This window comes from Drosophila hydei, unplaced genomic scaffold, assembly GCF_003285905.1.
Source record: "Drosophila hydei strain 15085-1641.00,03,60 unplaced genomic scaffold, DhydRS2 tig00000271-arrow-arrow-pilon, whole genome shotgun sequence".
Taxonomy (NCBI): domain Eukaryota; kingdom Metazoa; phylum Arthropoda; class Insecta; order Diptera; family Drosophilidae; genus Drosophila; species Drosophila hydei.
The window spans coordinates 1,144,415-1,208,915 of NW_022045701.1; the positions used below are offsets into that span (position 1 = coordinate 1,144,415).

Below are 64,501 nucleotides of genomic sequence, written 5' to 3' on the forward strand. Positions count from 1 at the left end.
CTAAGGGCCCTTATAGATGGAGGCTCGCAAAAAACCCTAATATCTGAAGAAGCTGCACAACAGTTAAAACTGCGCCGAACTAAACGGAACGTGGAAGTTCAAGGAATTTCGCAAAATGTAGAAATTCTTAAGAATAGTGTTGGCTTAACAATCAAACCCCGGTTTAAAAGCAAATTCATCACCACAACGCAGGCACTTGTTATGCCAAAACTTCAGAGAGCTCTACCGACCAAGAAAATTGACATGGATGTCAATAAGGACCAATAAGGAACGAGCCCAGTCGAATTGACGTTGTCATTGGCGTTGATTTACTTCCCTTAATAATGTTGGGAAAAGTAAAGAAAATCAACAAAACTCTGGGACAAAAGACCGAACTTGGATGGATTGTTTCTGGCAATATATCTGGATTATCAACCAACAAGGTAATCAGCGCATCAACAACGATGTGCCTGGACGTCCCAGAGAACTCTGGGAAGCATAGAAAAATCGGGTTGCTATACAGACGGAGACGCAGGCAACGGATTAAAAGGAAAAACCAGAGGCAGCAATTGCTAGCTGTCACATTTGGCCCCCTGCAGAATGTTCAGGCATGAGCATACTGTAGTATATTTAATAACATATCAATAATACCCGAAGCAATGTAGAGTATTCTACATATAAATGCGTCATATGCCTAACATATGATAGTGTATACTAAATACGCATATAGTGACATTTCTCCCTACGCATAAACATAGAGCGAGCGCTAAGATAAACAATGGGAATATGATCAGCCACTTAAGTGTGGTCTGACCAGCAGCGTGGGAGATGCCGCGTACGCACTTTGCCTAAGGTCTATGCCACTTGCATAATGTTTATGCCATATGCATATAAGTATATACAAGCAATATATATGAAGCTACATAGCGGAGAGCATAGTATATCTCCCGCTTGGAGCTCCACTCATTACATAATGTACTTAGGTTAAGAGACGAAATACGCATGAGCCAGGGTATAAGAACTCTTGCTCAGACGAATAAAGATTATTACAGAACTGAACCACCACAGTTATTTGTATTCACATTCTGTTATTGTTGATCCACTGCCTTGCTATCTCTTTTTCAGGTGCAAACGCTAAAGGAAAACAGAAAACAACAAATATTAGGTCAGAACACTATTAATATTAAACATTTTGGAGTTGCTTTACTTCCAAGAAAACACCCTAAATTAAAAAGAATTCAAATTTGATCTTATAAACCACGAATATTAACAGTAGCAAAATATTCGAGAAAACAATGTGGAAAATTTCATCAAGACGGGGGCTCGACCAGAAACACACAATTTCAAGATACCGGCAAGTCGAGTCGATAAACTTATTGATCGGGGGACAAATTTGCACCCAATATTGTTCAACATATACTTTAAAGGGTGCATAAAATATGAGCAAAGTGCCATGGGTGAGTTGTGAGGATAGAAAGTCTAGATTAAATGCCTATAAGGAAAAGTAGAATGCTGATCGTCAGAAGTGGAATCTCTACCAGAAAATCTAAAGCTGGATTTACTCCACTTATATGTCAATCAAATTGATTGAGCGGTGTTGTACGAGTTTTTTACCGAAACAATGTATATAAGTGAAGATGTAAATGTTTCAAAAAATTACTACTTCAAGAATCTTCTTCAAGACATTTGTGATCGAAGAAGAATAAGAAGAGTGTGGTGAACCTGATTTGCAAATGCCTTTATAAGAGCTAGAGACTTAAAATTATTTATAGGTCCGCGTATAGCACGCGCATATCAAATTTGATTTACACATTCGATAACTATTCCCGGTTATTGTTACCGATTAAAAACATAATTGAAGTGCACTTGTTCAGTTATATTTCAGCCGGCTTGCAATTAGTTTTCTGTATATTTTGTACAATTTTTGGTTTTTATTATATTTTGGATACTGTCTCCAAAGTTCCCTAAATTCTTTAAATTAAAGTTCAGTTGGAAACAGGGCCTATGAAGGAGTTTGCATTTTTGACTAAGCTTACAATTACTACAATCAAATATGTAGACGATTTGCTTTAAATTTTATTTATTTTATTTAGTAAAACATAAGTTTTTGTAATAAAATGGCATAAACATAGGGCGAGCGCATAGATAAACAAATGTAATATGATCAGCCACTTATGGTCAGACCACAGCAGCGCGGGAGATGCCGCGTACGCACTTTGCCTAAGGTCTATGCCGCTTGCCTAATGTTTATGCCATATGCATATAAGTATATACAAGCCATATATATGAAGCTACATAGCGGAGAGCATAGTATGTCTCCCGCTTGGAGCTCCACTCATTACATAATGTACTTAGGCTAAGAGATGAAATACGCATGAGCCAGGGTATAAGAACTCTTGCTCAGACGAATAAAGATTATTACACAACTGAACACCACCACAGTTATTTGTATTCACATTTTTTGGACCATCGAGCTGGATCCACAAGGCTACGTTTGTGATGTGTACACACAATATTTGGTCCTTCGAGCCGGATCCACAAGGCTACGTTTGTGAATTGTAGTCATATTATTTGGTCCTTCGAGTAAAATCTACAAGGCTACGTTTGTGACAAAGTGTGAAAGTGAAGTGAAAAATTGTTTAAATACCTTTTTGGCTTACCAATTCAAGCTGTGAGTAGAGGCACAGCACGATCAACCAGGCGATCAAAACAAAAACACCTCCAACGGGTCAAGCCAAAGGGTAAATTAAGTTCAAATTTTCACAAAACAAAAAAAAACACAATCAAAATGCTGTCGGCAAAAACTCTGGAGTTGCTCAAAAAGCAATCAGAGATCTATGACAAGATCCGGCAGAGCATCACGAACAAGGATGCGTTACCAGCAATTGATAGATTGGCAGCAGAGTTTACTGCCAATCACCTAATACTGGTCAAAATCGGTGTCATCGACCATCAATATTTTAAGGAAAAAATATATGATGGCACAATGGAAAACATCAGGAACTACGAGGAGTCTCTGATGAAAGTCGAAGTTGCCGACCACGCCATAGACACCGACGAAACAGCATCCATACAACCAAAGACATCTAAGGCACAACACAGGCAGCAGGAAATAATATTTATATTTATATGGATGTGCTGGTTGACCTTGTGGACAAACGAGCTCTAAAAGTAAGGCAACACATGCAAGAAGTGTATGCCAATCTAGAGCTTAGCAGCCATGAAGAAATCCTTGAATATAAAGACAAGTTGATTTTCCTGTGGACCAAAGTCCAGTCAACGCTCACGGATTTAGAGGCAAAATACGAAAAATTTGCCTTTGCCATCGATGAGCTGGAATGCAATGTCAGCATACTCACAAAAAAACTAAACAGAAGAGTAGCTGGCTTGCAAAATACACAAGAAGACGTTCCAGAGCTACCGAAAGTGGATCTTCCTCACTTCAATGGAAGTCCCAAAGAGTGGCCGACGTTCTTCGAGTTATTCTCTGAGGTGATTCACAACAGGAGAGATATCAGCGATACAAGGAAGCTGAATTACCTGAAGTCTTGCCTTAAGGGAGAAGCCAAAATGGTCGTAGGCCATTTATTAATTGGCTCGTCTGCTAACTACAACTCGGCTTGGGAACTAATATGCAAGCGCTACGAAAATACGCGCAAAATATTTGCTAACGCCGTCAACCAGCTAGTGGACATGGAACTGCTGAAGACCAATGATGAAGGCAGTATCCGCAAGTTCTTGGACACAGCAACAGAATGCATTTTCATTATCAAAGAAAAGGGTCAATTTGGTAATGAAGCTGACGCTCTAATCGCTCAAATTCTGTTGCGACGATTCTCTACGGAAGTCCTACAACTTTACGAGCAACACGTAAAAAAGGCCAGAGAAATTCAGTCCTTGGACGATGTACTAGAATTTATTGAGCAATTGTATAACTCAATAGACTCAGTGCAAAAAAGCGCCGCCCATACGTCAAGGGAAGCAAAGACAACGAGCCACGAGAGATGCCGTTTTTGCCAATTGATTGGACATGAAATAACTAGGTGTCAGGAATTTAGAGCTGAGCCGGTTAAAAAACGCAAGGAGTTTGTATTCAAAAACTCGCTTTGCTACAAATGTCTAGGCAGCCACAGCGTTAAAGATTGCAAAATGAATTGGAATGCACTAAAGCGCACAACTATTTGCTTCACGAAGATGCAAATAATAAAGAGACCGTCAGCAGCAACTGTCTAAATGAAAATAAAGGGCAAGATACGTTGCTGGCGACAGCGCTCATCCCGATTAAAAATAAGTCTGGAAAATACGAGCAGCTAAAGGCCCTTATAGATGGAGGCTCGCAAAAAACCCTAATATCTGATGAAGCTGCACAACAGTTAAAACTGCGCCGAACTAAACGGAACGTGGAAGTTCAAGGAATTTCGCAAAATGTAGAAATTCTTAAGAATAGTGTTTGCTTAACAATCAAACCCCGGTTTAAAAGCAAATTCATCACCACAACGCAGGCACTTGTTATGCCAAAACTTCAGAGAGCTCTACCGACCAAGAAAATTGACATGGATGTCAATAAGGACCAATAAGGAACGAGCCCAGTCGAATTGACGTTGTCATTGGCGTTGATTTACTTCCCTTAATAATGTTGGGAAAAGTAAAGAAAATCAACAAAACTCTGGGACAAAAGACCGAACTTGGATGGATTGTTTCTGGCAATATATCTGGATTATCAACCAACAAGGTAATCAGTGCATCAACAACGATGTGCCTGGACGTCCCAGAGAGCTCTGGGAAGCATCGAAAAATTAGGTTGCTATACAGACGGAGACGCAGGCCACGGATTAAGAAGAGAAACCAAAGGCAGCAATTGCTAGCTGTCGCATTTTCTGGCCCCCCGCAGAATGTTCAGGCATGAACATACTGTAGTATATTAAATAACGTATTCATAATACCCGAAGCAATGTAGAGTATTCTACATATAGATGCGTCATATGCCTAACATATGATAGTGTATACTAAATACGCATATAGTGACATTTCTCCCTACGCATAAACATAGGGCGAGCGCATAGATAAACAAATGTAATATGATCAGCCACTTATGGTCAGACCACAGCAGCGCGGGAGATGCCGCGTACGCACTTTGCCTAAGGTCTATGCCGCTTGCCTAATGTTTATGCCATATGCATATAAGTATATACAAGCTATATATATGAAGCTACATAGCGAAGAGCATAGTGTGTCTCCTGCTTGGAGCTCCACTCATTACATAATGTACTTAGGCTAAGAGATGAAATACGCATGAGCCAGGGTATAAGAACTCTTGCTCAGACGAATAAAGATTATTACATAACTGAACACCACCACAGTTATATGTATTCACATTATTTGGTCCTTCGAGCCGGATCCACAAGGCCACGTTTGTGATGTGTACACACACCAGTTGTGATAATCACTGTCGCCCCGTCATCATCTAAATTAAGACAACCCACCAGTTACCAACAGATGCAACAGTAAGGCCAATTAAATTAACCTTGCAGAACGCACCGTCCTAAGAAATAGTTTTCCGTCAATGGAGGAAAATATGAGTTTTGCCGGTTGCCGTTCGGCAACGCTGAAAAGCATCTCCTAACGAGCTATCGTTGACGTATTGCGCGATCAGATTGGATCGTTTCTGTCGATGACGTAATTGTTTTCTAAAAGTATGAAGAAGGTCATGTCAGACATGTGGATGTGGTTCTGGAAAAGCTTCTAGTAGCCAATGTAAGAGCGGGATTAGAAAATTCTCCATATTTCAAAACAAGTGTGGAGGATCTTGGTTTCATTCGAAAATATCCTGCACCAAAAGGCCTTTACGAGCTGCGTTCATCTTTAGGGCTAGCATGTTACTATATGTGTTTCATAAAAATTTCGCAGCAATTGCAAAGCGTCTCTCCGACTTCCTTAAAAGAAAAAACGTGTCGGTTAGCCAAGAAGGTAGCGGTGGACCTAAACGAGACACAACGGTATGCCATTGATAAACTTAAAGGCATTTTAGCATCAGAAAACGTCACACTCGTTAATCCTGACTTCAAGAATCCGTTCGATCTAACGACGGACGCATTCTCATACGGTACCGGCGCGGTCCTTACACAAAATGACCGGCCAATAACCATGGATTCTAAGATCTTCAAAGATGGAAAGGTCAACTACACCACAAACGAGAGAGAATTGCTCGCAATAATATGGGTACTAGGAAAACTTTTTCACTACCTTTATGGGGTAAAAGACATAAACATCTACACAGATTATCAGCCGCTCACCTTTGCCGTTTCTGAGAGAAACCCAAACGCAGATATTAAACGCTAAAGAGTGTTTATAGATGAGCATAAAGCTAAAGTGGTTTTATAAGCCGGGAAAAGAAAACCACGTATCAGACGCTCTTTCCGGTCAAAATGTTAACGCATTAGATGATCAATTGTCCACAGCTAGAACGATCGCAAGCGAACTCTCTTTGACCTACACACTTAAAAGTACAGATAAGCCCTCAATTGCCACATAAACCAATACAATTCTTTGTTTATGATGCAGATTGTAATACGTTTCGAAATCTGAGCAATAAATTGGAAATCGAAGGGATTAACATTTAATAATAACACTTAATGGTTTATGAAGGCAGTATAACCAACAGCCAAATGATGCATAACGGCATTCGTCTTTCCAGGAAGCATCTTCCATATATCTGAACACATCAGTAATATCTTAAATTGGAATTTATCCAAAGAAATTTAAGATATTACGTTGGTAACCAGATAGGAGCTATTAATGCAACAAAACCCTTGGTAAAAAGAAAATAGATCATGTAGGTGTAGACTTTCGAAAATAGGTTAACCACATCAATTAAGTTAAATAGTATTCCTTTTACCATGTATGATATATTTCTTGCTTAAGATAAAAACTGAATTAATGATGCAGAAAAAAGTCAATTCGAAGTCGTGTCATTGACAGTAAGCACTGTAAAATAATCCATTATTAATTAAACCGGCAGAATTAGCTGGCGAAATAAAGAAAATCAAACATATTTTGTTCCATAATCATGCACCACTTAGAAATGAATTAGATTGCAAACCATAAATCTCTAAAAGGCAGAAGTTGGTGACTGTTTATCATATTATATTTTGAATCATAAAATAACAAGAAATATCCGACGCATTTCATCCAATCACAAATATTGTAAGCTCATTCCGTGTCACTGCTTGAATTATTAAAGTCAATTATGTCTACTCAAATACATATACAATCAGAACATGTCATATAAAAACTTTCTGGTACAGTGCAAACTGAAATCAGAATGTAATTTAACAAATAACACCATAGGTGTCCAAAGATAGATAAAAAAATTGAAGACGCAGTCGAACTAATCCTGAGAGCAACGGTAGAATACAATAAAACCATACATTCGGTCACCCACGAAAAACGAATTGAGATTGTCCACGCAGGGTCCGTTTAGGTATTAGTGCTAGACGTCTGTCGTAGTTAAGGGTAGAGTGATCCACAAGGGCAACATAAAATAGGTTTACATTTTTATCTGGTTAGAAGTTAAGATCATCATTAAGGTCATTAGAATGGCGAGAAGTTTAGATAACAAATAACACCATAGCAGCTAAGTATAGCTATATAAACAATGCTGACGAGGCATGTTGTGGTTCAGTTCTCTGCTTTGCGAAGTGCTTTATCGCTGGGAATCCGCTGAGTCGGCGTGCCGACTTTCGCTTGATGGCGTGAGGCATTCGAGTTCTTAATGTAGATGTAGATCGCAAGCAGCGAGAGAGCAATTATAATGAACACAACATATTCATGCACACCACTTCAACTGCTTCTTTTTATAATAGTAAAACTAATTCTAACATTTTTAATCAGCTAACGTATTCATAATTTAATAGAATTAGCATCCGCCACATTGAAAAGTTTCAGGGCTTCAATAAAAATATTGTTAAACTATTGTGAATACAGTTGCCTGTGATGTTATTTTTAGTATTGTATTCTCCGGCTTGAAGGATCAATGTGAATACACTTGATCTTTATTCGTCTGAGCTAGAGTTCTTATACTCTGACTCAAGTGTATTTCATTTCTTAAATCTAGCTTATCAAGTGCTGACTGTGTAAGGGTCAGCGCTCGTACGTCTAATTTTAGAATCTAAGCATGTAAGTTGATCTATTCCTATTGCACTCCCTCCAAGTGGTTGAGTGCGTAGACGGCATGCTGAGGATTCCTGAATACGCTGTAGGTTCATGCCTGAACATTGCGCGGAGGGCCAAATCTGTCAGCTAGCAGTTGCTGCGTCAGTTTTCTCCTCTTAATCCGTTGCCTGGGTCTCCGTCTCTATAGCATCCCAATTTTTCGATGCTTCCCCGAGTTCTCTAGGACGTCCAGGCACATCGTTGTTGATGCGCTGATTACCGTGTTGGTTGATCATCCACGTTTAGTGTTATGTCCCAGTGTTTTGCTGATTTTCTTCACTTTGCACGTCGTTATTAGGGGACGTAAATCAACGCCAATAACAACGCTAGCTTGCAGCCATTCCTATCCTTATTGACATCCATGTCAATTTTATTGGTCGATAGAGCTCTCTAAAGTTTTGGCATAACAAGTTATGGTGACGAATTTGCTTTTAAACCTGGGTTTGATTTTTAACCAAACACTATTTTTAAGAATTTCCACATTTTGCTAAATTCCTCGAACTTCCACTCTCCGTTTGGTTCGGCGCAGTTTTAAATGTTGTGCGGCTTCTTCAGATATTAAGGTTTCTTGCGAGCCTCCATCTATAAGAGACCTTAGATGCTCGTATTTTCCAGACTTATTTTTAATCTGGATGAGCGCAGTTGCCAGCAACTTATCTTTCCACTTATTTACTTTTAGACAATTGCTTCTGACGGTCACTTTTTTATTTGTATCCTCGTGAAGGAAAGTGTTGTGTGCTTTTGTACATTGATTGCAAGTCGAATTCTTTTTGCAATTTTCGGTGCTATGAGTGTCCAGACATCTATAGCACAGCTTGTTTTTATACACAAACTCCTTGCGCTTTTTAACAGGTTCAGCTCTAAATCTCTGACACCTGGTTATCTCATGTCCAGTCAATTGGCAAAAACAGCATATTTTATAGCTTGTTGGCTTTGCTTCCATCGACGTATGGACGACACTCTTTTCCACCGAGTCATTGAGTTATATAGTTGCTCAATAAACTCCAGCTCATTATCCGACGTCTGAATTTCTCTAGCCTTCTTTAAATGTTGCTCGTAAAGTTGTAGGACTTCTGTAGAGAATCGTCAGAACAGAACAACAGAATTTGAGCGAATTGAACATCAGTTTTATTACCAAATTTACCTTTTTCTTTGATAATGAAAATGCAATTTGGTGATGTGTCTAAGAATTTGCGGATTCTGCATTCATCATTGTTCTTCAGCAGTTCCATGTCTACTAAATTGTTAACGCCGTTAGCAAATATTTTGCGCTTATTTTCGTAGCGCTTGAATATAAGTTCTCACGCTGAATTGTAGCTAGACGAGCCAATTAATAAATGGCCTATGACCATTTTGGCTTCTCCTTTGAGGCATGATTTTAGGTAGCTCAGCTTCCTGTCGCTGATATCTTTCCTGTTGTGAATCAGCTCGGAGAATAGTTCGAAGAAAGTTGGGACTTAAATTAAAGTGCGGAAGATTCACTTTCGGTAGCTCTGGAGCATCTTCTTTTGTATTTTGCAAGTCACCCACTCTTATGCTTCGATTTCTTGTGAGTATTTCTTGTGATTTCTTGTGACATTGCATTCCAGCTTTTCCATCTCAAGAGCAAATTTCTCATATTTCGTCTCTAAGTCCGTGAGCGTTGGCTGGACTTTGTTCCACAGTAAAATCAACTGGTCTTTATAGTCACGGATTTCTTCCTTGTTGCTGAGCTCCAGATTCGCACACACTTCTTGCATGTGTTGAGAGCTCGTCTGTCCACAAGGTCTACAATCACATCCATTGGGCACGAGCTTCTTTGGGAAAATATTATTTCCTGCTGCTTGTGCTTTGCCCCGGATGTCTTTGGTTCGGCAACTTCGACTTTCCTGATGGTTTCCATTATGCCATCATATATTTTCTCCCTAAAATATTGATGGTCAACGACACCGATTTTGATACGCGTTAGGTGATTGGTAGTGAACTTTTCTGGCAATTTAGCAATGACTGATAAAGCATCCTTGTTCGTGATGCTCTTTCGGATCTTGTCATAGATCTGTGATTACTTTTTGAGCAACTCAAGAGTTTTTGCCGGCATCATTTTGTTTGTGTTGTTTCTGTACATTTGTTCTTAGTTTAATTTTTGGCTTTGGGCGTTGGAGGCGTTTTTTTTTTGAATGCCTGGTTAATTGTGCTGTGCCTATACTCACAGCTTTAATTGGTAATCCAAAGAAAATTATTTAAACAATTTATAATTTCAATTTTAGTCTTAACACAAAACATAGCCTTGTAGGTTATATTCGAAGGACCAATGTAAATATACTTGATTGTCGTGTTGTTCAGTTATGTAATGATCTTTATTCGTTTGAGCTAGAGTTATTATAATCTGACTCATGCGTATTTCACCCATTAAAACTAGTTTATCAAGTGCTGAGTGTGTAAGACTCAACGTTGGTATGTCTAATTTTAGATTCTAAACATGTAATTTGATCTATTCCCATTGCACTCCCTGCTAGTCATTGAGTGCGTAGACGGCATGCTTAGAATTCTTAAATATGTCGTATGTTTATGCCTGAACATTCTGCGGGACCAGAAAATGTGACAGCTAGCAATTGCTGCCTCTGGTTTCTCCTTTTCTCATCAGTTTTAGAACGCCGTTTAGGGTTTCTTTGTGAGTGTTGTTTATTACCACTCAAACAAACTGTGATTTTCCAACTATGATGGGGTGTTTCACGTTGTATGGCAACATTGCATTTTGAAGACGGCCTCCCTTACGTAACACTCCTTCTCCATATAAAAAGGGCTTGAGTGCCTGCAATTTACTCTTTTCATCCAGAGGCTTTCCAGCGTTGAGTGATCGAATTTCATGTACAAAATCAAGCTGTTATACTTTTACAACGACCATTTTGGCCTTCTTAAATTCGTCGACAGTAAGGTATGTTGAGTGCACCTTTATTCCTCGTAGTTTTTCTATAAAGCGTAATACAAATTAACAACAAAGTTGTTATACAATTCTCGCTGCGCTCAAGAACAGCTACAATACAGCAGTGCTGCCGCCATCAACTCGGACCTTAGCTATCTATCATCTTAAGAATAAAGCAGTTACAAACCTGGGATCAGCCTGATCACATGTAAAAATAAATCTCAGGATCTTTTATTTTAACTGGTGCCCGAGCAACCGGAAAACTGTAATGCATACATATTAATGCTAAATACATTCCATATGTGTGTACTTATCGAAGCAGCAGTTGAGTTCAGATTTGCTACTCACTGACTGTTGTTCTCTTATTTTAGTCGAAATTTGTTTATAAGCTTATGCGATGTTGGAATTTATTTAAAAACACTAATTGGTCAGTGTTCAGAGTATCGCCGACTAGATCTATCTCAACTGTTCTGATCTAGTGTTGCCAACGCTTATATATATTTCAAATTTTAAATTTCTAGCACTTTAAACATCAACATGCCCCTTTCCCTACTTCGCCACAGCTTGAACTTTTATATATAATATCGTCGATTACTTCAGATAGTGTAGCAAGTTTGCCCGTTTCGTAAGCTGAGTATTCTCAGTTTAAAAAAATAATTCTGTGTTATATCATGTTAGGATTTAAGAAAAGAGGCATAATTTCATATTACAACGTCCTGCAAATACTAATACTATAATATATATAATGCGACATATGCCATGAGTAATGATGAATTAAAAGAAAGCGGCAAAGCCTTGCCGTTTAAGTCGTCTTAGGGGTCTGACAGAGATTAGACCTCTTGTAAGTAGGCTGCTTGTGTGTCTTCCAATCTGCTCTTCGCTTGAGGTCTCTGTGGAGTATTGAGCCGCGTATATACCAGGGAGGGTTGGTTATATGTCGTAGTACTCGGTTCTGCAATACCTGAACCCGCTTGTAATTGGATTTGGCAGCAATTCCCCAGATTTGCACTCCATAGAGCCATATCGGTAGGATACACTGCACGTAGACAGCTCTTTTGCATCTCAGTGGCAAGGTGCTCCTTTTATTGTTGAGCCATCGCAGTTGTTGCAGTCTGTGACGACATTTTTTCACCGCAGCTTTGAGGTGCGGCCCAAAGGTGAGACACCTGTCCAGTGTGATTCCAAGATATTTCGCCTGTGCTGGTTGCTGTAGTGTTATTCCCGCCAGATGGATTGGGGGAGTATGCATTGGCAGCGGGTTGACTTTTAGATTCCATCGTATGCACCAATCAGCGAGACCAAGAACACTGCCCTGCGGCACATCTGCTCTCATAGAATATGTGGACAAAAGTATATCCTTTACCTTGACTTTAAACTCACGGTCTTCTAGATAAGATTTTAAGAGGCCATACTACGGGGCAGGTAGAAGGTTTTTTATTTTGTACAGCAATCCATCGTACCACACCTTGTCAAACGCTTGCTGCATGTCAATAAAGACAGCGTTAGAGTATTCTGAGTCACCAAAAGCCTGCAGGATGCGTTTCACCTATCAGTGGACTTGTTCCACTGTGCCGTGTCTCTCCCGAACTCCAAATTGGTGATCCGGTAAGATATTAGATTTAAGATCGCATTTCAATTGCCTTGGGAACACTTGGAGCCTGATGATGGCATTAAAAATTAGTTTAATGTAAAGCAGCGCTCTAGTAGGCAAAGCCTTCTGCATAGCATTGCAAATCTTGTCTATTCCAGGAGCTTTGATGTTCGGCAATAGTTGGATCGCTTCAGTTATTTCTTCGATGCTTATAGGCTGAATAGGCAGGGACATCTGCAATGGGGTCTCCAAATTGAGATATGTTTCCATGGTCTGCTCAATCGTAGCATAATTAAACGGAGTAAAACGATCCTCTAGATGGTATCCGAATGCGTTAGCCTGTTCCAATTCGCATTTAGCAAGTTCGCCACTGGGGCATCGGACAGGTACCTGTCTAAATGGTTGTCCTTTGAGCGATTTTGTGCATTTCCATAGAGAGTAGTTTGCATCTATTGTGTAGTCCATGGAAGCCAGTTTTTGCTCGAAAAAATCACCTCTGAGCTCCCTTAAAAGGTTACGTAGCTGTCTTGCTGCACGGTTCCACAAAATTCGGTCCCAAGGATCTTGTGATCGAATTGCTCTTCTCCGAAGGCGCCTTTTTGTTCTGATAAGCTCTTTGGCCTCTCTAGTTAATACAATACCGTAATTAGGACGAGTCGCAGGATTAAGCGGCGTTGTAGCAGCAGCAGCTCTATATATGTTCTCCGAAAGAAGATCAACCGCGTTCTCGATGTCTTCACCAGAGCTCAGACACGAATTTAATTGAATTGAGTTGACAGTTGTCTGAAAGCCGTGATGTCAGTACGGTTGTTTATTAGCCTTGGGCTTGGCCTGATATTAGAACCATCAATGTGCAGCTCAGCGATGAGGGCTAAATGGTCAGAATCTAAGTCCCAGTTTTCGTAGATATTTGTTAGGTGATCCTGTATCCCATGGTATAATGCAAAATCAATACAAGAGGGTGTGTGACTGGATATATATGGGTATCTAGTTGGTGATCCTGTTGCAAGAATATTAGAGCCTCTGGCTGTGATGGCTTCTGCTAGTTCCCTGGGTGAATTATAGGTATCTCCCCACAGCCAATGTCGCGCATTCCAGTCACCACCAATAAGATACCTTTGGCCGCTAGAAGCGAGTATGTCGCTGAATTGCCTTTCTTCTATTCTGTTCCTTGGTGGACAGTATATGGCGCAAAATTCAATGTCTCCCAATCCTGTGGTAACTTTGATTGCAGACATTTGTATGTTTGGAGTTTCAATAACCCTTTGTGGGAAGTGGCGGAGAGAACTTCTAATGAATATAGCCGCTCCTCCCATACCATGTTTGTGACTTGAAGGTTTGTAAGCCGGATAAAAGGTATAACCATAAATTTTGATTGTATCTCCGCGATTCAGTCTGATCTCATTTAATAATAGAATGTCGACGTTGTTGTTGTGCGCGAATAGTTCCACATCTCTGGCTTTTCCTGCAATGCCATTGACATTCCATATGAGAATCTTTAGTGAGTTCATTATGAGTCAGAGGCGTTGTTATGAAGCTGGTGAGTCGATGAATCCCCAGTCCATTGCCTTAGCATGCTGGCCATATCGTAGACCATTTTTTCGTGCCGTTCTAGACGTTCGCTGTTTTTCTTGTTTTGTTGTTGTTGTTCACGTTGTTGCGCCTGAAGCCACAAGAGAAATTGTTGCTGCTGCTGCACTTGCAGCTCTTGTTGCCATTTCAAAAACTGTTGTTGTTCCAATAGAGATTGGACGTCAAGTAGGTGCTGCTGCTGTGAGTTATTTCCAGTAGGTTTAGCTATCTGGACTTGCGCTTGAATGTTATGTATGCGACTCTGAACAGATGCATTTCCACTTCTTGCTACCGAGGCATAGGATAATCCACCTGTTCCGATTCTGGAAGTATTAGGAAGCTGTTGCGGTTGCTGGCGAGCTGGTTGTTGTTTTCGTTGTGGCTGTTACGTCCTTGCTTGCTTCTTCTTGATCATTGAAGAGCCCATTGATCGTTTATAGAACTCCTGGTACCACTGGCAACCTTTGTAGCTTGCCATGTGGCTACCTCCACAGGGAATGCAGGTAGGCGATTCATCTTTTGAACGTGTGCATAGGTTTGTGGAATGGTCCCCGCCACAACGCGCACAGTTAGGATGTCGGCGGCAGTATTTGGCTGTATGTACATATTCCTGGCAACGTGTACATATGACGATTTCAGAACTTTTGCGATTCCTTTCTACTCTCACCATTTGGCGGCAAAGTGTTTTTATATTGTATACTTCATTAATTTTGTTGCATGATTTGATATTTATAAAGAATATATTTAGTTTTTCATCCCTGTTTGTCCTTGATCTTGGGTTGTGTACTTGCAGAGCATCAAAACCATATTTTTTAAAACTGGCAATTATTTCTTTGTTCAAAGTGCTATGGTGAAGCCCCCTTACCACAATTCTGTAAGGTTTTTCATCCTTCAGCTGATATGTATGGAACTCAATTCCTATTGTATCAAAATGACTTACAATAGCTCTGTAAGTGTCGCTGTCTTTTGGAAATATTCTTGCCGTAACTCCTTGGTTGACTTTGACTGCCACGTTGTCAATACTAGTGACTTCACTAATGACCTCAAATAGATCATTAAGATCAGTGATACTCACAACAATTTGCGGTGGCTTTGGTGAGCGGATAGGCTGTTTGTTATTGCTCGGTTCCTCATGTTGAGGGTTGTTGACTGCATCAGTTGCATCAGACGTTGGGCGTGCTCTTGTGCTTTTGGAATTTACATCATCATCGCTTTCGGAAGTTACCTCCATGTCCGTGTCTAGAAAGCAAATCTGTTGGTGGATTTTGCCATGTTAGTTGAGGCGGAGTGTGAGACCATATGTCTGTTTGCTCTTTTACAACTATTATGGGGAGAAAGAGGTTTCTTCCTCTTAGTTTTCAGCATTTTTTGGGCCTCCGCCAGTTTTGTAGCAGCTCCAGTGAGCTTTGGAGCGTCAATTTTTGAGGAGGCAGTTGGGAAGCGGGCTGCATGACTAGCCATGCTTCCGCTAGGGATCGCGCTGCAGATTGCAGCAGTTGCAGTGGTTGTTGTTGTCGTGCTGAGGTTCTGAGCGTCAGCACGTGATAGGCGTTGGTTATTATTAAACTCAGTCCTTAGCTCCAAGGGAGTTTTACCAGCTATTTGGTACATTCTTTCATAATCAATCGGCTTGTTTCTAAGCTGAGTGTTAGAAGAAAGCTTTTTATCCATTTTGATTTATAATATAATGAACGGTAGGAAATGTTTAGCCCAAACGGGCAACGAGTGCAGTCTTGTCTCAGGTAGGGGTGCAACATGATGAATTCATCGCTTATATGTGCCAGATGTAGTCTTTATGACTACTTGTCGCAACTTACCAACCCCGCCGGTGACCACTTTGGTCACTACGCCCAGCATTCACTGCTAAATATTGTCAAGCATGTTAGCTTAACGTCGTCGACTGGCTGCATTGCTCCCAATGAGCAGATGCACCGGAGCGTATTAGAGTGACCATTGGCCGTCGACAACCCTAACAACTATGGAACAATCGATTTGGTTTATGTTCCTACTTACACATAGTCGTTGGAGAATATATAATTTTTGTATATTTCTAGTGAAAACTGTATTTTCTTTAATCCATGTTCTATACATACCTGTTGAATACGTTGTCGCTTTTGGTAGGTTAGCTACATCCCGGCAAAATGTCGATAAGCCTATGAATTAAAAAACATTCTTAATATTCAAGTATTTCCTCGAAATCGAAATCTTACAAGCTCCAACATGGAAATCCAAAATATTTAAGCCTTTTTGACTAAGCCGTACGTGTAGGACTTATATTCCCTATGAATATAGGCTGCTTAGACCAGCATCTTATCACTACCAAGTATCACTACCGTATTATTCGCACATTACCCTCTACTATTTTGTAATGACAAGCTAAAAGTTAAGTTAATTCAATTTAATAATATTCAAATATAAGAATATAAATTGTTCCATTATATTAAGATACTAATAAGAATATTTATATACACATTCGAAAATAAAATCGGAAACATTTTAATGAATCCATGCTCCGACACTAATAGCTTTCCTCTTTTTGGTCCTTTTTGCCTTCTGCTGGAGACTGAGCAGGTATAGGTATGACCAGGATGTCCAGAATTGCCCTTGATTTTTCAGATGAGCTGCCATCTTCTCAAGCTTGTTAGCTTGACGTCGTCGACTGGCTACGATGACGCGAGTGGCAACGGCGCGAATGCTGTCCCGATGAGCAGATGCACTGGCGTAAGTACTTCGCTGTCGATTGGATTGATGCTGGGACCAACGAACATGGATAAGCTCAAGTCTGTAACTAATTTTATGTGCATAGCCTTCGACGTGAGCTGATCGACGAATCCCTAGTGAAACCAAAATTTGACTACAGAAATCCAGTCCGCTGATCTCAATTGGCCTATTTTAGTGTAAACGGATACCGGGAATATCACCCATAATTTGAGATAAAATTTTCGGCTTATAGCGAAAAAAATGCACGAACATTGACGAAGCAGTCCGATCAAGACCATTGGGTTGGCACGAAAATGAGAGAGAATAAAGCAACATATGTGTTCAAATTCAAAGAACTTATTTGAAAGCAATGAAGATCAACATCCGAATTTGACCAAAACACTTCTTGATTTATTTAGCAACCAAAACATGGCAGCTAGCAATTCCGCAACACACAGTTCTATGGTACTGATTTTGTTTTAACGGTGCTACCTTAGAGTTGGCGACTAGCAAACTGATCGTGTTACAATTACGTTACATAGAAAGAGCAATCGTAAGCTGTCGTGGAAGCATCAGCAAATCAATCAAAGTTGACTATTAGTTAGTTACTGCCCCTTACGTCATTTGGATAATTGGTAATTAGTTGTACAAACCAAGATAGTGTAACCAGGAGTACCTACCTTTGCACGGGTTACAAGTAATTTTAATGAACCTAAATGATCGTATAATCGTGCTATGAACGACAAAACCGATGCAAATTTATCGAAGACTCCCTGGAGTATCTAACTGTACCACCCTTGGCATTCCAAAGCTCATTAGAAATATAAGTCAAGTCTATAAATAATTTTATGTGCACAGAATTCGAAGTGAATGATACATATATGGCAAAATACAATTTAGTAGAAGGTTTGCGACGAATCTCTAGTGAAACCGAAATTGGGCCGCTCCCATCGAAACCATTGAGTTTCAACGAAAATGAGAGAGAATAAAGCGCGATGAATCGACCCTTTTTGGAAAGCAAGGAGGAGGAGCATTGTGTGCTAATGGTGCCAATAACTTACCTATTACTCATAGCAACCACAACACACGGTTGCCATGCTGATGTGGGTACAGAAACAGTGTTAATTTTTGATAATTCGGACACAAGATTGTTGATTCCTATAATAGATTGTATATTGTCCATATTGGGATATGACGCCAGAAGACATTGGTTGTCAACTCCTAGATGGTTGCTACGCAATTGGCAACAAATGTGTTAAAGAGACGAAAGCCAAACATGTAATGAATTAAGTCATGATTAAACAAACACAACTCCTCAATGCGTCTTTTGTAAGTATCGAGCTGCTTAGAAAGGTGTGGCAGTTGTTTCATACGTTACTGGGTTTAAACATGGAATTTGTAACGCATCAGTAGGTTTTCTCTCCACACAAGCTAAAAATTGCGTTGGGACTCGCTGACCATACATTTCAGCTATGTCTGCTGTAGCAGCCCAAGGACGAAGTCGAAAATGTACTAAAGTTTCCCATAACTGCAGCTGCATAGTCGTGGGGTCTACCTCACAATTTTTTGTGGAAAGTTTGTTTTAGATATTCCCTCTACGTACTGTTTATCTAGGGCTATTACTATTTCGATTTCGAAGTAATTTTTAATTTTTCAAAGATTAAAAAAATGTATTAATTTTTTTCATGCGGGTTTATTTCAATACCTATTTTTACAAATATAAATTATTACATATTTTTTATTGCTTACGTGCTATTTGTTAGATATAAGAACATAAATTGTGATTTGACAGCTTGCTGACAGGTATAACGAGTAGGCGAAAATATGTTCCGCTTTTTATACCGATATTGAGTAATTTGTTTCAGTATAGACCTGGTACGAATTTTCTGAAAGGAATATATTTTAATAAAAATTAGTACATTTACGTAACATATTTATTTATTCGATGGCTCAGCAATATTCTGGATAGGAAAATTGTTATATCGGCTAACCTGAGATTTTAAAGAAAATTGGAACAGAATGAATGCATTTTAATATGGCTCTAGATAGATATGAACGTAATATTGACACATTCGACTGTATAATATCAGAAGAATTGATAACCCGCGAGACATCTGAAAAATTGAACCTTTCTCTTAAATCTTAACTTTTAAATTTAAAAATTCTTCCAATCAATAAAAACATTACCAAATTTGGTAATCGTTTATGGTATGAAAAAAAAAACTTTGTGATTTTAAAGGTTTTTGTTTATATCAATTGAGCAAGTTAATAAATAATATGAAATATATATATATATATTAACTCAGAATAATGTACCAAGAACGCACATCCAATGATAATTTTTTTAGCTTTAAATATTCGAGGGAAGATAAAATTAAATTTATCAGCTGACAAATCAAGAACCAAATCGTGCTTAAAATTTTTTTATTTAAAAATAAATTACACCCTTAATTATATATACATGTGAAGCCCAATAACAAAAATTTTGAGAATAAATGGTAGTATTCGAATGTGTGTAAAAATTAAATATATATGTATATATGGCTAAATTCTTAAAAATTAAAAATCCGATATAGTCCCTAACACTTTTGGTCTTTGAGATCAAAGTGTTTATAATGACAACCATGGGACAATCGATTTTGTTGTTGTTCCTACTTACACATAACCGTTGGGGAATATATATTTTCTGTTTATTTCTAGTGTAAACTGAATTTTCTTTAATTCATCTTCTATACATACCTGTTGAATACGTTGTCGATTTTGGTAGGTTAGCTACATCTCTGCGAAATGTCGATAAATTCTGTGTAAACCTATGAATTAAAAAAACATTCTTAATATTCAAGTATTTCCTCGAAATCGACTAATGTATGGACACGTTAAGTCTTATAAGCTCCAGCTTGGGAATCAAATATATTTTGACCTTTTTGAGTAAGCCGTACGTTTAGGACTTATATCCCCTATGATTATAGACTGCTTGGACTAACATCCTTGTATCACTACCGTATTATTCGCACATTACCCTCTACTATTTTGTAATCGCAAGCTAAAAACTAAGTTAACTCAATTTAATAATATTCAAATATAAGAATATAAATCGTCCTGTCGCGTTGAAATACTCATAAGAATATGTATATTTGCATAGAAATTCGAAAATAAAATCGGAAACATTTGCAATGAATAGCTCGATCTGGCAATTATTTAAATTATCTTAATGGGTTATTTCGCAGCAATCTTAAGGCAACGCAAATTTATTGAATTTTCGATACTTTTTAATTATTGAATTTTCGATACTGTTTAATTAGAAGAGAAATATGCAAAGTTATTGCCATTTTTGTACTTGAGTGAAGCGTTAATTGATTACTTTCAGTAATTTTTTACCGCTTAAAATTGACAAAAGTTTAAAAAACCCAATTTAACCAATAAAAAATATGTTAGCACAAAACAATTGACAGAGGAGAGGTGGTAAGCTGATTTTTTAATAGTGTTCAAAATAAAAAAATAATCAAATATTACTAAACACAAATTTATCTTCCGCTTCTTACTTTTCTTTATTTTTACTAGACACATTGCGCCCAATACCAAGCATCAAATCTTCAAACCACTGGGCCATTGTCTGCTGCTTTTCAACGGGTTGTCCACGTATAATGCTTTCTTTCAATGATCTAAAACAAAATCATTGTTAAACTCTATTATTATCAAATAACACATTTTTATGAAATTAGTTGTTTTGCGGAATTAATAAAAGTGTTTATAGTACAGTGTATAGTAGAGCAAATGTGCAATAGCAAAGATGCTTGGAAAAGAGTCCTGTAGTCAAATAGGTTTTGTGGCGGAAATTTTGAGACTTGGATGCAGGAACATGAATAATATGGATCAGCTCGAGCACATTGAAGGGCCATTAGGGTTAATAATGCAGGATAACTCCTGGTTCCAAGGTTGGAGGTAGCCAAAGAAAGAGGCTTTTTTTTGTCAGTGAGCAATAACGCTATCCAACGCACTGGTCATAGTAATAACTTGACAGACGGTGCAGAAAATACGTTTGCATACGTCAACCACAAGAAAAAGACTAAGTTTTCCTTACCGATAATAGTCTTCGTAGAGTAATATAAGTACCAATAATGGACGAGACATGGACCATTGATTTCGACAATCTTCAGCTAATACATTGTTTAACAATGAGGACATCATGTTCTGTAGCAACTCGGAATTTAGCTCAACTACCTGAAAGTATTGAATAAAATATACAAATGTATGAATTGCAATATAATAAAATAGTGTTTGCTAGACTTAAGCTTTAGCTTTCCAAAACACAATAACTTAATAATTCAAAATTATATATGGGTAAACAAGTGAGAATATGCTCTAGCCGACATTAGTCGACAACGACATATACGAATCATACTACATCACATTGGCATATACAGCTTTAAAAAAGTAATATATTACCAAAAAATTACATACTAGTTAATTGGGGAATATAAAAACTAATATTTAATAAAGATGAAAAACTGAGATTATCCTCAGTACATTCATGAATTTTGAAACAATGGGGCCCCTTATACAATACCCACACAGAAGCTGTTCAACATTTGCTTGTTTGTCGTAAATAATTAGAAAAAAGCAGCGGGTTGCGAGAGTCTTACTCCGATAAGGACCAACGCCAGCCCTCGCATGATTTTCATGCCACACACAGACAACCGTGAGTATTGCTATGAGGGATGGTACATTTAAGCTAAGATAGCGCTTTAGGGTCGAGAACCTTTTAGTATTGCGTGCCAATGCATAAGAGCTGCAGTGACGAATCAGAAAAAATAATTAATAAAAGTGGTGTATCCGACCTAAACGAACTTCAGGAAGTTCTTTGACAATTCAAGCAGGTCTGGAGAAGCGAATAAGCAAAAGCAGCTGTCAGTTAGAAAGAGCCCGGAAACAGCGGTAACATCATTAGTCTAAATGCGTTCCCAATCAAGTTAGATGCAATCAAGGTTATGCTCGTCGATCAACTTAAGTTACGTACCAGACAGAACCGTGGGATATAATCAAATTAGAAAACTTCAAATTTACAGTACACAAACCACCGAAGAAATTAGTTTAAAAGTGATCGAAAGAGCATGTAACGGTTCAATGCCAAAAACGAACCGCAAATATCGGAACGACTATTCATAAAGTGCAGAGCACGACGCTGTGAAAATTTCATAACTGAAGCGTTAGCATTTGAGAATGTAAGTAGAGAGAAAGTACCCACATAAATTTGGGAAAATTTCAGAATCCAGTTTTATTTTTACAACGTAAATGGAATGGACAATGCAGAGCACAATTTCTTTAACTACGACAAGTGAAAAGAAAAAAGGACCAACCTGGCAAAAATTGTCTGTGAAAGAAAAATAGAGACTAGTAGAGGAAATGTGCAACAGGAAAGATGCTTGGAAAAGAGTAATGTAATGTAATGTAAGTCGATAATCGACAATCGCTAAATATTATTTAATGATAAAAATCGTTATCAAACTTCAGATATTACACTATAGATTTGGTTTTTTTGTAGGTTTTGGGTCCCGCCGCAAATTTGGCAGTGCGCGGCAATGGCCTAATACAGGGCATAGGCTTTCAAATTTGTTATATTTTTATTAGCTCTTAAATAGTACATCTTATTTGTAAACCTAAATATTGAAAAATACAGACTTGATAAAACTCAGTAGGTATGTATGGCTAGACAGTACGTATCATAACAATAGTTAATGATTTTGTTATAAAACATCTATAAGCCCTTCATTTAACGATTTGAAAGTACAATTTCTCTTTCATTAACGCTGTTGATATAATTGTTATATTTATTTTGTTATCTAATGTTTATTAGTAACAAAAACAAAACTTTATTAAGTAATAAAGAAAATACGCACCTTAAGAAATTGAGAATTTTCCCGTGATAAACTTCTAAGCTTCTTATTTGGGAATGTTGAAACTGCAATAATAATTACGTTTGAAAAATCATTTATATATTTATATATTTAAATTTACTTTTTAATTGCAGCTGCTTAAATATGTACGAAACAATACTGTCTAAAATTGTGCAACAGCTTATGTAAATTGCCGAATCTGTAAGTTTAAAAAAATTAATGATAATGATAATTATTAATTGTAATTGTAATTGTATTAATTGTAAATGTATATATTTGTTGAGTAAAATTATACGTACCTAGTGCGGCAAGGCCTTTGTTTAAACTTTCCAATATATACACAAATGCTCGTGGCTCTAAAGCGGCAAGGTATGTTACATGATCTTGAGATAGACAGTTCAATAAATTGTAATATGCCGAGGCCAATTTTGGATATTCCTAATGATTTTCGAGTATACATTATTTTCATTTATTGATATTGACGTTGATAATTCTTACCAATAAATCACTTTGACGTATTGAAAGAATAAGTTGGGCAATAATATCAAGCACATTATGTAATGTGTCATCACCGTATAATTTGAACACACCGCAGTTCACATAGTTCCCTCCAAGCGCATTTTTTAAGATAAGAAAACATATTGATATTCCTTTTAATTTCATTGGGTAAAGTTGATCAGTTGTCACTTCTAGATGTAAAATACGATTGCCATATATGCAAATAAGTTTTGAAGCTTCACGAAAAAGTAAAATTCCCATGGGACTAGACACATTTCCAGCTAGACGCTGGGTGCGACAATGCACTAATTCTGCAAATAGCTTTAACACAGGCGTGGTGATGGCAGGTTCATGTGCCCACAGTTCTACAGCACGAAGCAATATAGGGATGTAATCTGTATAGTAACTACAAGCAATAAAATGTCATAAGCTAGTAAAGATAAAATAAATATTATAATACACGCACAGCCATTCAAAAAGCATTGTATATTGAATGCGAGCATTAAGCGGCAACGCTAGACCACGCAAGTCTCGAGCAAGTCCAATAATTGCTTTCTTGACCTCATCATTAGGAAAGCATTTTGTGTCCATTAATACATTTCCAAGGGATTCAAACTGATCTAAGAAGATAGATAATGTAATGTATTCTTGGTAATTAATAATTCATTGAAATCGACTTACTTGTTAGGGGAGTGAGAAAATTATAGAAACGCTCTTCATCTTCTCCCAAATCAAACATTAATAACCGACTTAAAGAAGTGTAAAACATTGTACGGCACCGCATTTCGTTCAGAGAAGAGCTCGTACCAAGAAAGGGAAAATGTTCGCTTGTGTGATGAGTTAACATAAACTGTACTTCTTCTAGGCGGGCCAATTTTCGCACTGAATTAAAATGCACAGAGAGATCGGATAGTAACACTAAAGTTTTTGTAATTATTTGCTCAGAGCGACCCCAAAATTTTAGGTTAGTTATACTGTAAAAAGTAAGGGTTAGCTATTTAAAACCAAATTAACAGAAAATACATACATTTTACGATTGATAAAACTAAGCAACATTTGCTCATCATTTAGTCCAAATACTTCATTCAGACGCTTATAAACAGTTGCCTTCTGAGCCTGGTCACTGCTATGCATTTTACGAACCTGGTCTAAAAAGCTTAAAATGGCCAATTCTAGCTTTTCACAACCAGTTTGAGGTAGACGTGAATCAGTTAAGCGCATTAGCTGCAGTACACGAATAACAAGCTCCGCATCCATAGTATCGTGTTCATCACTGGTGGTCACAGAAAGTCTTCCCACAATAGCCGAACCAATTATATAAACCAACCATGTCAGTTGTAGCTCATGAATAGTAATATCAATTGGGCTTGAGTTAAGCGTCTGTAAAAGATTTTCGTATTCTCTTGCCTTTTGGTCGAAATGCTGCAGAAGAAGGTTGCAAGTCTTATTATATTCGCAGCGCTCAATTACCGATAATTGCTCAAGCTGCTGTTGCACCATACAAAGATCGTCCAATGGATCCTCCATATTATCACGTACAATCAGCGCTACAGCATCTAGACGGGACTCAATGTAGGCCTTAATAACTTCAGGTGTGTACGTGCCAAGTAAATGCGGATCTGGCGATTTGACGTATGGTACTGATGCGACCATACGCTGCCATAACGTAAGTAAATAGTGAACACTATTTGGGGCAAAGAGACACATCTGCGAACGTGAACAATGTCCATTTTTTTTAAACTTATAACCCAATATATACTCACATGTAAAGATTGTACGGTAAATTTCGCTATCAATTCTATCGCTTCCGGATAACAAGGAACGGCTATGAGTTCCCCCAATTGATAATTAGATTTCAAACGTGCTAGCAATCGACAAAATTCATGATAATTATCTGGATCGCTTAGACCCTGAAAGTGAATACATTTTTGGCGGTGATATTAAAATATATAGATGTCACGGACCTACATGCAAGTTTGTGAGTATATTTCTGACTCCTTCTACCAAGTTCGTGAGAAATTTCGTTCTTTCTGAGTTACTAAATAGAGATCGACGTACAGATGTCATTTGTACTAGGCACGACAATGAGTAACTGGCTAAGCCATTCGGCAAAATTTGATATAAATCAAAAAATAATGTTAATGTATTTGTGTCTAAAAATGCAGGGCGCCAAGCTGTTGGTATCTGTGAGTTAAGGGACATTAATCAAATTTGAATTATAAAATTTAAAAAAGTAACTTACCTGGACATTATTCATATCATCTGCTGACTCGTCGGTGGAGCTACCAATAAAGTCAAAGCTAAGGCAGTTCCTCGTAAGACGCAAGGCTTGCGTTATTAACCTATATAAGCGCAGTACAGACAGATGCAAAATAAATTAATATTGTCTAACGTTTTAATTGGGAAACTATATTATTTTTATGTGGATAAGCGTTGGCTATGAAGTCATTACTTCCCGGAACTCATTTTCTTTTGCAAAGTAATACCAGAAAATAAACAAGTAGGAAGTAAGGGGTGGTCGACTAGATAACCCTGAGCCAAAAGAAATAAAATTAAGTTTTATTGAATTTATTTATATATACAAAATATTCCTTAATATTAATAACATTATAAACAATAACTATAACTAAATACTTATTTACTTATATTTTAAATTATTTACACAATTAGACTCTATCCTGAACACTTGAGGTAATACCATTTAAATAACTATAAATGATGTATTATATCCTAGCGGTAATATCCTCACTGTATAAATTTGAAAACGCCCAATTATTATGGAAACCATTTAAAAAGCAGACAACCATCCTAAGCTTTTCTCATTCAGATTACTTAAATGCTTTTAGATGTATTGAACCTGCTCTAACACAAATTATGAGTATTGCTGAAAAACCTAAATAATGCAGAATTTGTTATAATACAAAGAATGTCCATCGAATGGTTTTGAGTGAATGCTGTCAGTATAATAATCTGATAGTAGGTAGTATTTTTACAGTCCGCAATTGTAATTTAATTTTTTGACCTAGCATTTTTGAGCCTTAGTTCAGTTATAGTTAGGTACAATTTCGCCTATAATAAATAGCCTCGAATCTGTTGTTTCTCTACCACATGCTATGTTATGCTATGAAAACACGCTACAATCGAAGATATATGTGGACTACTTTGCTTATATTCTGTGTGCAGTACTTCAAAACATCAAAATAATTAGCAATTAGAAGTTAACAGTCGACGCATTGGTGCTAAATATAATAAACGCATTATATCTCGTCCTCTCGCCGTCGCAAAATTGTTTTCAGTTTAAAATATTTACAAAAGTCTCATTGCATTGAAGCATACATTTAACTGTAGGGCTCATTAGAATTGTATGGAAAGTTCAGTGATCACCTGAAATCGTCAATCTCCGAAAAACTTACAGAAATACTACTAATAGTAAATACTAATCATTGAAATTTAATTAATAATTATTTTAAGATTATCCAATCTGTTGAATTGTGTTTACAATTTACTCGTTTGATTTTTTGAAGCGTAAGCAAATGCAGCTTTAGATTTGCGAGACAGAGTAAAATAGTAAAAGTTGGATGACTTCCAGACGTTTTATTGTACATTAATGATATTGGTTGATAAATAGAAAAAAGTAAGAAAGCTCTAGTTGGAATGCCCAACTAGGACATACCCTAAACCCAGACCTATCTGCGCTTTTAAATATATTTCATTGCATGTATCGAGCATTAAAAAAAATAACCAATAATAAACCAACAGTGCCCACGTAACGCGCATCAACTCTACCAACACCGCCACTTCATAATTTTAAAAATAAAAAATAATAATGAAAAACCTCCGTTCGCCGCTTGGCATCAAACCCAGGACTTGTCGACACCAAGCGCCGTTTCCACCACCACCGACACTTTGCTGCTTGTTTTTGTAAGTAACACCTTATACTTCAAGCCCAATTCAATAGCAATTTCGATTCTTTGAATAGAAAAGAATAGGAAAAATGCGTACGCTTGACATGTGCTTTTGCAAATTGGCCACATGTTCTATTTAATATTTTCAGTTCTACTTAATGAATTGTACTGAAATTTTATATACTTTATTGGTTTAGTAGAAATGTAAACTTCATCACATATTGGTCCTATTTCCAACTGAAATTTAAGGAATTTTGGAAAATTTGGAGCCGGTATCCAAAATCAAACAAAGTTGTAGAAAATATACATAGACATTGGTATAACCATTATACCCTGATTTCCCAGTTTAAATGGAATCAGGATATAAAAATAAGATAGCTTTCTTCAACACCTTCACCACTTCCAACAAATTCATAAGACCATACTGTCTGGTTTGTGGCATTTTGCAATATATGGTTAAAATACGTTTTTATACCCTGATCCCATTGAAAATGGGAAATCAGCAAATAGGACTTGCAATATTTGCCAGGCGAAGGTAAAGCTGAAAGATTTAATATCCACACATTATTTATTTCTGAGCCAGCATTTTCCTTACTTTTTAATACTTAAGATATTTCATTTGGGATAAGTTACTGGCAATCGCAATACGCTACATAGATAGTCTACGATTAGATTTTCTATAGTCTCTTCATTCTCTTGTTGAACTACCTTATCAAAAGCATTTTGTAGCCCACTATCATCTTAACAATTATGTTGCCAAGGATTGCTACAAATAATTTCAGTGATAACTAATTCTGTATGATGATTGATGATATGATAATGATGACATGTGAAAAATGTGAAATTTCTTCTAGTGCGTCAGGGCGGTCAAAGTAATGGTCTCTAAGACCCAATAAAAATATGTCGGTTGAATCATTAATAATAATAACTTTTACGACTGATGCCTAGACTTAAGTATCCTAAGCTGATGTTCTGCTAACGAAACATTATGATATATTTCTGCGTTACTGCTTTCGGATATATGTCCAAACTTTAATAAACTGCTTCTTGAGCCGATATTTCGGTACCCGAAAACGTAATCCCTGTGTTGCAAGTTTTATTAAATATTTACCATTCAGGCATGTATATTTAAAATAAACGGGACTGTATGCGGTCTATGCATTCAACGACTAGCAGGTAGTGCAATGTAAATAGATAATACATTTGTCGAATTGTCGAAATTAGAACAACGCTGAGCATTATAAACTTAGCAATAGATAAGCTAGATTTAAGGGATGAAATACACATGACTCAGGGTATAAGAAATCTAGCTCAGACGAGTAAAGATCATTACATAACTGAACGCCACCACAGTCAAGTGTATTCACATTCGTCCTTCAAGCCGGATAATACAAAACTAAATAACATCATAATCAAGTATTCACATTGGTCCTTCGATTCAGCCTACAAAGCTACGTTTTGTGATAAGTGTAAAAGTGAATTGATAAATTGTTAAAATAATTTTCTTTGGCTTACCAATTCTAGCTGTGTGTAGAGGCATAACACGATCAACCAGGCGATCAAAACAAAAACACCTCCAACGGGTGAAGCCAAAGATAAAATCAAGAACAAAAGCTCTTGAGTTGCTCAAAAAGCAACCACATATTTATGACAAGATCCGGTAGAGCATCAGGAACAAGGATGCGTTATCAGTCGTTAATAAATTGGCAGCAGAATTTACTGCCAATCACCTACAGCTGATCCAAATCGGTGTCGTCGGCCATTAATATTTTAAGGAGAAAATATATGATGGAAAACATTAGAAGCTATGAAGAGTGACTGGCGAAAGTCGAAGTCCAACCAAACACATCCAAGACACAACATAGACAGCAGAAAATAATATCTTCTTAAAGAAGCTTTAGCTCAATGGATGTGTAAGTAAGGAAATACATTCAAGAAGTGTTTGCCAAGCTTTTCTGCCCGATAGTAGTGTGGCCCGTAAAGCCGTACAACGAATAGGTAGGAAGATCACTGCGATGATCGAGAAAGGAAAATAGACGTAATAACAATACATAACAATATAAAATACCTTTTTGGCTTGCCAATTCAAGCTGTGAGTAGAGGCACAGCATGATCAACCAGGCGATCAAAACAAAAACACCTCCAACGATTCAAGCCAAAGGGTAAATTAAGATCAAATTTTCACACGAAAAAACACAACCAAAATGCTGTCGGCGAAAACTCTTGAGTTGCTAATAAAGCAATCAGAGATCTATGACAAGATCTGGCAGAGCATCACGAACAAGGATGCGTTATCAGTCATTGCTAAATTGGCAGAAAAGTTCACTACCAATCACCTAACGCTGATCAAAATCGGTATCGTTGATTCTCAATATTTTAAGGAGAAAATATAGGGTGGCAAAATGGAAAACATCAAGAACTACGAAGAATCTCTGATGAAAGTCGAAGTTGCCAACCACGCCATAGACACCGACCAAACAGCATCCATCCCACCAGAAACATCCAAGACACAGCACAGGCAGCAGGAAATAATATTTACCCAAAGGAGCTTGAGCCCAATGGATGTGATGGTAGACCTTGTGGACAGACGAGCTTTAAAAGTAAGGCAACACATGCAAGAAGTGTATGCCAATCTTTAGATCAGCAGCCAGGAAAGAATCCTTATTCATCCTTGATTCACAACAGGAGAGATATCAGCGACACCTGAAGTCATGCCTTGAGGGAGAAGCCAAAATGGTCGTAGGCCATTTATTAATGTGCTCGTCTGCTAACTACAACTCAGCTTGGGAACTAATATGCAAGAGCTACGAAAATAAGCGCAAAATATTTGCTAACGCCGTCAACCAGCTAGTGGACATGGAACTGCTGAAGAACAATGATGAAGGCAGTATCCGCAAGTTCTTGGACACAGCAACAGAATGCATTTTCATTATCAAAGAAAAGGGTCAATTTGGTAATGAAGCTGACGTTCTATTTGCTCAAATTCTGTTGCGATGATTCTCTACGGAAGTCCCACAACTCTACGATAAACACGTAAAGAAGGCCAGAGAAATTCAGTCTTTGGACGATGTACTAGAGTTTATTGAGCAACTGTATAACTCAATAGACTCAGTGCAAAAAGCGGCACCCATAAGTCAAGGGAAGCAAAGACAACGAGCCACGATAGATGCCGTTTTTGCCAATTGACTGGACATGAAATAACCAGGTGTCAGAAATTTAGAGCTGAGCCGGTTAAATAACGCAAGGAGTTTGTGTTCAAAAACTCGCTTTGCTACAAATGTCTAGGCAGCCACAGCGTTAAAGATTGCAAAAAGAATTGGAATGCACTAAAGCGCACAACTATTTGCTTCACGAAGATGCAAATAATAAAGAGACCGTCAGCAGCAACTGTCTAAATGAAAATAAAGGGCAAGATACGTTGCTGGCGACAGCTCTCATCCAGATTAAAACTAAGTCTGGAAAATACGAGCAGCTAAGGGCCCTTATAGATGGAGGCTCGCAAAAAACCCTAATATCTGAAGAAGCTGCACAACAGTTAAAACTGCGCCGAACTAAACGGAACGTGGAAGTTCAAGGAATTTCGCAAAATGTAGAAATTCTTAAGAATAGTGTTGGCTTAACAATCAAACCCCGGTTTAAAAGCAAATTCATCACCACAACGCAGGCACTTGTTATGCCAAAACTTCAGAGAGCTCTACCGACCAAGAAAATTGACATGGATGTCAATAAGGATCAATAAGGAACGAGCCCAGTCGAATTGACGTTGTCATTGGCGTTGATTTACTTCCCTTAATAATGTTGGGAAAAGTAAAGAAAATCAACAAAACTCTGGGACAAAAGACCGAACTTGGATGGATTGTTTCTGGCAATATATCTGGATTATCAACCAACAAGGTAATCAGCGCATCAACAACGATGTGCCTGGACGTCCCAGAGAACTCTGGGAAGCATCGAAAAATCGGGTTGCTATACAGACGGAGACGCAGGCAACGGATTAAAAGGAAAAACCAGAGGCAGCAATTGCTAGCTGTCACATTTGGCCCCCTGCAGAATGTTCAGGCATGAGCATACTGTAGTATATTTAATAACATATCAATAATACCCGAAGCAATGTAGAGTATTCTACATATAAATGCGTCATATGCCTAACATATGATAGTGTATACTAAATACGCATATAGTGACATTTGTCCCTACGCATAAACATAGAGCGAGCGCTAAGATAAACAATGGGAATATGATCAGCCACTTAAGTGTGGTCTGACCAGCAGCGTGGGAGATGCCGCGTACGCACTTTGCCTAAGGTCTATGCCACTTGCATAATGTTTATGCCATATGCATATAAGTATATACAAGCAATATATATGAAGCTACATAGCGGAGAGCATAGTATGTCTCCCGCTTGGAGCTCCACTCATTACATAATGTACTTAGGTTAAGAGACGAAATACGCATGAGCCAGGGTATAAGAACTCTTGCTCAGACGAATAAAGATTATTACAGAACTGAACACCACCACAGTTATTTGTATTCACATTCTGTTATTGTTGATCCACTGCCTTGCTATCTCTTTTTCAGGTGCAAACGCTAAAGGAAAACAGAAAACAACAAATATTAGGTCAGAACACTATTAATATTAAACATTTTGGAGTTGCTTTACTTCCAAGAAAACACCCTAAATTAAAAAGCATTCAAATTTGATCTTATAAACCACGAATATTAACAGTAGCAAAATATTCGAGAAAACAATGTGGAAAATTTCATCAAGACGAGGGCTCGACCAGAAACACACAATTTCAAGATACCGGCAAGTCGAGTCGATAAACTTATTGATCGGGGGACAAATTTGCACCCAATATTGTTCAACATATACTTTAAAGGGTGCATAAAATATGAGCAAAGTGCCATGGGTGAGTTGTGAGGATAGAAAGTCTAGATTAAATGCCTATAAGGAAAAGTAGAATGCTGATCGTCAGAAGTGGAATCTCTACCAGAAAATCTAAAGCTGGATTTACTCCACTTATATGTCAATCAAATTGATTGAGCGGTGTTGTACGAGTTTTTTACCGAAACAATGTATATAAGTGAAGATGTAAATGTTTCAAAAAATTACTACTTCAAGAATCTTCTTCAAGACATTTGTGATCGAAGAAGAATAAGAAGAGTGTGGTGAACCTGATTTGCAAATGCCTTTATAAGAGCTAGAGACTTAAAATTATTTATAGGTCCGCGTATAGCACGCGCATATCAAATTTGATTTACACATTCGATAACTATTCCCGGTTATTGTTACCGATTAAAAACATAATTGAAGTGCACTTGTTCAGTTATATTTCAGCCGGCTTGCAATTAGTTTTCTGTATATTTTGTACAATTTTTGGTTTTTATTATATTTTGGATACTGTCTCCAAAGTTCCCTAAATTCTTTAAATTAAAGTTCAGTTGGAAACAGGGCCTATGAAGGAGTTTGCATTTTTGACTAAGCTTACAATTACTACAATCAAATATGTAGACGACTTGCTTTAAATGTTATTTATTTTATTTAGTAAAACATAAGTTTTTGTAATAAAATGGTTGGCTAATTTGCAAATATAAGTGGCAAGCAGCTCCAAGCATAATCATTTTGCTAATATATGTGCATTTTATTAATGCTTAACTGCAGCTGGGCAAGTTTGGCAGAGCGACAAAGTCAGGTGCGGCCAACTTCAAGCGAGATACAAATTGTTCAGTCTTAATTGGAGCCCAACAGACAAACGAACCTACGCCGTTTCGAACCAACAGATAATTATATTTATTTGGTTATTTCTCTTCTGTGCACATATATAACGAGGAAATTCGTTTTCTTTACTCGATTTTGATTGTGACAGGCAGGTTATTACGCATTAATTCGTTTTAATTGTTCTCACAGTGGTGCAGAGTTAAAAGAGTAGTGACGATACGGACTCACTAGACTCTTTGAAAAAATTAATTGCAGACATCGACATTAACTCCGATTTCGCAAAGCAAGACAACATAAACGCTGAGTAGTACAGTGCAATCTTCAATGCAACGCTGCCTTAAAAGCCCAGAAAGCAGGTTTTCAGCAAAGATTACACCAATTGACAAATTGCATGAGCAAGGTGACAGTAACCCAGCCAAACATAAAAGTGTATAAGAATGTTTCAATAGTACCTGATAGGAGTTTTGGTGTATCGCTTGATGCAGTAAAGTCTGTCCCGAAGTTTAATGGAGCTTCTGCTACTATCAGTCTGTGGTATCCTAAATAAGATTAGGGGTCATTATCCTATCGCCAATCATATGAATGAAAAATACAGGTCGGATGCACTTCGTGATTTGAGCTGAAAATAGGATATCGGTTAAACTTTTGCTAAGTCCTGAGATGAAAGACTTAGCAAAAGTTTAACCGATATCCTATTTTCAGCTCAAATCAGTAGTTTTTCGCCCGCTCTTGCGCTGGCACAATAGATTGAAGCTAATCATGACAAGTATGGTTTCGCGGCGAATTTCGCCAAGAGCCTGGAGAAAAAAGATAATAAGAGTAATCAGCTACAACAATCTCAGAGACAAGACTATCGTAGAAATAGAGCTGGAAATAAATGAAAGTACATTAACTTTAAGAAGGAACAGAGAGTTAAATCCCGTCAAGACCCAGTTGTTCAGGCATGAACATACTGTAGTATATTAAATAACGTATTCATAATACCCGAAGCAATGTAGAGTATTCTACATATAGATGCGTCATATGCCTAACATATGATAGTATATACTAAATACGCATATAGTGACATTTGTCCCTACATATGTAATATGATCAGCCACTTATGGTCAGACCACAGCAGCGCGGGAGATGCCGCGTACGCACTTTGCCTAAGGTCTATGCCGCTTGCCTAATGTTTATGCCATATGCATATAAGTATATACAAGCCATATATATGAAGCTACATAGCGGAGAGCATAGTATGTCTCCCGCTTGGAGCTCCACTCATTACATAATGTACTTAGGCTAAGAGATGAAATACGCATGAGCCAGGGTATAAGAACTCTTGCTCAGACGAATAAAGATTATTACACAACTGAACACCACCACAGTTATTTGTATTCACATTTTTTGGACCATCGAGCTGGATCCACAAGGCTACGTTTGTGATGTGTACACACAATATTTGGTCCTTCGAGCCGGATCCACAAGGCTACGTTTGTGAATTGTAGTCATATTATTTGGTCCTTCGAGTAAAATCTACAAGGCTACGTTTGTGACAAAGTGTGAAAGTGAAGTGAAAAATTGTTTAAATACCTTTTTGGCTTACCAATTCAAGCTGTGAGTAGAGGCACAGCACGATCAACCAGGCGATCAAAACAAAAACACCTCCAACGGGTCAAGCCAAAGGGTAAATTAAGTTCAAATTTTCACAAAACAAAAAAAAACACAATCAAAATGCTGTCAGCAAAAACTCTGGAGTTGCTTAAAAAGCAATCAGAGATCTATGACAAGATCCGGCAGAGCATCACGAACAAGGATGCGTTACCAGCAATTGATAGATTGGCAGCAGAGTTTACTGCCAATCACCTAATACTGGTCAAAATCGGTGTCATCGACCATCAATATTTTAAGGAAAAAATATATGATGGCACAATGGAAAACATCAGGAACTACGAGGAGTCTCTGATGAAAGTCGAAGTTGCCGACCACGCCATAGACACCGACGAAACAGCATCCATACAACCAAAGACATCTAAGGCACAACACAGGCAGAAGGAAATAATATTTATATTTATATGGATGTGCTGGTTGACCTTGTGGACAAACAAGCTCTAAAAGTAAGGCAACACATGCAAGAAGTGTATGCCAATCTAGAGCTTAGCAGCCAGGAAGAAATCCTTGACTATAAAGACAAGTTGATTTTCCTGTGGACCAAAGTCCAGTCAACGCTCACGGATTTAGAGGCAAAATACGAAAAATTTGCCTTTGCCATCGATGAGCTGGAATGCAATGTCAGCATACTCACAAAAAAACTAAACAGAAGACTAGCTGGCTTGCAAAATACACAAGAAGACGTTCCAGAGCTACCGAAAGTGGATCTTCCTCACTTCAATGCAAGTCCCAAAGAGTGGCCGACGTTCTTCGAGTTATTCTCTGAGGTGATTCACAACAGGAGAGATATCAGCGATACAAGGAAGCTGAATTACCTGAAGTCTTGCCTTAAGGGAGAAGCCAAAATGGTCGTAGGCCATTTATTAATTGGCTCGTCTGCTAACTACAACTCGGCTTGGGAACTAATATGCAAGCGCTACGAAAATACGCGCAAAATATTTGCTAACGCCGTCAACCAGCTAGTGGACATGGAACTGCTGAAGACCAATGATGAAGGCAGTATCCGCAAGTTCTTGGACACAGCAACAGAATGCATTTTCATTATCAAAGAAAAGGGTCAATTTGGTAATGAAGCTGACGCTCTAATCGCTCAAATTCTGTTGCGACGATTCTCTACGGAAGTCCTACAACTTTACGAGCAACACGTAAAAAAGGCCAGAGAAATTCAGTCCTTGGACGATGTACTAGAATTTATTGAGCAATTGTATAACTCAATAGACTCAGTGCAAAAAAGCGCCGCCCATACGTCAAGGGAAGCAAAGACAACGAGCCACGAGAGATGCCGTTTTTGCCAATTGATTGGACATGAAATAACTAGGTGTCAGGAATTTAGAGCTGAGCCGGTTAAAAAACGCAAGGAGTTTGTATTCAAAAACTCGCTTTGCTACAAATGTCTAGGCAGCCACAGCGTTAAAGATTGCAAAATGAATTGGAATGCACTAAAGCGCACAACTATTTGCTTCACGAAGATGCAAATAATAAAGAGACCGTCAGCAGCAACTGTCTAAATGAAAATAAAGGGCAAGATACGTTGCTGGCGACAGCGCTCATCCCGATTAAAAATAAGTCTGGAAAATACGAGCAGCTAAAGGCCCTTATAGATGGAGGCTCGCAAAAAACCCTAATATCTGATGAAGCTGCACAACAGTTAAAACTGCGCCGAACTAAACGGAACGTGGAAGTTCAAGGAATTTCGCAAAATGTAGAAATTCTTAAGAATAGTGTTTGCTTAACAATCAAACCCCGGTTTAAAAGCAAATTCATCACCACAACGCAGGCACTTGTTATGCCAAAACTTCAGAGAGCTCTACCGACCAAGAAAATTGACATGGATGTCAATAAGGACCAATAAGGAACGAGCCCAGTCGAATTGACGTTGTCATTGGCGTTGATTTACTTCCCTTAATAATGTTGGGAAAAGTAAAGAAAATCAACAAAACTCTGGGACAAAAGACCGAACTTGGATGGATTGTTTCTGGCAATATATCTGGATTATCAACCAACAAGGTAATCAGTGCATCAACAACGATGTGCCTGGACGTCCCAGAGAGCTCTGGGAAGCATCGAAAAATTAGGTTGCTATACAGACGGAGACGCAGGCCACGGATTAAGAAGAGAAACCAAAGGCAGCAATTGCTAGCTGTCGCATTTTCTGGCCCCCCGCAGAATGTTCAGGCATGAACATACTGTAGTATATTAAATAACGTATTCATAATACCCGAAGCAATGTAGAGTATTCTACATATAGATGCGTCATATGCCTAACATATGATAGTGTATACTAAATACGCATATAGTGACATTTGTCCCTACGCATAAACATAGGGCGAGCGCATAGATAAACAAATGTAATATGATCAGCCACTTATGGTCAGACCACAGCAGCGCGGGAGATGCCGCGTACGCACTTTGCCTAAGGTCTATGCCGCTTGCCTAATGTTTATGCCATATGCATATAAGTATATACAAGCTATATATATGAAGCTACATAGCGGAGAGCATAGTGTGTCTCCTGCTTGGAGCTCCACTCATTACATAATGTACTTAGGCTAAGAGATGAAATACGCATGAGCCAGGGTATAAGAACTCTTGCTCAGACGAATAAAGATTATTACATAACTGAACACCACCACAGTTATATGTATTCACATTATTTGGTCCTTCGAGCCGGATCCACAAGGCCACGTTTGTGATGTGTACACACACCAGTTGTGATAATCACTGTCGCCCCGTCATCATCTAAATTAAGACAACCCACCAGTTACCAACAGATGCAACAGTAAGGCCAATTAAATTAACCTTGCAGAACGCACCGTCCTAAGAAATAGTTTTCCGTCAATGGAGGAAAATATGAGTTTTGCCGGTTGCCGTTCGGCAACGCTGAAAAGCATCTCCTAACGAGCTATCGTTGACGTATTGCGCGATCAGATTGGATCGTTTCTGTCGATGACGTAATTGTTTTCTAAAAGTATGAAGAAGGTCATGTCAGACATGTGGATGTGGTTCTGGAAAAGCTTCTAGTAGCCAATGTAAGAGCGGGATTAGAAAATTCTCCATATTTCAAAACAAGTGTGGAGGATCTTGGTTTCATTCGAAAATATCCTGCACCAAAAGGCCTTTACGAGCTGCGTTCATCTTTAGGGCTAGCATGTTACTATATGTGTTTCATAAAAATTTCGCAGCAATTGCAAAGCGTCTCTCCGACTTCCTTAAAAGAAAAAACGTGTCGGTTAGCCAAGAAGGTAGCGGTGGACCTAAACGAGACACAACGGTATGCCATTGATAAACTTAAAGGCATTTTAGCATCAGAAAACGTCACACTCGTTAATCCTGACTTCAAGAATCCGTTCGATCTAACGACGGACGCATTCTCATACGGTACCGGCGCGGTCCTTACACAAAATGACCGGCCAATAACCATGGTTTCTAAGATCTTCAAAGATGGAAAGGTCAACTACACCACAAACGAGAGAGAATTGCTCGCAATAATATGGGTACTAGGAAAACTTTTTCACTACCTTTATGGGGTAAAAGACATAAACATCTACACAGATTATCAGCCGCTCACCTTTGCCGTTTCTGAGAGAAACCCAAACGCAGATATTAAACGCTAAAGAGTGTTTATAGATGAGCATAAAGCTAAAGTGGTTTTATAAGCCGGGAAAAGAAAACCACGTATCAGACGCTCTTTCCGGTCAAAATGTTAACGCATTAGATGATCAATTGTCCACAGCTAGAACGATCGCAAGCGAACTCTCTTTGACCTACACACTTAAAAGTACAGATAAGCCCTCAATTGCCACATAAACCAATACAATTCTTTGTTTATGATGCAGATTGTAATACGTTTCGAAATCTGAGCAATAAATTGGAAATCGAAGGGATTAACATTTAATAATAACACTTAATGGTTTATGAAGGCAGTATAACCAACAGCCAAATGATGCATAACGGCATTCGTCTTTCCAGGAAGCATCTTCCATATATCTGAACACATCAGTAATATCTTAAATTGGAATTTATCCAAAGAAATTTAAGATATTACGTTGGTAACCAGACAGGAGCTATTAATGCAACAAAACCCTTGGTAAAAAGAAAATAGATCATGTAGGTGTAGACTTTCGAAAATAGGTTAACCACATCAATTAAGTTAAATAGTATTCCTTTTACCATGTATGATATATTTCTTGCTTAAGATAAAAACTGAATTAATGATGCAGAAAAAAGTCAATTCGAAGTCGTGTCATTGACAGTAATCACTGTAAAAAAATCCATTATTAATTAAACCGGCAGAATTAGCTGGCGAAATAAAGAAAATCAAACATATTTTGTTCCATAATCATGCACCACTTAGAAATGAATTAGATTGCAAACCATAAATCTCTAAAAGGCAGAAGTTGGTGACTGTTTATCATATTATATTTTGAATCATAAAATAACAAGAAATATCCGACGCATTTCATCCAATCACAAATATTGTAAGTTCATTCCGTGTCACTGCTTGAATTATTAAAGTCAATTATGTCTACTCAAATACAAATACAATCAGAACATGTCATATAAAAACTTTCTGGTACAGTGCAAACTGAAATCAGAATGTAATTTAACAAATAACACCATAGGTGTCCAAAGATAGATAAAACAAGTAAGAAAGCTCTAGTCGGGGTGCCCGACTAGGAGATACCCTGATCCCAGTCCTTTGAGTTTTGTAATATTTTCCGTAGTTTGTATCGAGTATTAAAAAAAAAAGAAAACAAATAAAAATCGACATTGCGAGACCAGGATTCGAACCCGGATTATTTGCGCAACGTGCACAAACTCTACCAACACCGCCACTTCATAACTAAAAAAAAAAAATAAATAAATAATATAAAACAATAAAAAACATTTCATCTCCTCTGGTCTCGAACCCGGACCAAGCTGCATCCGAGAGGTGCCTCTACCAACGCAGCCACTGCCCTTCTTACGCGAGCTGTTGCAAATTTGAACATAAGTAGCAGCTAATAATTCAGCACAATTCAATCGCAATTTCAATTCTTGGAATAGAAAAGTATACACGCATTTGAATGTATGTGTGCACACGCATAGGAAAAATGCGTGCGCGTGGCGCTGCTGACATGTGCTTTTGCAAATTGGCCAAACGTTTTGTTTAATAACTTCTGTTTTACTTAATGGATTTTAATGAAATTTTCAGCATATGATCTACATATCCTATTGGCTTGGTTGAGATGCAAACGCCTTCACATAATGGCCCTAGTTCCAACTAAACTTAAATTCTAAGAATTTGGGGGAATTTGGAGCCGGTATCCAAAATCCAACAAAAATCAAAATTGCATAAAATATACATAACACTAAATACAAAATTTGGAGGCTCTAGCTCTTAAGACGTTCGAGATATAATTTATTTACTGCATTTCAATAATGTTTTTATTCGATAACAATTAAATGCGAATAGTTATCGAATATTTGAAACAAACTTGACCTGCGCGTGCTATACACGGACCTACAAAAAAAATTTCAAGTCTCTAGCTCTTATAGATGCTGAGATCCACGCGTTCACACATACGGACAGACGGACAGACGGACAGACGGACAGACGGACAGACGGACAGACGGACAGACAGACAGACGGACAGGGCTCAATCGACTCGGCTTGTCGTCCTGATCAAGAATATATATACTTTATGGGGTCTGCCACGCCTCCTTCTGCCTGTTACATACATTTGCACAAAACCATTATACCCTGATTTCCCATTTTTAATGGGATCAGGGTATAAAAATTGAAGACGCAGTCGAACTAATCCTGAGAGCAACGGTAGAATACAATAAAACCATACATTCGGTCACCCACGAAAAACGAATTGAGATTGTCCACGCAGGGTCCGTTTAGGTATTAGTGCTAGACGTCTGTCGTAGTTAAGGGTAGAGTGATCCACAAGGGCTACATAAAATAGGTTTACATTTTTATCTGGTTAGAAGTTAAGATCATCATTAAGGTCATTAGAATGGCGAGAAGTTTAGATAACAAATAACACCATAGCAGCTAAGTATAGCTATATAAACAATGCTGACGAGGCATGTTGTGGTTCAGTTCTCTGCTTTGCGAAGTGCTTTATCGCTGGGAATCCGCTGAGTCGGCGTGCCGACTTTCGCTTGATGGCGTGAGGCATTCGAGTTCTTAATGTAGATGTAGATCGCAAGCAGCGAGAGAGCAATTATAATGAACACAACATATTCATGCACACCACTTCAACTGCTTCTTTTTATAATAGTAAAACTAATTCTAACATTTTTAATCAGCTAACGTATTCATAATTTAATAGAATTAGCATCCGCCACATTGAAAAGTTTCAGGGCTTCAATAAAAATATTGTTAAACTATTGTGAATACAGTTGCCTGTGATGTTATTTTTAGTATTGTATTCTCCGGCTTGAAGGATCAATGTGAATACACTTGATCTTTATTCGTCTGAGCTAGAGTTCTTATACTCTGACTCAAGTGTATTTCATTTCTTAAATCTAGCTTATCAAGTGCTGACTGTGTAAGGGTCAGCGCTCGTACGTCTAATTTTAGAATCTAAGCATGTAAGTTGATCTATTCCTATTGCACTCCCTCCAAGTGGTTGAGTGCGTAGACGGCATGCTGAGGATTCCTGAATACGCTGTAGGTTCATGCCTGAACATTGCGCGGAGGGCCAAATCTGTCAGCTAGCAGTTGCTGCGTCAGTTTTCTCCTTTTAATCCGTTGCCTGGGTCTCCGTCTCTATAGCATCCCAATTTTTCGATGCTTCCCCGAGTTCTCTGGGACGTCCAGGCACATCGTTGTTAATGCGCTGATTACCGTGTTGGTTGATCATCCACGTTTAGTGTTATGTCCCAGTGTTTTGCTGATTTTCTTCACTTTGCACGTCATTATTAGGGGACGTAAATCAACGCCAATAACAACGCTAGCTTGCAGCCATTCCTATCCTTATTGACATCCATGTCAATTTTATTGGTCGATAGAGCTCTCTAAAGTTTTGGCATAACAAGTTATGGTGACGAATTTGCTTTTAAACCTGGGTTTGATTTTTAACCAAACACTATTTTTAAGAATTTCCACATTTTGCTAAATTCCTCGAACTTCCACTCTCCGTTTGGTTCGGCGCAGTTTTAAATGTTGTGCGGCTTCTTCAGATATTAAGGTTTCTTGCGAGCCTCCATCTATAAGAGACCTTAGATGCTCGTATTTTCCAGACTTATTTTTAATCTGGATGAGCGCAGTTGCCAGCAACTTATCTTTCCACTTATTTACTTTTAGACAATTGCTTCTGACGGTCACTTTTTTATTTGTATCCTCGTGAAGGAAAGTGTTGTGTGCTTTTGTACATTGATTGCAAGTCGAATTCTTTTTGCAATTTTCGATGCTATGGGTGTCCAGACATCTATAGCACAGCTTGTTTTTATACACAAACTCCTTGCGCTTTTTAACAGGTTCAGCTCTAAATCTCTGACACCTGGTTATCTCATGTCCAGTCAATTGGCAAAAACAGTATATATTATAGCTTGTTGGCTTTGCTTCCATCGACGTATGGACGACACTCTTTTCCACCGAGTCTATTGAGTTATATAGTTGCTCAATAAACTCCAGCTCATTATCCGACGACTGAATTTCTCTAGCCTTCTTTACATGTTGCTCGTAAAGTTGTAGGACTTCTGTAGAGAATCGTCACAACAGAATTTGAGCGAATTGAACAACAGTTTTATTACCAAATTTACCTTTTTCTTTGATAATGAAAATGCAATTTGGTGATGTGTCTAAGAATTTGCGGATTCTGCATTCATCATTGTTCTTCAGCAGTTCCATGTCTACTAAATTGTTAACGCCGTTAGCAAATATTTTGCGCTTATTTTCGTAGCGCTTGAATATAAGTTCTCACGCTGAATTGTAGCTAGACGAGCCAATTAATAAATGGCCTATGACCATTTTGGCTTCTCCTTTGAGGCATGATTTTAGGTAGCTCAGCTTCCTGTCGCTGATATCTTTCCTGTTGTGAATCAGCTCGGAGAATAGTTCGAAGAAAGTTGGGACTTAAATTAAAGTGCGGAAGATTCACTTTCGGTAGCTCTGGAGCATCTTCTTTTGTATTTTGCAAGTCACCCACTCTTATGCTTCGATTTCTTGTGAGTATTTCTTGTGATTTCTTGTGACATTGCATTCCAGCTTTTCCATCTCAAGAGCAAATTTCTCATATTTCGTCTCTAAGTCCGTGAGCGTTGGCTGGACTTTGTTCCACAGTAAAATCAACTGGTCTTTATAGTCACGGATTTCTTCCTTGTTGCTGAGCTCCAGATTCGCACACACTTCTTGCATGTGTTGAGAGCTCGTCTGTCCACAAGGTCTACAATCACATCCATTGGGCACGAGCTTCTTTGGGAAAATATTATTTCCTGCTGCTTGTGCTTTGCCCCGGATGTCTTTGGTTCGGCAACTTCGACTTTCCTGATGGTTTCCATTATGCCATCATATATTTTCTCCCTAAAATATTGATGGTCAACGACACCGATTTTGATACGCGTTAGGTGATTGGTAGTGAACTTTTCTGGCAATTTAGCAATGACTGATAAAGCATCCTTGTTCGTGATGCTCTTTCGGATCTTGTCATAGATCTGTGATTACTTTTTGAGCAACTCAAGAGTTTTTGCCGGCATCATTTTGTTTGTGTTGTTTCTGTACATTTGTTCTTAGTTTAATTTTTGGCTTTGGGCGTTGGAGGCGTTTTTTTTTTTTTTGAATGCCTGGTTAATTGTGCTGTGCCTATACTCATAGCTTTAATTGGTAATCCAAAGAAAATTATTTAAACAATTTATAATTTCAATTTTAGTCTTAACACAAAACATAGCCTTGTAGGTTATATTCGAAGGACCAATGTAAATATACTTGATTGTCGTGTTGTTCAGTTATGTAATGATCTTTATTCGTTTGAGCTAGAGTTGTTATAATCTGACTCATGCGTATTTCACCCATTAAAACTAGTTTATCAAGTGCTGAGTGTGTAAGACTCAACGTTGGTATGTCTAATTTTAGATTCTAAACATGTAATTTGATCTATTCCCATTGCACTCCCTGCTAGTCATTGAGTGCGTAGACGGCATGCTTAGAATTCTTAAATATGTCGTATGTTTATGCCTGAACATTCTGCGGGACCAGAAAATGTGACAGCTAGCAATTGCTGCCTCTGGTTTCTCCTTTTCTCATCAGTTTTAGAACGCCGTTTAGGGTTTCTTTGTGAGTGTTGTTTATTACCACTCAAACAAACTGTGATTTTCCAACTATGATGGGGTGTTTCACGTTGTATGGCAACATTGCATTTTGAAGACGGCCTCCCTTACGTAACACTCCTTCTCCATATAAAAAGGGCTTGAGTGCCTGCAATTTACTCTTTTCATCCAGAGGCTTTCCAGCGTTGAGTAATCGAATTTCATGTACAAAATCAAGCTGTTATACTTTTACAACGACCATTTTGGCCTTCTTAAATTCGTCGACAGTAAGGTATGTTGAGTGCACCTTTATTCCTCGTAGTTTTTCTATAAAGCGTAATACAAATTAACAACAAAGTTGTTATACAATTCTCGCTGCGCTCAAGAACAGCTACAATACAGCAGTGCTGCCGCCATCAACTCGGACCTTAGCTATCTATCATCTTAAGAATAAAGCAGTTACAAACCTGGGATCAGCCTGATCACATGTAAAAATAAATCTCAGGATCTTTTATTTTAACTGGTGCCCGAGCAAGGATCGATCGCGAATACGATAGTGCAAAAAGTCATCTAAGTACGCGAATCGACCACGATTAACCACGACAGAACAAAAAGATTCTAAGTGCGTGTAATCATTAATTGACTCGAAAAGGTTAAAACCAGATCGCAGCATTTTCCGCAATGTGAGCTCACGCTTTGTATGATCCGTTAGCAGAGCACATCTTGGAATAACGTATGAACAGCCGAATCGCGAGTAGGGGATACCAAAAGGGATTAATTCGGCATCATCGAAGATGGAGCACGCACTAACAATAATTTTGTAAGAGAAAGAAAATTAGTGATTAAGTTAAGGTAAATTTAAAAAAAATATATATATAAGTGCAAGTGGAATATTTAAATCGAGGTTAAAAACTAGTCGGCGAATTTTTGCAGCGCGTTTGTGTTTTACTGTTTCTTATTTTTTTTTTGTTTCAGGTTACACTGCGCAGCTACAAGTTCGGTACACTAAGCTTATATTTGATTTTGTTTCTTATGATATTCCTATTACTATTTTCCTTGTTGCTTCTTAGAATTTAAAATTAACTTATATTTAATTATATTAATAAAAAATTAAGAAAAAAACAGCGAATCTAATCAAAAACTAGTTACAAATATAAGTTAAAAAAATTAATTAAGAAAATATATAAGTAGTATTAAAATTTCGAGCTGCCAATGTTGTGCCTTGGATGTCTTCGGTTGGATGGATGCTGTTTCGTCGGTGTCTATGGCGTGGTCGGCAACTTCGACTTTTATCAGAGACTCCTCGTAGTTCCTGATGTTTTCCATTACGCCATCATATATTTTATCCCTAAAATATTGATGATCAATGACACCGATTTTGACCAGCATTAGATGATTGGCAGTAAACTCTTATGCCAATTTATCAATGTCTGATAACGCATCCTTCTTCGTGATGCTCTGCCAGATCTTGTCATAGATCTCTGATTGCTTTATTAGCAACTCAAGAGTTTTTGCCGACAGCATTTTGTTTGTGTTGTTTTCTGTGAAAATTTGTTTTTGATTTAGTCTTTGGCTTGACCCATTGGAGGTGTTTTTGTTTTGATCGCCTGGCTGATCGTGTTGTGCCTCTACTCAAAACTTAAATTGGTAAGCCAAAGAAAATTATTTAAACAATTTTTCACTTCACTTTTACACTTATCACAAAACGTAGCCTTGTATATTGTACTCGAAGGACCAATATGAATACACTTGACTGTGCTGGCGTTCAGTTGTGTAATAATCTTTATTCGTCTGAGGTAGAGTTCTTATACACTGATGTAAGCGTATTTCATCTCTTAAATTTAGCTTATCAAGTGCTGACTTCGCTGACTGCGCTGAGTGCGTTCATATGTCTAATTTTAGAATCTAAGCATTTAATTTGTGCTATTCCTATTGCACTCCCTTCAAGTAGTTAAGTGCGTTTCTTGAATATGCTGTATGTTCATGGCTGAACAACTATCTTAACTAGGTGCGAGGGGTGCCACACGATAAATAGCGTGAATGAATGTGCCATTCACACCACTCCAACTGCTGCTTTTTATATTTACAGTCATTTAACCTATTCATAATTTAAATGGCTTAGCATCGGCAACATTGAAAGGTTGCAGGGCTTCAATACAAATATTATTAAGCTATTTTAACGAGGTGCGAAGGGTGCAACACGATGAATTACGTTAATGTATGTGTCAGCTTTGTTTTCTAACCACTTGCACCTTACCATCTATGTTCCAACTTCCATAATTTACCTCTCTTTGGCCCTTTTTGCCTGTATGTGCAAAATTGCCCTTAATTTTATACTATTTTTTTTTTTAAATGATTATTGCAGACAAAAAATTTGTGGCAGACAAGACAATGTGTATAAATGTATATGGTATTTATATGGATAGACAGATCCCTAACTATAAATTTAGCCTGTTGCTAAATAATAATACGCACATGTAATGCGTATATAATTTTTAACATAAATATTCGATTCGATTCAACTGACAAGTCAGGAACCCGATAATAAAAATATATTATAGTTTTAATTTTATATACATATGAAATCCAATAACAAACATTTTTGAATATAAATATGGTATTCGAATGTGTGTAAAAATTAAATAAATATATATGGCTAAATTCTTAAAAATTAAAAATCCGATTTAGTCCCTAACACTTTTGGTCTTTGAGATCAAAGTGTTTATAATGACAGCCATGGGACAATCGATTTTGTTGTTGTTCCTACTTACACATAACCGTTGGGGAATATATATTTTCTGTTCATTTCTAGTGTAAACTGAATTTTCTTTAATTCATCTTCTATACATACCTGTTGAATACGTTGTCGATTTTGGTAGGTTAGCTACATCTCTGCGAAATGTCGATAAATTCTGTGTAAACCTATGAATTAAAAAAACATTCTTAATATTCAAGTATTTCCCCGAAATCGACTAATGTATGGACACGTTAAGTCTTATAAGCTCCAGCTTGGGAATCAAATATATTTTGACCTTTTTGAGTAAGCCGTACGTGTGGGACTTATATTCCCTATGAATATAGACTGCTTGGACCAGTATCCAAGTGTCACTACCAAGTATCACTACCGTATTATTCGCACATTACCCTCTTCTATTTTGTAATCGCAAGCTAAAAGCTAAGTTAACTCAATTTAATAATATTCAAATATAAGAATATAAATCGTCCTGTCGCATTGAAATACTCATAAGAATATGTATATACGCATAGAAATTCGAAAATAAAATCGGAAACATTTGCAATGAATAGCTTGATCTTGCAATTATTTAAATTATCTTAATGGGTTATTTCGCAGCAATCTTAAGGGCAACGCAAATTTATTGAATTTTCGATACTTTTTAATTATTGAATTTTCGATACTGTTTAATTAGAAGAGAAATATGCAAAGTTATTGCCATTTTTGTACTTGAGTGAAGCGTTAATTGATTACTTTCAGTAATTTTTTACCGCTTAAAATTGACAAAAGTTTAAAAAACCCAATTTAACCAATAAAAAATATGTTAGCACAAAACAATTGACAGAGGAGAGGTGGTAAGCTGATTTTTTAATAGTGTTCAAAATAAAAAAATAATCAAATATTATTAAACACAAATTTATCTTCCGCTTCTTACTTTTCTTTATTTTTACTAGACACATTGCGCCCAATACCAAGCATCAAATCTTCAAACCACTGGGCCATTGTCTGCTGCTTTTCAACGGGTTGTCCACGTATAATGCTTTCTTTCAATGATCTAAAACAAAATCGTTGTTAAACTCTATTATTATCAAATAACACATTTTTATGAAATTAGTTGTTTTGCGGAATTAATAAAAGTGTTTATAGTACAGTGTATAGTAGAGCAAATGTGCAACAGCAAAGATGCTTGGAAAAGAGTCCTGTAGTCAAATAGGTTTTGTGGCGGAAATTTTGAGACTTGGATGCAGGAACATGAATGATATGGATCAGCTCGAGCACATTGAAGGGCTCTACCATTAGGGTTAATAATGCGGGATAACTCCTGGTTCCAAGAAAGAGGCTTTTTCTTGTCAGTGAGCAATAACACTATCCAACGCACTGGTCATAGTAATAACTTGACAGACGGTGCAGAAAATACGTTTGCATACGTCAACCACAAGAAAAAGACTAAGTTTTCCTTACCGATAATAGTCTTCGTAGAGTAATATAAGTACCAATAATGGACGAGACATGGACCATTGATTTCGACAATCTTCAGCTAATACATTGTTTAACAATGAGGACATCATGTTCTGTAGCAACTCGGAATTTAGCTCAACTACCTGAAAGTATTGAATAAAATATACAAATGTATGAATTGCAATATAATAAAATAGTGTTTGCTAGACTTAAGCTTTAGCTTTCCAAAACACAATAACTTAATAATTCAAAATTATATATGGGTAAACAAGTGAGAATATGCTCTAGCCGACATTAGTCGACAACGACATATACGAATCATACTACATCACATTGGCATATACAGCTTTAAAAAAGTAATATATTACCAAAAAATGACTTACTAGTTAATTGGGGAATATAAAAACTAATGTTTAGTAAAGATGAAAAACTGAGATTATTCTCATTACATTCGTGAATTTTGAAACAATGGGGCCCCTTATACAATACCCACACAGAAGCTGTTCAACATTTGCTTGTTTGTCATTAATAATTAGAACACTTTGAAATTTGTGATGGCAGACGGAAAAAGCAGCAATTTGCAATTTAATCCTTAAGCAATAGGTTTGCTTAATCATCCGCTACATAAAAAAGAAGATCCATGTTAAATAGTTATATAAATGCAGAGACAATAAATCATTTATAAAACATGAAAAGTTATTTACTGGGGGTGTCAGATTTTGGGCTATATATGCTGCATACTTTTCAGCGCATATATATTCATATAAACACACTCAATTAACGCCGGCGATGTACATCTGCTTCCAAAATGTTATCAAAATACGTTGATAAATAATTTTTCTATTCATTGACCGGAAAACTGTAATGCATACATATTAATGCTAAATACATTCCATATGTGTGTACTTGTCGAAGCAGCAGTTGAGTTCAGATTTGCTACTCACTGACTGTTGTTCTCAAATAGCAAATATTTTGCGCTTATTTTCGTAGCGCTTGAATATAAGTTCTCACGCTGAATTGTAGCTAGACGAGCCAATTAATAAATGGCCTATGACCATTTTGGCTTCTCCTTTGAGGCATGATTTTAGGTAGCTCAGCTTCCTGTCGCTGATATCTTTCCTGTTGTGAATCAGCTCGGAGAATAGTTCGAAGAAAGTTGGGACTTAAATTAAAGTGCGGAAGATTCACTTTCGGTAGCTCTGGAGCATCTTCTTTTGTATTTTGCAAGTCACCCACTCTTATGCTTCGATTTCTTGTGAGTATTTCTTGTGATTTCTTGTGACATTGCATTCCAGCTTTTCCATCTCAAGAGCAAATTTCTCATATTTCGTCTCTAAGTCCGTGAGCGTTGGCTGGACTTTGTTCCACAGTAAAATCAACTGGTCTTTATAGTCACGGATTTCTTCCTTGTTGCTGAGCTCCAGATTCGCACACACTTCTTGCATGTGTTGAGAGCTCGTCTGTCCACAAGGTCTACAATCACATCCATTGGGCACGAGCTTCTTTGGGAAAATATTATTTCCTGCTGCTTGTGCTTTGCCCCGGATGTCTTTGGTTCGGCAACTTCGACTTTCCTGATGGTTTCCATTATGCCATCATATATTTTCTCCCTAAAATATTGATGGTCAACGACACCGATTTTGATACGCGTTAGGTGATTGGTAGTGAACTTTTCTGGCAATTTAGCAATGACTGATAAAGCATCCTTGTTCGTGATGCTCTTTCGGATCTTGTCATAGATCTGTGATTACTTTTTGAGCAACTCAAGAGTTTTTGCCGGCATCATTTTGTTTGTGTTGTTTCTGTACATTTGTTCTTAGTTTAATTTTTGGCTTTGGGCGTTGGAGGCGTTTTTTTTTTGAATGCCTGGTTAATTGTGCTGTGCCTATACTCACAGCTTTAATTGGTAATCCAAAGAAAATTATTTAAACAATTTATAATTTCAATTTTAGTCTTAACACAAAACATAGCCTTGTAGGTTATATTCGAAGGACCAATGTAAATATACTTGATTGTCGTGTTGTTCAGTTATGTAATGATCTTTATTCGTTTGAGCTAGAGTTATTATAATCTGACTCATGCGTATTTCACCCATTAAAACTAGTTTATCAAGTGCTGAGTGTGTAAGACTCAACGTTGGTATGTCTAATTTTAGATTCTAAACATGTAATTTGATCTATTCCCATTGCACTCCCTGCTAGTCATTGAGTGCGTAGACGGCATGCTTAGAATTCTTAAATATGTCGTATGTTTATGCCTGAACATTCTGCGGGACCAGAAAATGTGACAGCTAGCAATTGCTGCCTCTGGTTTCTCCTTTTCTCATCAGTTTTAGAACGCCGTTTAGGGTTTCTTTGTGAGTGTTGTTTATTACCACTCAAACAAACTGTGATTTCCAACTATGATGGGGTGTTTCACGTTGTATGGCAACATTGCATTTTGAAGACGGCCTCCCTTACGTAACACTCCTTCTCCATATAAAAAGGGCTTGAGTGCCTGCAATTTACTCTTTTCATCCAGAGGCTTTCCAGCGTTGAGTGATCGAATTTCATGTACAAAATCAAGCTGTTATACTTTTACAACGACCATTTTGGCCTTCTTAAATTCGTCGACAGTAAGGTATGTTGAGTGCACCTTTATTCCTCGTAGTTTTTCTATAAAGCGTAATACAAATTAACAACAAAGTTGTTATACAATTCTCGCTGCGCTCAAGAACAGCTACAATACAGCAGTGCTGCCGCCATCAACTCGGACCTTAGCTATCTATCATCTTAAGAATAAAGCAGTTACAAACCTGGGATCAGCCTGATCACATGTAAAAATAAATCTCAGGATCTTTTATTTTAACTGGTGCCCGAGCAACCGGAAAACTGTAATGCATACATATTAATGCTAAATACATTCCATATGTGTGTACTTATCGAAGCAGCAGTTGAGTTCAGATTTGCTACTCACTGACTGTTGTTCTCTTATTTTAGTCGAAATTTGTTTATAAGCTTATGCGATGTTGGAATTTATTTAAAAACACTAATTGGTCAGTGTTCAGAGTATCGCCGACTAGATCTATCTCAACTGTTCTGATCTAGTGTTGCCAACGCTTATATATATTTCAAATTTTAAATTTCTAGCACTTTAAACATCAACATGCCCCTTTCCCTACTTCGCCACAGCTTGAACTTTTATATATAATATCGTCGATTACTTCAGATAGTGTAGCAAGTTTGCCCGTTTCGTAAGCTGAGTATTCTCAGTTTAAAAAAATAATTCTGTGTTATATCATGTTAGGATTTAAGAAAAGAGGCATAATTTCATATTACAACGTCCTGCAAATACTAATACTATAATATATATAATGCGACATATGCCATGAGTAATGATGAATTAAAAGAAAGCGGCAAAGCCTTGCCGTTTAAGTCGTCTTAGGGGTCTGACAGAGATTAGACCTCTTGTAAGTAGGCTGCTTGTGTGTCTTCCAATCTGCTCTTCGCTTGAGGTCTCTGTGGAGTATTGAGCCGCGTATATACCAGGGAGGGTTGGTTATATGTCGTAGTACTCGGTTCTGCAATACCTGAACCCGCTTGTAATTGGATTTGGCAGCAATTCCCCAGATTTGCACTCCATAGAGCCATATCGGTAGGATACACTGCACGTAGACAGCTCTTTTGCATCTCAGTGGCAAGGTGCTCCTTTTATTGTTGAGCCATCGCAGTTGTTGCAGTCTGTGACGACATTTTTTCACCGCAGCTTTGAGGTGCGGCCCAAAGGTGAGACACCTGTCCAGTGTGATTCCAAGATATTTCGCCTGTGCTGGTTGCTGTAGTGTTATTCCCGCCAGATGGATTGGGGGAGTATGCATTGGCAGCGGGTTGACTTTTAGATTCCATCGTATGCACCAATCAGCGAGACCAAGAACACTGCCCTGCGGCACATCTGCTCTCATAGAATATGTGGACAAAAGTATATCCTTTACCTTGACTTTAAACTCACGGTCTTCTAGATAAGATTTTAAGAGGCCATAGTACGGGGCAGGTAGAAGGTTTTTTATTTTGTACAGCAATCCATCGTACCACACCTTGTCAAACGCTTGCTGCATGTCAATAAAGACAGCGTTAGAGTATTCTGAGTCACCAAAAGCCTGCAGGATGCGTTTCACCTATCAGTGGACTTGTTCCACTGTGCCGTGTCTCTCCCGAACTCCAAATTGGTGATCCGGTAAGATATTAGATTTAAGATCGCATTTCCATTGCCTTGGGAACACTTGGAGCCTGATGATGGCATTAAAAATTAGTTTAATATAAAGCAGCGCTCTAGTAGGCAAAGCCTTCTGCATAGCATTGCAAATCTTGTCTATTCCAGGAGCTTTGATGTTCGGCAATAGTTGGATCGCTTCAGTTATTTCTTCGATGCTTATAGGCTGAATAGGCAGGGACATCTGCAATGGGGTCTCCAAATTGAGATATGTTTCCATGGTCTGCTCAATCGTAGCATAATTAAACGGAGTAAAACGATCCTCTAGATGGTATCCGAATGCGTTAGCCTGTTCCAATTCGCATTTAGCAAGTTCGCCACTGGGGCATCGGACAGGTACCTGTCTAAATGGTTGTCCTTTGAGCGATTTTGTGCATTTCCATAGAGAGTAGTTTGCATCTATTGTGTAGTCCATGGAAGCCAGTTTTTTCTCATCAGTTTTAGAACGCCGTTTAGGGTTTCTTTGTGAGTGTTGTTTATTACCACTCAAACAAACTGTGATTTTCCAACTATGATGGGGTGTTTCACGTTGTATGGCAACATTGCATTTTGAAGACGGCCTCCCTTACGTAACACTCCTTCTCCATATAAAAAGGGCTTGAGTGCCTGCAATTTACTCTTTTCATCCAGAGGCTTTCCAGCGTTGAGTAATCGAATTTCATGTACAAAATCAAGCTGTTATACTTTTACAACGACCATTTTGGCCTTCTTAAATTCGTCGACAGTAAGGTATGTTGAGTGCACCTTTATTCCTCGTAGTTTTTCTATAAAGCGTAATACAAATTAACAACAAAGTTGTTATACAATTCTCGCTGCGCTCAAGAACAGCTACAATACAGCAGTGCTGCCGCCATCAACTCGGACCTTAGCTATCTATCATCTTAAGAATAAAGCAGTTACAAACCTGGGATCAGCCTGATCACATGTAAAAATAAATCTCAGGATCTTTTATTTTAACTGGTGCCCGAGCAAGGATCGATCGCGAATACGATAGTGCAAAAAGTCATCTAAGTACGCGAATCGACCACGATTAACCACGACAGAACAAAAAGATTCTAAGTGCGTGTAATCATTAATTGACTCGAAAAGGTTAAAACCAGATCGCAGCATTTTCCGCAACGTGAGCTCACGCTTTGTATGATCCGTTAGCAGAGCACATCTTGGAATAACGTATGAACAGCCGAATCGCGAGTAGGGGATACCAAAAGGGATTAATTCGGCATCATCGAAGATGGAGCACGCACTAACAATAATTTTGTAAGAGAAAGAAAATTAGTGATTAAGTTAAGGTAAATTTAAAAAAAATATATATATAAGTGCAAGTGGAATATTTAAATCGAGGTTAAAAACTAGTCGGCGAATTTTTGCAGCGCGTTTGTGTTTTACTGTTTCTTATTTTTTTTTTGTTTCAGGTTACACTGCGCAGCTACAAGTTCGGTACACTAAGCTTATATTTGATTTTGTTTCTTATGATATTCCTATTACTATTTTCCTTGTTGCTTCTTAGAATTTAAAATTAACTTATATTTAATTATATTAATAAAAAATTAAGAAAAAAACAGCGAATCTAATCAAAAACTAGTTACAAATATAAGTTAAAAAAATTAATTAAGAAAATATATAAGTAGTATTAAAATTTCGAGCTGCCAATGTTGTGCCTTGGATGTCTTCGGTTGGATGGATGCTGTTTCGTCGGTGTCTATGGCGTGGTCGGCAACTTCGACTTTTATCAGAGACTCCTCGTAGTTCCTGATGTTTTCCATTACGCCATCATATATTTTATCCCTAAAATATTGATGATCAATGACACCGATTTTGACCAGCATTAGATGATTGGCAGTAAACTCTTATGCCAATTTATCAATGTCTGATAACGCATCCTTCTTCGTGATGCTCTGCCAGATCTTGTCATAGATCTCTGATTGCTTTATTAGCAACTCAAGAGTTTTTGCCGACAGCATTTTGTTTGTGTTGTTTTCTGTGAAAATTTGTTTTTGATTTAGTCTTTGGCTTGACCCATTGGAGGTGTTTTTGTTTTGATCGCCTGGCTGATCGTGTTGTGCCTCTACTCAAAACTTAAATTGGTAAGCCAAAGAAAATTATTTAAACAATTTTTCACTTCACTTTTACACTTATCACAAAACGTAGCCTTGTATATTGTACTCGAAGGACCAATATGAATACACTTGACTGTGCTGGCGTTCAGTTGTGTAATAATCTTTATTCGTCTGAGCTAGAGTTCTTATACTCTGATGTAAGCGTATTTCATCTCTTAAATTTAGCTTATCAAGTGCTGACTTCGCTGACTGCGCTGAGTGCGTTCATATGTCTAATTTTAGAATCTAAGCATTTAATTTGTGCTATTCCTATTGCACTCCCTTCAAGTAGTTAAGTGCGTTTCTTGAATATGCTGTATGTTCATGGCTGAACAACTATCTTAACTAGGTGCGAGGGGTGCCACACGATAAATAGCGTGAATGAATGTGCCATTCACACCACTCCAACTGCTGCTTTTTATATTTACAGTCATTTAACCTATTCATAATTTAAATGGCTTAGCATCGGCAACATTGAAAGGTTGCAGGGCTTCAATACAAATATTATTAAGCTATTTTAACGAGGTGCGAAGGGTGCAACACGATGAATTACGTTAATGTATGTGTCAGCTTTGTTTTCTAACCACTTGCACCTTACCATCTATGTTCCAACTTCCATAATTTACCTCTCTTTGGCCCTTTTTGCCTGTATGTGCAAAATTGCCCTTAATTTTATACTATTTTTTTTTTAAATGATTATTGCAGACAAAAAATTTGTGGCAGACAAGACAATGTGTATAAATGTATATGGTATTTATATGGATAGACAGATCCCTAACTATAAATTTAGCCTGTTGCTAAATAATAATACGCACATGTAATGCGTATATAATTTTTAACATAAATATTCGATTCGATTCAACTGACAAGTCAGGAACCCGATAATAAAAATATATTATAGTTTTAATTTTATATACATATGAAATCCAATAACAAACATTTTTGAATATAAATATGGTATTCGAATGTGTGTAAAAATTAAATAAATATATATGGCTAAATTCTTAAAAATTAAAAATCCGATTTAGTCCCTAACACTTTTGGTCTTTGAGATCAAAGTGTTTATAATGACAGCCATGGGACAATCGATTTTGTTGTTGTTCCTACTTACACATAACCGTTGGGGAATATATATTTTCTGTTCATTTCTAGTGTAAACTGAATTTTCTTTAATTCATCTTCTATACATACCTGTTGAATACGTTGTCGATTTTGGTAGGTTAGCTACATCTCTGCGAAATGTCGATAAATTCTGTGTAAACCTATGAATTAAAAAAACATTCTTAATATTCAAGTATTTCCCCGAAATCGACTAATGTATGGACACGTTAAGTCTTATAAGCTCCAGCTTGGGAATCAAATATATTTTGACCTTTTTGAGTAAGCCGTACGTGTGGGACTTATATTCCCTATGAATATAGACTGCTTGGACCAGTATCCAAGTGTCACTACCAAGTATCACTACCGTATTATTCGCACATTACCCTCTTCTATTTTGTAATCGCAAGCTAAAAGCTAAGTTAACTCAATTTAATAATATTCAAATATAAGAATATAAATCGTCCTGTCGCATTGAAATACTCATAAGAATATGTATATACGCATAGAAATTCGAAAATAAAATCGGAAACATTTGCAATGAATAGCTTGATCTTGCAATTATTTAAATTATCTTAATGGGTTATTTCGCAGCAATCTTAAGGGCAACGCAAATTTATTGAATTTTCGATACTTTTTAATTATTGAATTTTCGATACTGTTTAATTAGAAGAGAAATATGCAAAGTTATTGCCATTTTTGTACTTGAGTGAAGCGTTAATTGATTACTTTCAGTAATTTTTTACCGCTTAAAATTGACAAAAGTTTAAAAAACCCAATTTAACCAATAAAAAATATGTTAGCACAAAACAATTGACAGAGGAGAGGTGGTAAGCTGATTTTTTAATAGTGTTCAAAATAAAAAAATAATCAAATATTATTAAACACAAATTTATCTTCCGCTTCTTACTTTTCTTTATTTTTACTAGACACATTGCGCCCAATACCAAGCATCAAATCTTCAAACCACTGGGCCATTGTCTGCTGCTTTTCAACGGGTTGTCCACGTATAATGCTTTCTTTCAATGATCTAAAACAAAATCGTTGTTAAACTCTATTATTATCAAATAACACATTTTTATGAAATTAGTTGTTTTGCGCAGTTAATAAAAGTGTTTATAGTAGAGTGTATAGTAGAGCAAATGTGCAACAGCAAAGATGCTTGGAAAAGAGTCCTGTAGTCAAATAGGTTTTGTGGCGGAAATTTTGAGACTTGGATGCAGGAACATGAATGATATGGATCAGCTCGAGCACATTGAAGGGCTCTACCATTAGGGTTAATAATGCGGGATAACTCCTGGTTCCAAGAAAGAGGCTTTTTCTTGTCAGTGAGCAATAACACTATCCAACGCACTGGTCATAGTAATAACTTGACAGACGGTGCAGAAAATACGTTTGCATACGTCAACCACAAGAAAAAGACTAAGTTTTCCTTACCGATAATAGTCTTCGTAGAGTAATATAAGTACCAATAATGGACGAGACATGGACCATTGATTTCGACAATCTTCAGCTAATACATTGTTTAACAATGAGGACATCATGTTCTGTAGCAACTCGGAATTTAGCTCAACTACCTGAAAGTATTGAATAAAATATACAAATGTATGAATTGCAATATAATAAAATAGTGTTTGCTAGACTTAAGCTTTAGCTTTCCAAAACACAATAACTTAATAATTCAAAATTATATATGGGTAAACAAGTGAGAATATGCTCTAGCCGACATTAGTCGACAACGACATATACGAATCATACTACATCACATTGGCATATACAGCTTTAAAAAAGTAATATATTACCAAAAAATGACTTACTAGTTAATTGGGGAATATAAAAACTAATATTTAGTAAAGATGAAAAACTGAGATTATTCTCATTACATTCGTGAATTTTGAAACAATGGGGCCCCTTATACAATACCCACACAGAAGCTGTTCAACATTTGCTTGTTTGTCATTAATAATTAGAACACTTTGAAATTTGTGATGGCAGACGGAAAAAGCAGCAATTTGCAATTTAATCCTTAAGCAATAGGTTTGCTTAATCATCCGCTACATAAAAAAGAAGATCCATGTTAAATAGTTATATAAATGCAGAGACAATAAATCATTTATAAAACATGAAAAGTTATTTACTGGGGGTGTCAGATTTTGGGCTATATATGCTGCATACTTTTCAGCGCATATATATTCATATAAACACACTCAATTAACGCCGGCGATGTACATCTGCTTCCAAAATGTTATCAAAATACGTTGATAAATAATTTTTCTATTCATTGACCGGAAAACTGTAATGCATACATATTAATGCTAAATACATTCCATATGTGTGTACTTGTCGAAGCAGCAGTTGAGTTCAGATTTGCTACTCACTGACTGTTGTTCTCTTATTTTAGTCGAAATTTGTTTATAAGCTTATGCGATGTTGGAATTTATTTAAAAACACTAATTGGTCAGGGTTCAGAGTATCGCCGACTAGATCTATCTCAACTGTTCTGATCTAGTGTTGCCAACGCTTATATATATTTCAAATTTTAAATTTCTAGCACTTTAAACATCAACATGCCCCTTTCCCTACTTCGCCACAGCTTGAACTTTTATATATAATATCGTCGATTACTTCAGATAGTGTAGCAAGTTTGCCCGTTTCGTAAGCTGAGTATTCTCAGTTTAAAAAAATAATTCTGTGTTATATCATGTTAGGATTTAAGAAAAGAGGCATAATTTCATATTACAACGTCCTGCAAATACTAATACTATAATATATATAATGCGACATATGCCATGAGTAATGATGAATTAAAAGAAAGCGGCAAAGCCTTGCCGTTTAAGTCGTCTTAGGGGTCTGACAGAGATTAGACCTCTTGTAAGTAGGCTGCTTGTGTGTCTTCCAATCTGCTCTTCGCTTGAGGTCTCTGTGGAGTATTGAGCCGCGTATATACCAGGGAGGGTTGGTTATATGTCGTAGTACTCGGTTCTGCAATACCTGAACCCGCTTGTAATTGGATTTGGCAGCAATTCCCCAGATTTGCACTCCATAGAGCCATATCGGTAGGATACACTGCACGTAGACAGCTCTTTTGCATCTCAGTGGCAAGGTGCTCCTTTTATTGTTGAGCCATCGCAGTTGTTGCAGTCTGTGACGACATTTTTTCACCGCAGCTTTGAGGTGCGGCCCAAAGGTGAGACACCTGTCCAGTGTGATTCCAAGATATTTCGCCTGTGCTGGTTGCTGTAGTGTTATTCCCGCCAGATGGATTGGGGGAGTATGCATTGGCAGCGGGTTGACTTTTAGATTCCATCGTATGCACCAATCAGCGAGACCAAGAACACTGCCCTGCGGCACATCTGCTCTCATAGAATATGTGGACAAAAGTATATCCTTTACCTTGACTTTAAACTCACGGTCTTCTAGATAAGATTTTAAGAGGCCATAGTACGGGGCAGGTAGAAGGTTTTTTATTTTGTACAGCAATCCATCGTACCACACCTTGTCAAACGCTTGCTGCATGTCAATAAAGACAGCGTTAGAGTATTCTGAGTCACCAAAAGCCTGCAGGATGCGTTTCACCTATCAGTGGACTTGTTCCACTGTGCCGTGTCTCTCCCGAACTCCAAATTGGTGATCCGGTAAGATATTAGATTTAAGATCGCATTTCCATTGCCTTGGGAACACTTGGAGCCTGATGATGGCATTAAAAATTAGTTTAATATAAAGCAGCGCTCTAGTAGGCAAAGCCTTCTGCATAGCATTGCAAATCTTGTCTATTCCAGGAGCTTTGATGTTCGGCAATAGTTGGATCGCTTCAGTTATTTCTTCGATGCTTATAGGCTGAATAGGCAGGGACATCTGCAATGGGGTCTCCAAATTGAGATATGTTTCCATGGTCTGCTCAATCGTAGCATAATTAAACGGAGTAAAACGATCCTCTAGATGGTATCCGAATGCGTTAGCCTGTTCCAATTCGCATTTAGCAAGTTCGCCACTGGGGCATCGGACAGGTACCTGTCTAAATGGTTGTCCTTTGAGCGATTTTGTGCATTTCCATAGAGAGTAGTTTGCATCTATTGTGTAGTCCATGGAAGCCAGTTTTTGCTCGAAAAAATCACCTCTGAGCTCCCTTAAAAGGTTACGTAGCTGTCTTGCTGCACGGTTCCACAAAATTCGGTCCCAAGGATCTTGTGATCGAATTGCTCTTCTCCGAAGGCGCCTTTTTGTTCTGATAAGCTCTTTGGCCTCTCTAGTTAATACAATACCGTAATTAGGACGAGTCGCAGGATTAAGCGGCGTTGTAGCAGCAGCAGCTCTATATATGTTCTCCGAAAGAAGATCAACCGCGTTCTCGATGTCTTCACCAGAGCTCAGACACGAATTTAATTGAATTGAGTTGACAGTTGTCTGAAAGCCGTGATGTCAGTACGGTTGTTTATTAGCCTTGGGCTTGGCCTGATATTAGAACCATCAATGTGCAGCTCAGCGATGAGGGCTAAATGGTCAGAATCTAAGTCCCAGTTTTCGTAGATATTTGTTAGGTGATCCTGTATCCCATGGTATAATGCAAAATCAATACAAGAGGGTGTGTGACTGGATATATATGGGTATCTAGTTGGTGATCCTGTTGCAAGAATATTAGAGCCTCTGGCTGTGATGGCTTCTGCTAGTTCCCTGGGTGAATTATAGGTATCTCCCCACAGCCAATGTCGCGCATTCCAGTCACCACCAATAAGATACCTTTGGCCGCTAGAAGCGAGTATGTCACTGAATTGCCTTTCTTCTATTCTGTTCCTTGGTGGACAGTATATGGCGCAAAATTCAATGTCTCCCAATCCTGTGGTAACTTTGATTGCAGACATTTGTATGTTTGGAGTTTCAATAACCCTTTGTGGGAAGTGGCGGAGAGAACTTCTAATGAATATAGCCGCTCCTCCCATACCATGTTTGTGACTTGAAGGTTTGTAAGCCGGATAAAAGGTATAACCATAAATTTTGATTGTATCTCCGCGATTCAGTCTGATCTCATTTAATAATAGAATGTCGACGTTGTTGTTGTGCGCAAATAGTTCCACATCTCTGGCTTTTCCTGCAATGCCATTGACATTCCATATGAGAATCTTTAGTGAGTTCATTATGAGTCAGAGGCGTTGTTATGAAGCTGGTGAGTCGATGAATCCCCAGTCCATTGCCTTAGCATGCTGGCCATATCGTAGACCATTTTTTCGTGCCGTTCTAGACGTTCGCTGTTTTTCTTGTTTTGTTGTTGTTGTTCACGTTGTTGCGCCTGAAGCCACAAGAGAAATTGTTGCTGCTGCTGCACTTGCAGCTCTTGTTGCCATTTCAAAAACTGTTGTTGTTCCAATAGAGATTGGACGTCAAGTAGGTGCTGCTGCTGTGAGTTATTTCCAGTAGGTTTAGCTATCTGGACTTGCGCTTGAATGTTATGTATGCGACTCTGAACAGATGCATTTCCACTTCTTGCTACCGAGGCATAGGATAATCCACCTGTTCCGATTCTGGAAGTATTAGGAAGCTGTTGCGGTTGCTGGCGAGCTGGTTGTTGTTTTTGTTGTGGCTGTTACGTCCTTGCTTGCTTCTTCTTGATCATTGAAGAGCCCATTGATCATTTATAGAACTCCTGGTACCACTGGCAACCTTTGTAGCTTGCCATGTGGCTACCTCCACAGGGAATGCAGGTAGGCGATTCATCTTTTGAACGTGTGCATAGGTTTGTGGAATGGTCCCCGCCACAACGCGCACAGTTAGGATGTCGGCGGCAGTATTTGGCTGTATGTACATATTCCTGGCAACGTGTACATATGACGATTTCAGAACTTTTGCGATTCCTTTCTACTCTCACCATTTGGCGGCAAAGTGTTTTTATATTGTATACTTCATTAATTTTGTTGCATGATTTGATATTTATAAAGAATATATTTAGTTTTTCATCCCTGTTTGTCCTTGATCTTGGGTTGTGTACTTGCAGAGCATCAAAACCATATTTTTTAAAACTGGCAATTATTTCTTTGTTCAAAGTGCTATGGTGAAGCCCCCTTACCACAATTCTGTAAGGTTTTTCATCCTTCAGCTGATATGTATGGAACTCAATTCCTATTGTATCAAAATGACTTACAATAGCTCTGTAAGTGTCGCTGTCTTTTGGAAATATTCTTGCCGTAACTCCTTGGTTGACTTTGACTGCCACGTTGTCAATACTAGTGACTTCACTAAACAATTGCGGTGGCTTTGGTGAGCGGATAGGCTGTTTGTTATTGCTCGGTTCCTCATGTTGAGGGTTGTTGACTGCATCAGTTGCATCAGACGTTGGGCGTGCTCTTGTGCTTTTGGAATTTACATCATCATCGCTTTCGGAAGTTACCTCCATTTCCGTGTCTAGAAAGCAAATCTGTTGGTGGATTTTGCCATGTTAGTTGAGGCGGAGTGTGAGACCATATGTCTGTTTGCTCTTTTACAACTATTATGGGGAGAAAGAGGTTTCTTCCTCTTAGTTTTCAGCATTTTTTGGGCCTCCGCCAGTTTTGTAGCAGCTCCAGTGAGCTTTGGAGCGTCAATTTTTGAGGAGGCAGTTGACTAGCCATGCTTCCGCTAGGGATCGCGCTGCAGATTGCAGCAGTTGCAGTGGTTGTTGTTGTCGTGCTGAGGTTCTGAGCGTCAGCACGTGATAGGCGTTGGTTATTATTAAACTCAGTCCTTAGCTCCAAGGGAGTTTTACCAGCTATTTGGTACATTCTTTCATAATCAATCGGCTTGTTTCTAAGCTGAGTGTTAGAAGAAAGCTTTTTATCCATTTTGATTTATAATATAATGAACGGTAGGAAATGTTTAGCCCAAACGGGCAACGAGTGCAGTCTTGTCTCAGGTAGGGGTGCAACATGATGAATTCATCGCTTATATGTGCCAGATTTAGTCTTTATGACTACTTGTCGCAACTTACCAACCCCGCCGGTGACCACTTTGGTCACTACGCCCAGCATTCACTGCTAAATATTGTCAAGCATGTTAGCTTAACGTCATCGACTGGCTGCATTGCTCCCAATGAGCAGATGCACCGGAGCGTATTAGAGTGACCATTGGCCGTCGACAACCCTAACAACTATGGAACAATCGATTTGGTTTATGTTCCTACTTACACATAGTCGTTGGAGAATATATAATTTTTGTATATTTCTAGTGAAAACTGTATTTTCTTTAATCCATGTTCTATACATACCTGTTGAATACGTTGTCGCTTTTGGTAGGTTAGCTACATCCCGGCAAAATGTCGATAAGCCTATGAATTAAAAAACATTCTTAATATTCAAGTATTTCCTCGAAATCGAAATCTTACAAGCTCCAACATGGAAATCCAAAATATTTAAGCCTTTTTGACTAAGCCGTACGTGTAGGACTTATATTCCCTATGAATATAGGCTGCTTAGACCAGCATCTTATCACTACCAAGTATCACTACCGTATTATTCGCACATTACCCTCTACTATTTTGTAATGACAAGCTAAAAGTTAAGTTAATTCAATTTAATAATATTCAAATATAAGAATATAAATTGTTCCATTATATTAAGATACTAATAAGAATATTTATATACACATTCGAAAATAAAATCGGAAACATTTTAATGAATCCATGCTCCGACACTAATAGCTTTCCTCTTTTTGGTCCTTTTTGCCTTCTGCTGGAGACTGAGCAGGTATAGGTATGACCAGGATGTCCAGAATTGCCCTTGATTTTTCAGATGAGCTGCCATCTTCTCAAGCTTGTTAGCTTGACGTCGTCGACTGGCTACGATGACGCGAGTGGCAACGGCGCGAATGCTGTCCCGATGAGCAGATGCACTGGCGTAAGTACTTCGCTGTCGATTGGATTGATGCTGGGACCAACGAACATGGATAAGCTCAAGTCTGTAACTAATTTTATGTGCATAGCCTTCGACGTGAGCTGATCGACGAATCCCTAGTGAAACCAAAATTTGACTACAGAAATCCAGTCCGCTGATCTCAATTGGCCTATTTTAGTGTAAACGGATACCGGGAATATCACCCATAATTTGAGATAAAATTTTCGGCTTATAGCGAAAAAAATGCACGAACATTGACGAAGCAGTCCGATCAAGACCATTGGGTTGGCACGAAAATGAGAGAGAATAAAGCAACATATGTGTTCAAATTCAAAGAACTTATTTGAAAGCAATGAAGATCAACATCCGAATTTGACCAAAACACTTCTTGATTTATTTAGCAACCAAAACATGGCAGCTAGCAATTCCGCAACACACAGTTCTATGGTACTGATTTTGTTTTAACGGTGCTACCTTAGAGTTGGCGACTAGCAAACTGATCGTGTTACAATTACGTTACATAGAAAGAGCAATCGTAAGCTGTCGTGGAAGCATCAGCAAATCAATCAAAGTTGACTATTAGTTAGTTACTGCCCCTTGCGTCATTTGGATAATTGGTAATTAGTTGTACAAACCAAGATAGTGTAACCAGGAGTACCTACCTTTGCACGGGTTACAAGTAATTTTAATGAACCTAAATGATCGTATAATCGTGCTATGAACGACAAAACCGATGCAAATTTATCGAAGACTCCCTGGAGTATCTAACTGTACCACCCTTGGCATTCCAAAGCTCATTAGAAATATAAGTCAAGTCTATAAATAATGTTATGTGCACAGAATTCGAAGTGAATGATACATATATGGCAAAATACAATTTAGTAGAAGGTTTGCGACGAATCTCTAGTGAAACCGAAATTGGGCCGCTCCCATCGAAACCATTGAGTTTCAACGAAAATGAGAGAGAATAAAGCGCGATGAATCGACCCTTTTTGGAAAGCAAGGAGGAGGAGCATTGTGTGCTAATGGTGCCAATAACTTACCTATTACTCATAGCAACCACAACACACGGTTGCCATGCTGATGTGGGTACAGAAACAGTGTTAATTTTTGATAATTCGGACACAAGATTGTTGATTCCTATAAT

The 64,501-nt window shown here is 37.8% G+C and overlaps 2 protein-coding genes across 2 annotated transcripts; both read right to left on the reverse strand.

Moving 5' to 3' along the window:
• Positions 1-18,645: 18,645 nt before the first annotated feature.
• LOC111599652 (ran-binding protein 16-like) lies at positions 18,646-48,205 on the reverse strand. Its single transcript, XM_030223723.1, has 17 exons — positions 48,060-48,205; positions 47,533-47,652; positions 46,716-46,786; positions 25,590-25,705; positions 25,316-25,531; positions 25,111-25,257; positions 24,375-25,054; positions 24,029-24,321; positions 23,814-23,967; positions 23,348-23,753; positions 23,149-23,287; positions 22,971-23,048; positions 22,853-22,914; positions 21,037-21,176; positions 20,498-20,617; positions 19,695-19,765; positions 18,646-18,841 (listed from the first exon to the last, which is right to left on the reverse strand). Exons 1-17 carry the CDS (start codon positions 48,164-48,166, stop codon positions 18,792-18,794), a joined length of 2,970 nt encoding a protein of 989 aa, XP_030079583.1. The 5' UTR covers positions 48,167-48,205; the 3' UTR covers positions 18,646-18,791.
• Positions 48,206-48,665: 460 nt separating this feature from the next.
• LOC115483018 (ran-binding protein 16-like) lies at positions 48,666-57,075 on the reverse strand. Its single transcript, XM_030223724.1, has 4 exons — positions 56,936-57,075; positions 56,409-56,528; positions 55,592-55,662; positions 48,666-48,676 (listed from the first exon to the last, which is right to left on the reverse strand). Exons 1-4 carry the CDS (start codon positions 57,040-57,042, stop codon positions 48,666-48,668), a joined length of 309 nt encoding a protein of 102 aa, XP_030079584.1. The 5' UTR covers positions 57,043-57,075.
• Between the last annotated feature and the right edge of the window lie 7,426 nt (positions 57,076-64,501).

What these genes read in the sequence shown, in the direction of transcription:
- LOC115483018 (XM_030223724.1), bottom strand. Translation starts at nt 57,042, where the DNA reads ATGATGTCCTCATTGTTAAACAATGTATTAGCTGAAGATTGTCGAAAT. An exon ending in CTCTACGAAGACTATTATCG is followed by an intron (nt 56,529 to 56,935) that starts GTAAGGAAAACT and finishes ATTTTGTTTTAG; the next exon opens with ATCATTGAAAGAAAGCATTA. An exon ending in TCTAGTAAAAATAAAGAAAA is followed by an intron (nt 55,663 to 56,408) that starts GTAAGAAGCGGA and finishes TTTAATTCATAG; the next exon opens with GTTTACACAGAATTTATCGA.
- LOC111599652 (XM_030223723.1), bottom strand. Translation starts at nt 48,166, where the DNA reads ATGATGTCCTCATTGTTAAACAATGTATTAGCTGAAGATTGTCGAAAT. An exon ending in ATATACTCACAAACTTGCAT is followed by an intron (nt 25,258 to 25,315) that starts GTAGGTCCGTGA and finishes ATTCACTTTCAG; the next exon opens with GGTCTAAGCGATCCAGATAA. An exon ending in TAAGCAGCTGCAATTAAAAA is followed by an intron (nt 22,915 to 22,970) that starts GTAAATTTAAAT and finishes TTATTATTGCAG; the next exon opens with TTTCAACATTCCCAAATAAG.